The sequence below is a fragment of the Fringilla coelebs genome, assembly GCF_963513975.1.
Source record: "Fringilla coelebs genome assembly, chromosome: 11".
Taxonomy (NCBI): domain Eukaryota; kingdom Metazoa; phylum Chordata; class Aves; order Passeriformes; family Fringillidae; genus Fringilla; species Fringilla coelebs.
The window spans coordinates 18,296,491-18,362,716 of NC_140037.1; the positions used below are offsets into that span (position 1 = coordinate 18,296,491).

At 53.3% G+C, this 66,226-nt stretch overlaps 2 protein-coding genes across 3 annotated transcripts; one reads left to right on the plus strand and one right to left on the minus strand.

The window, feature by feature from the left end:
• Positions 1–1,994: 1,994 nt before the first annotated feature.
• On the minus strand, positions 1,995–52,157 carry OPHN1 (oligophrenin 1). 2 transcript variants are annotated; one of them, XM_084212829.1, is made up of 25 exons: positions 51,922–52,157; positions 37,450–37,545; positions 33,466–33,527; positions 31,963–32,034; positions 25,570–25,671; positions 24,546–24,656; positions 23,840–23,944; positions 22,768–22,897; positions 21,304–21,404; positions 19,675–19,766; positions 19,475–19,553; positions 18,811–18,844; positions 17,455–17,517; positions 16,483–16,557; positions 14,781–14,865; positions 14,394–14,452; positions 12,930–13,035; positions 12,035–12,194; positions 8,305–8,452; positions 7,043–7,339; positions 6,554–6,604; positions 6,205–6,370; positions 5,214–5,264; positions 4,449–4,499; positions 1,995–4,296 (listed from the first exon to the last, which is right to left on the minus strand). In XM_084212829.1, exons 1-24 carry the CDS (start codon positions 52,073–52,075, stop codon positions 4,457–4,459), a joined length of 2,442 nt encoding a protein of 813 aa, XP_084068955.1. In that variant the 5' UTR covers positions 52,076–52,157; the 3' UTR covers positions 1,995–4,296; positions 4,449–4,456. The 2 variants fall into 2 exon arrangements, with proteins under 2 accessions (XP_084068955.1, XP_084068956.1); XM_084212830.1 differs by lacking the exon at positions 6,554–6,604.
• Positions 52,158–52,553: 396 nt separating this feature from the next.
• On the plus strand, positions 52,554–58,820 carry YIPF6 (Yip1 domain family member 6). The gene is made up of 7 exons (XM_084212831.1): positions 52,554–52,616; positions 53,380–53,508; positions 54,031–54,109; positions 54,440–54,482; positions 55,173–55,298; positions 55,393–55,550; positions 56,215–58,820. The coding sequence occupies exons 1-7, from the start codon at positions 52,578–52,580 to the stop codon at positions 56,331–56,333; spliced, it is 693 nt and encodes a 230-aa protein (XP_084068957.1). The 5' UTR covers positions 52,554–52,577; the 3' UTR covers positions 56,334–58,820.
• The last annotated feature ends 7,406 nt before the right edge of the window (positions 58,821–66,226 follow it).

Consider the following 66,226-nt stretch of genomic DNA (forward strand, 5'->3'; position numbering starts at 1 on the left):
GGCACGGTGTGGTGGCCACCAGGAGAGCCTGTGGGGCCAAGGCACTGAAGGGAGCTGGGGTGCGCAGGACACAGAGTGAGGAAGATGGAGCTGTGGGAGGAGGGATCTTGTGGGGACTTGCCTCTCTGAGCCCTCATGGGCATGGCTTATTTTATACAGGATTTCAAGAATCTTCAGAAGTTCTGCCTTGTCTCTCTTAGAGACACTGGCAGAGGCTATTAAAGCACTTCTTAAACTTCTGAAAATACAGAAAATGGAAAACATTATGGCCTTTAGTGGTTCAAAGCGTCTCCTGATTGTTTAAGCCAATCATAGGATTTTTGGAGGCCTGACCTGATTTACAGCCATGTGTACAGGCCAAGAAACCTGCTAAGGGCTGCCAGGAACCCGCCCAGCGCAGGGAGCTGCTCCCAGCTCGGAGCATCCAGATGGGTAATGGTGCAGTGGGATGGGTCAGGGAGAACTACAGAGCTGAAAACTACGGCTCTGATCCTCCAAGGAATCCCACGTGGGTGGATTCCGGCGCCTTCATGGGTCTCTGTGTAGCACATAAATTTCAGATGTCAGTCCTCCACTAAGTGTATTTCAATTCTAAATTTATCACACAGATGTGTCTGCTGCAGAATCTTTGGCCTTTTCAAATCTTTCTCTGGGAAGAACTCACTGAGGCTCGGGCTCAAGGTTTGGAACTGCTTGTTTTGTTATCTTCTCTCTATAAAAACCTGAAAGGTTTTACTTGTGCTGGAAAATAATTTTCTTGCTCATATTAAATCCAAATGTTTTCTGTAAGAAAGCAAGCCAGGCACCTGTGGGTTGGCAGACAAGGATTATTGGGGCAGTGCCTCAATGCTTGCTCCAGTTCACGAACACTTTATACAAGGCCTAGTGAGGAAAGGAAACAGTTTGGTTCCCCAAACTCTGCTGCTTTGAATGCACCCAGCCCTGGAAAAGTTACAGACCCACAAGGAAACTTTTGAGAGAAACAAGAAGCCAGAAAAAACAAGCAGAAAAAACCCTCCAGCTGCTGCTTCTGGTGCATTGTGTCCATGCCAGCCCCGGGAGTGCTCTGGCTGCCTCGGCCCGGAGCCAGGGCACGGCACAGACATCTCGGGGCTGGCAAACCTGGCCTGGCAAACTTGGCCTGGCACAGACCTCTTGGGGATGGCAAACCTGGCCTGGCACAGACCTTTCAGAGCTGACAAACCTGGCCTGGCAAACCTGGCCTGGCACAGACCTCTTGGGGCTGACAAACCTGGCCTGGCAAACCTGGCCCGTGCCGCACCAAGGGCCTGCAGGAGCAGGCCAGGCCCACACAAAATAATTGCAGGAGGATCCCAAAACCACCGAGCAGCCCTGAGCAGGGTGTGGGTGGGAATGCTCTCCTTCTCCAGCTGGGGACTCTTGTGGCTGTGGAGGCAGCTTGGCTGTCCCTGGGCCCCCAGGAACACCCTCTGGAGTGGTGACCTCTGTCAGGCTTCTCCAGAAATCCGGGCTCCAAAGGCGGCTGTGAGATTGCCGTGTCAGAGAGAGGAGCTGTTCTCTCCTGGGAGAGGGCTTGCTGCTAAAGAAAAGCAAGAGGCCTGAAAAGCAAACACTGGTGTGCAATGTCAGAGTCAAAAGGAGGGGGAAAACAGATGTGAGGAGGAGAAAAGAGTGCTGGATAGATTGAAAGAAGCCGTTGGTGGTCACAGGAAAACTGCGTCTCAGTGACCCACGGCACAGGACACTGTCCAGGCACTGCGGCAGCACAGGAATATTCCACCTTGGCAGGGCAGCTTCTCCAGTCAGAAAAATGCAGAAAACCAGGTTTGGGGACTGCAAACACAGAGTGGGGCACTCCCAATCCCATGGACACAGCCCTGTGTGGCCTCCCCAGGGCACAGGGCTGGGCGCCCACAGCAGGGCCTGCCTGCAGAGGGGGCGGCAGTGGGGGCAGAGCCTGGGCCCAGGGTGAAGGGGAACAAAACACACCGACAGGGTTGGTTCACTTCATGGAAACTTTATAAACACTTGCAGTAACCTAAGCTTGTACACATCACAATGGCTCCAGGGCTGAGGCTGGGGGCTGCCATGCTGCACAGGGTGATCCCACATTCCCAGCTGTCACACCTGGGCCACTGGCAGCAGGGACTGTGCTCACAGCAGCAGGGATTGGGCCCCACAGCAGCAGGAACTGGACCCCACAGCCCCCTGCCACCACAACCAGCATCCCCACTGCTCCAACTGCTGGTCCCCAGTGTTCAGCTGCACCCACAGGTGCAGGAAAAATCAGCACAGACATACAAGTGACAAAGAACTTGAAAAGGACACCATTACATAGTCTGCAAGAAGCTGCCTCTCCCCACTGCTCACACTGTCAGACTGAAACCCAGCCACCCTTGGATTCTCCCTACCCATGGAGCCCAGCTCTGTCCTGGGGGCCTGTGCTGGGCAGTGGGCACGAGCAGGAGGAGGATGTGGCAAGCCACTGCTCCCACAGAATGTCACCTCCAGAGCCACGTGCATCGGCACAACCCAAGGAGCTTCCCAAACGGACAGGCTCAAGGCATGCCCAAACAGCAGCCCAAAGCAAGAAAGACAGCAGGGAAATGCTGGCCTTTTGTGTGGGAGCCACAGCCCAAGACCCCAACAGGGCCAGGGGGTGATGTGCTTCAGGCAGGTGGCCCCACTGCCAGGCTGGTCAGATCAGCTTGCTCCAGCTTCAGCTCCATTCCTGTTCAGAGAGCCCTGATCAGAACCACTGTGCATTGTCCTTGAGCCCCTGGTGAGGGGCTGCAGCAGGAGGGGCCCAGCACAGCCCCAGGGGCTGCCAGTGCCTGTGGCACAGCCTCAACTGCCACAGCACAGGGCTGGTTTGGTTTTAAAGCCACTTTCATGTGCCAGGCCTAAAGGAGGGAGCAGCTGGGGCACGGCTGAAGCCAGGGGAGTGAGAGCACCATGGACATGGCACACGTGAGCTGTGTGCCATTCAGCAATGAGAGACACGAGGTCACACAGAGGCAAAGTGCCAGGAGGTGGGAAGGACCTGCACCAGGCAGGACACCATGCTCGAGGGAATGGAGCACCTGGGAAGCAGCTGTGGGAGTGTTTGGCCACTGGTTTGCAAATGCTCTCAGCACCTAAAGAAAACCTTTCAAAAGAAGGGAGTGATCTTTGGGCAGATGGAAGAAGCAGGGAAGTAGCTCTCTGCCATGCACAGCCCTGGAGCTGGGCCCTGGTGGCAGCTGGAGCAACAGACAAGCCTCTAGTGCTACAGAGGTCCTGGCCAGGGACACCTCCTGGGCCAATGGGCATCATCCACAGGGCCATGGCTGAGGGACAGGCTGGGCATCTTGTACTGGAAATTAATAAACAAGCAAACAAGAAACTGGGCAGTTCTTAAAAAAAAACAAACAACGGGTTTGACCCACAAACAGTGAGTTTCAGATCCTCAACACCTCTGTGCTGGCCACCACAATCACCCAGGATGGAGACTTCGTGGTGGGCCTGTGAGAAGTGGATCTGGGGGGAGTGTGGCTCATGGAAGAGGAGGCAGTGGAGGAAGAGGAGGAGCACCTTCTGCCCCCTTCCCCCAGCTGCACCCTTGGAGGCTGCTGACCCGAGGGTGCTGCCTGAGAGCTGATCCCAAGGCAAGGCTGTGGCCATGGCTCAGGCCCCTGGCCAAGCCTCTCTGTCAGTGTAGTGTCCCAGGCCAGGGATGTCCAGGAGGAGATGAGGAGACATCCCACAGAGCTGAGCACAGTGATTCCTCCATCCCTGCCCAGCTTTTGTCACCATGGGCAGCGTTAGCAGGGACAGCTGTCCCACACACTGACACTCACCAAGTGAGGGGCACAAGCACAAAGGAAGGGGCTTCTCAGGGCAAGCAGGGACTGCAGCTGTTTTGCCCTTGTATCCAAACAGAGGGACTCAGCCCTTGTGCTGTCCAAACACTCTTTTCAAGGTGTGTTTCCTGAAAGTGAGCAGGTGAACAGGGGCTCCACTGTCCCTTCCACAGGTGGTCCATGTCCCCCAGCTCTGCCCATGCTGCCATCACCTGCATGGCACACATGGGAGAGGAGAGGGAGGAGAGGTGGGAGGGCAGGGAACAGCTCAACACAGATGTGTGGGCAGGATGTGCTCTCCGTCGTGGTCTCCCTCTCCTAATTTCTTGAGCCACTTGTGGCTTGGAAATCATCGTCCAGTAAGATAGCTGCTCTCCAGGGCACTGGGGCTGGGAAAGCTCAGCTCTGACTCCTGGGTCACAAGCACAGAAAGTCTCCTGGGTCCAGCTGGGCTGAGGTGTGCTTACAAAGCCTGGAAGAAGAAAACAAGCTTGATGTTCTGTGCAGCAGTGCAAACCCACCAGTAATGGCAGAACCACTGGAATCCCACAACCCCTTAAGTGCCGATTTGTCTTTCATGTCTGCTTTCAGTTTATTATTCGATTTGTTGTCATAAACACGTACCTTTAGCCTCAGCTCTCATCACTTGGGATCCTGCCTTGTGGTGATGAAGAACTGGATAAAAGGAAGTAGAAGAATAGAGAAAAAATGAATGCAAGAAGCCAGCACCAACTAAGCTCCACAAGCTCCTCGAGGCTGGGTAATGGGCAGGGAGGGTCTGTTTTGCAATAGCACAAATGTTTTCTCTCAGTACCAGCAGCAGCAGCAGTTCTCAGACTTACACACAAACCTGCTCTCTCTTGGGCAGAGATTGGCAGCTTTTCAAAGCAGGAAGCTGAGGCTTATTTGAACAAATATTATCACAAATGGCATCTGCTGCCACTCAGAGCTGAGGGCTTTGCCCACACTGTCCCCATAGCCCCCCAGCTCCCTGTCTGCACACCCCCTGGGCTGGACCAGCCATACTCTCTCGGCAGCTGCTGGGACCTAAGCAGCCCTCATCACCTCACCCATGACCTGATCTTCCCACAAAGCCTGAGTACAATGGGCACTACACCACACAGATCCACACACGTGGTAACAGGGATCCACAGGGATGATTCTCACTTGGTGGATTTAATTTATCAAGTCTGTATCTAGACTCACATTTTATGCTTTGTGCTCTTTATTTAGTTTCAGCATTTTAGCTGAGCCCCATCTGCTGTTTGTGAGTACAAGACAAGGCAGGCCTGGGGCTGGGGCTGTCTGTGCTGGCTCTGCCTCAGAGGGAGCACCCTGTGCTGCAGGGCTGCTCCTCTGCACATGCAACCTTCCCCGTGCCAGCCTTACCTGCCTGTTCTTCGGGACGCCGTCTCAAAGAACTTGGTCCTAGAAGCCACCCTGCAAAGAAAACAGGGTGAAGTCTCTCCTGATTCGACCTGGCAATTTGCTAAGGAGATCTGCTCTGTGCCAGGGGAATGAGCTGCAGCATTGGCAGAACTGCAGAGATCACCTTCAATTCACAGTTCTTGTGCCAAGGCATAGCCAGGCTCCTTCTGTGCTCGCTCCACCTGCACACCACCTGCCAGTGCTTTGGCTGGGCTGCTTTTGGAACCATGGAATCATGGAAACATTTTGGCTGGGAAACATCTCCAAGATCATGGAGACTAACCTTTGACCAAACACCATCACACCAACTAGAACACAGCACCGTGTGCCACATCCAGTCATTATTTCTGTGGTCTTGCTATAATCCTATGTGCATCCATGCCTTTATGGTCTTTCCTTCAGTGTTTATGTGCTCCCACCCATGCTCAAGAAAGAAAAGTTAAATTATCCCAGAGAAGGAATTAAGGCAGTTCTGGCACAGAGCGGACCCTCATGGCACCTTTTGTTTTCTTTAGGTTAATTCCCACTAAAGCCAGCAGGGTTTCTGACTCTCTTAAAATCTGAAAGAAATCTGAGGATGAGATGAAGCTGAACTCCATACAGTTTTCTTAAGAAGATCCAAGCTGGATCTTCTCCTGCCCCAGAAAGTGTCTCGTTTGAGAGGTTTGCTGGGGTCAGGCAGGGAGAGGCTCAGCTCCACCGACCCAGGAACTGCAGGGAAGGGGATGGAGCGAGGCTCAGCCCTGGGGCTGTGCTTGAGCAGCTCCAGAGCTTCATGTATGCCTTCGCTGTGGCCCCACTCCCCTCCCTGGCTGTGCCCTCTGCTCAGCTTTCCAAGTGACATTCAAACCTGCGCTTGCACCAGTGCCAAGGGGACATCCACAGGCTCCAGCCACTGAGACCCCAAGTGTCCCCACCAGCACCAAGCACCCTCCACGGGCTGCTGGCTTACACAGATGAGGGCATCTCCTCTGCTGTCCCTGCTATCAGATCTGGCCTCTGCTCCAGCTTTGGAGGGATGGGAGTCCGGCACGGTGGATCCGGAGGTCTCACAGGGGGACGCGTTATCACAGGCTTATCACCATGGGAACGTGGCTTAGGGACACTGTCACAGTCACCTGCAGGGATGGAGATAACAAACACTGAGCAGGAAGCTCTGGCAGAGCCCAGATATTTATGAAGGGGCACTGAACAGGTCCATGGGTTTAGTTCTGTCCCTCTGCCTCAACACTCTCCCATTGACAGTGGCCAACAGCCAGAATAGAGGGACAGAGTCCAGGGAAAGAAAGTTCCCACACTACCTGTCTCAGAAAAATCTTTCCAGGCACTGGGAACAGGGGCTGGAGCTGGACCTGCAAGGACAAACTCAATTCAGTGCTGACTGTGAAGCTGATACTTCCTGAGAATGAAAAGTGTTCTTAACTAAACCCTGAGCTGTGCTGCTCTGTGAACGGGAGAGGAACAGCACAAACTGGTGATTCCTGCAGCTGAGCTTTCATCCTGGACAGAGACACTACCTGTCCTCTCCTTGGCTTTTTTTCTTCCCCAAGATCCAGCCAACCTTACTATTCACTTAACCCTTCAAAGTCTTTAAGCATCAAGTCAAGAAGGAATGAGTGTCAGACTTTACTCCTGCCCACACCTTAGGCTGTTCTGGATTCCCAGCCATTCCTGCTGAACTACATTGAGAGGACTCAGGGTGAGAGGCCACCACATGGCCCGGGGAGGGCTGGCTCGGCCACCTCGGGCTTGCCCTGCCCGGCTCTGGCCAGACCCCAGCGCACACTCACCCTCTCTGCCACAGATGCCTGGCCGGGGTGCCGGTCTCCTGGCCTGCAGTGTGGCGGTCCTCAGGGTAGGGCTGGTCACCACCCCGTTGGCTGCCCTGCCAGCTGGCTTGGCCCCTCCATCCTGCAGCCCCTTCCCCAGCTTGCCCAGCTCAGGCTCAGCGCGCGGCTGGGGCCGGCTGTCGGCGGGGGCACGCCCCGGCTCGTCCCCCCCTGGCCGGGGCGTGGGCAGGCGGCTGCGGTGCAGGGGCTTGGGGGCCTCCACGCCGCTGCCGTTGGGGGTCTGGCTGAGCCTCTCTGCTGTGGAGACAAGAGGGCAGAGAGCCGTGGGGTTAGGTGTGCACTGTACTTGATGTGCCTCCAAAAGCCATTCATCCCACCCCTGCTGCTGTGCTGCAGACCCAGGAGCAGGCAGGAGCTCTGCTATGGACCTACTGCTCCCTGCAGCCTCAGGGCAGTCCAAGGTGAACAAATGCTTCTGCTCCCAGGTCAAGGAAGCATTAAAATGCAAGGCCAGCCCTAACTCCATTAGCAGTCTGGGAGTTTTAAAGAGCAATGTGAATCAATCATGTTCTGCCAGTGTCACAAAGTGCACTTTATACCTAAACATCATCAGAGCTCTGAAAACTAATGGAGAAAGAGACTTTCCATCTCTTTGGTGACCGTGGAATCAGGGCACAGCCGGCAGTGACAGCTAGGTGCAGAAACATGATTTTAAGGTGATGTGCCCTTTGCTGTTAATCCAGCCGACTGTAAGGAAATGCTGAAGCTGTTATGATAATGCTAGAGTAGAACTTGGTCTAGAAAATACCTTCACTGCATCCTGAAAAAGTTCTTTGGAGTTCTTGCTCTGGATGTGGAACTGCCAGCAGCTGAGCCAGCTTGAGACCTCTTTGGGCCTCCTGCAGCACAACCCTCCCTGGCTACCATCCACCAACACTCCATGCAGTTTTTTTGCCTCTGATGCCACAAAACCTCTCCTGTGGGCCTCTCCTGTGCTAAGAACCAGCCTTAGTTTAGCTAATGGAGCATGCAGCAGGTAGCAGAAAACCCCAAATCTCACAAAGTCTGACTTGTGACATGATGCAACCAATATATGATTGTTTTTGACTTTCCTTTCTTTTTGAGCAGCCCTCATTGCGTGCCATGTCCACGACCTGGAAAGTGCAGTCCTGCTGCTGTTACCTCCATTGCTCCCGGAAAGGTGTTACAGGAAGCAGGAGGGGTGAGAAGCAGGTAAGGCATCAGGGAACAGCCAGACTGACCTCCACTCTCCTCCACAGAGGCATTGAAGAAGACAGGTCTTTCCCTCAGGGGACGCTTGGAGATGGTGATGGGCTTGTGCCGCCGGGCAGCCACCCTGGGTGGGGGCACCGGGGGGGCTGTGGTGTCTTCTGGGGGGCCAGAGTAGATCTGGAAAGGGAAACACATTCAGGTGACCTGACACAAAGGGGCTGCTGCCTCACCTCCCCTGCATGTGTCCCAGCCCAGCACAGAGGGTGATGGTGGCCACCAATGACACTGTCCCCTCCACTGACACCATTCCCACCACTGACACTGTCCCTGCAGCTCAGCAGGAAGATCACAAACACAGACAATTTGTAGAAGCAAATTCCCCTGGAGCAGGTGAGGGAGGCTTTGGAGCTGACAGCTCCTGACCAACAGCAAGATTCCCATCGTCACAGAGATACAATCCCCAAATCACCCAAACCAACCCTGCATTGTTCCAGATCTAACACTAAAACCCTTCAGCTCTTGGTTTACAATGACACATTTGGCACCAGGAAATTACCTGGGATGAAATACTGGCATAAAAGCAATGCTACTGAGAAGTTTTATCTCCTTTTCTCACTGGTCACGTGGCACCTATTTAGTTGGGATTAATTGAGAGGTTCTCATTTATGTCAGGGCTTTTTTTAAGAGCTGAAAAAGAAATACATCTGAAGAGTTGAAACACCCCATCAAGGCCCAAAGCTGCCCCTGTGTTCTTCCCAGGGATGTTAATTGAAGCTTTATCAGGCTTTTAAGCCTGAGTTACTATGGAGAGGTGGCCTGAGCTGCTGAACCCAGAGGCTGCACTGTCTCTGGGAGATGTGGAGCTGGACCATTCCTGGCTCCAGCCTAGAGGAGGAGAGCTGTGCCAACCCCACTGGCATGCTGGGTCACCACACCCTTGGGCCACACTTCGATATGGAAAAACAGCCTAATTGCATCACCCAGAAAAATCTTACCATGAAGAAGTGTAACATTCTGCTTTGATTAAGTGCCTCATTTTGGTAATTCAAACCAAAAATATATTCTTTCTTCTCTGGGCCAAAGAGCAGGGCTAGGAGACTGAGATGGGGGATGGGAGAGGAAAACATGTCCCTGGTTTAAATTGCTTGGTCCCAAGGGTGTGCCTGGGGAGGGCAGGCAGTGGCAGACAGCTCCCCACACCCCACGGTCAGGCTGCTCTGGCCCAGCCTGGCTGGCTTTGGATAAATCCATGTGCCAGAGCCAGGCTTTGCTCCCAACAGTCTGGCCCAATCTGCATGAGGAGAGGAGAAACAACACAGAATCACAGAATAATTCAGGCTGGAAGGGCCCACAGTGGGTCATCTGGTCCATCCTCCTCGCTCAAGCAGGGCTTCCCTAAGGAGCAAATGGCACAGGATTGTGTCCAGACAGTTCTGGAATATCTCCAGTGAGGGAAGATTACACACCCACTCTGGGAAAAAACCCACACTCAGGGTTTGGTGACACAGGGCAGGTGCTGGCTGACTGCCTGCTGGGCTCTGCCCTGGGCAGGGGCAAGACACGTTCCCTGGTCTAAAAAAGGTCTGGATTAGTGAGGTACTTTCTTGCTGTGGCATTGCAGCACATGAATTAAAAGCAGTTTGTGTATTATTAAATCAGCAAAGGATTGCCTGTGGGAAGGAAATTTTTTGGAAATATCAACCTTATTCTTCTATCCTGAGCAGAATCCAATCCTGCTTTTAAAAGAAACATTAAGCTCCCCATGGACACTTATACAGGTACCAAAGAATACTGCTTTCAACACCTGAAACCCAAGCTAAACCAACCACAAATGACTGTGTTTAAGAGGTGGGTGCAGGCTCTGATTTACTTCTAATTGAAAATCAAGTTAAATAACATAAATGTACAAAGATATTGACAGACCCTCACCTTAAGGAGGTTTGTACAGGGAAGAAGGTGTTTCCAGAACAATCAACCTATTTAATTTAACCACAGCATTGAAACATGAGCTGTGGAAACAGCAATTATCCACAAACACTTCATGAATAGTTACTCTGTCCTCAGAGTCTTCAGATTGCACCATATAACCCACATCCCCTCTTCCTCCAAGTCTCATCTGAGCTGTTTGCTCATGTGTGAGCTGAAGACTCTGTCAGCTCCAACACTGAACTTATAAACTCAATCCAATAACTGTGACTAACTTAACCTTATTGCTGGAGAAATTAAAAGCAAGCAAAAGGACATCTAGTTTAATTAAAGCTGTCATGCCAGCTCTCAGAGGTGGCAGGGTGTGTTGATTCAGACTGTGCTGCAGGCTGTAAGGAGGGGAGCACAGAGCCTCATCTGGAGCGAGCATGGGAGATCCCAGACACAAACCAGTCCCTATTTTTCTGTGGGAACTTATTACAAGCATTCATAGAAGCCTACAAAGGAATTGGCTGGTGTTTCCAGGAGCTTCTGCTCTGGGTACTCAGAAGCCTGTCGGAGCTCTTCCATCCCATTTCAATCCTTGGCATCACAGCCAACTCCCACCCCCTCATCTGGTCCCACACCCCAATGCGGTCCCCACCTGGTTGCTGTGGCTCCACATCCCTGTTGCAAGAACCTTGCTGTTCCAGTTTTGGCTGCCTCTTCCCTTTCCAAAGGGAGCTTTGCCCCTGCCCACGTGCTGCCCTGCATGCTGGGAGCTACCCCAGCCCCTCACAGCAAACAGCATCCCTGAATGAATGGCTCCACGGGAGAGGTTTGGACCCTGCTGCGAGAAGCTGGAGGACCCAACTCACTCCTTGGAACCCAGGGCTGTTACCAGGGCAGTAATCTGCTCCCTGTTCAGGACCTGCTGCTCTGGATGCAAAGGCTGCTCCAGCTTTCAATATTAACACCCAGGTCTTGTCATCCCCCAGCCACCCGACACTCCTGAGCCGGTGTCGGGTATCTGAGAGCAAGTGTGAGCACAGACACAGTGGAACATTCTGCTCTCCTAAGGCAGAACTCCACATGACAAAGCTGCTGTCTGCACGTGCATCTTCAGCACCACCCCAGCAACCAGACCCTGGCTGGGCACAAGGGCGATGCTCAGGCTGAAATATGAATACCCAGCGCAGATCCATGGAGGGCAGATGAGACTGGAAGCTCCCCAGGGCTCTTGGTCCTGTGAGAGCACGGCCCAGGGACATGGGCAGCAGCCTCAGCTCCTCTGAAGGCTCCACCCCAGGCAGCAGCTCCCTCAGACTCCCCCTCAGTCCAGGGAGCACCTCCCTCAGACTCCCCATTCCATCTCCACACCATCCCTGTGTCTGTATCTGAACGCAACCACAGCTGAATTACTTTCATCAACCATTCAACACTTGTCTGCTCTAGGCGTTTTCCACTGATTTAACAGTTGTGCAGTGTCTCATCTTGGACTATGCCCATTAAAACCAAGTCTCCTCTGGCCTAGCTCCTGTCTAGCAAAGAAAAGAGTGAAGCCCTGTAATGTGCAGTCATACAATAGGGTTTTTTTTTCAATAAAGCTTCCCCTTGTTTAAAAAGAAAAGGCAAAAATGCCCAGACTCGCTCCTTCCTCTGGGACCAGATAACAACAACATTGAGGAACACACACCTGCTACTCTTTGCTTCCTCCTGAAGCCTTTCAGAGCAGAGTGTTACATAAAGCCAGCCCAAGGAGACTCCAGAAGGAGCCGGAGCTGCCGTGTTGCCACAGCAACAGTCTGCAGGAGCAGGCTGGATCAGCCAAGCTGCTCCGGGGCTGCCCCGTACCTTCCCAAAGTGCTCTATCAGGATCTCGACCACGATGTTTTGGAACTTGATGTTCATCATGGCTGCCACGGTGTCCTCCTGTGCTCGCATCAGGGTGGGCCCGAAGATCACCCCCATGTTGGATGGTGACATCAGATTCTCCCGGCTGTGCTCACACACGCTGCAGAGGGCAGGGGAAGGAGGAACAGAGTTTGGTTGGCTTTGTTTTTTTTCCAAACAGATCTTATTCTAAGGAGAAAAAAACCCAAAGCAACAAAAAAAACCAAAACCCAGGATACACTAAGAATCAGTAATTCAATTTTCTTCATTGTCTTTCAGAATTTGTTTCTCAGCAGTGACAAACATGGCTCTAGGTCTGACACACACATTTGGCTTGGACAGATGCTGGAGAGAGCAACGTGCTGACAGCATCTTTATTTGATTTCTTCCCACTCCCAGCTCCTCTTTAACTCTGCAATCAAAAGTTATCTGCACAACATATGCACAAAAGGAATCATTTAAATCCTATATCCTTTTTATCCAGAACTGACTTCTGGCTTTAATTTTCCCTCCCTCTGAAGGAAGAGAACTGAATTTAGGGAGCACATTATGGTGGTTACCAATAAATTTCTGAGGGGTCACGATTTACAGCCCCTGCTCTCAGAGAGTATTTTCATTTTTAAATCATTTCCTTCTCTGTGCTTATCTGAAAGGGGATGGCAGGAACCACCAGAAAGAGAAGCATCACTCCATGCAGAGGGCAGCAAGGATAGTCACCCCCTTTGTGCAATCCACATGGAAATTCTCAAGGGGACTACGGCGGGAAAAATTTTGCAAACCCAACCTCCCAAAAAGGCTCGTTCTGCTGATTCCATTATTCCCCTTTCTTGGGTTTTAGAGGAAAACATCTGCTTACTTGACAAGGTGCTGGATGAGGAGTTCTAACATCTCCCTGTTCTTGTCAGGCAGTTTATAGACCAGTGCATGAATGGCTCCCAGCCTGTAATCCAGGTTCTCGGACTCTGGAAAGCAGCAACACAAAGAAGAATTTGTACCCAACACTTTCATACACCAGAGAAATATAAAGCCAAAGGAAACCTGTGGATGCTATTCCTTGTGCAGCATGGGAGCAAAACGGAGCAGAGGGAAGTGAGATTTCAAAGAAACAGGATGAATACTGTGAGAAACAATATGAAGTGGAAAGAGGAAGAAATGAAGCTTGAAAAGGAGCCCAAGGACACACTCCAAAGAGGCTGGGCATGGGCAAGTCCTCCCCTTCACACCCTTGTTCCACACACCTGGCAGCACACAGCTTCCCTCTGGGAGTCTATGAGCCCAGAGATCTTTGACACTGAACAGCACCTCAAAATATCCTACAGGGAATAAACCTGAGTCCCTGACCCAAATAGGTCACCCTCAGAAGAATAAATAATCAGGAAACAATAAAATACTCTGTGTGAAAAGAATAGTGTCTGGGTGGCTAGGAAGCTCAATGGTGCGAGTTTCTGAGGGAGGGCAGGGAAAGGATAAATATCCTGCCCACACCCAGCCATCATGGGCTTAACCAGATCTGAAACTAATAAATCCTGGGCTTGACCACCTTCAGCAAGAGGTGGAACATTTCCTTTTCCAAGAAAAATGGGTGTTATTCATTCTCCAGAGGGACACATGAAGAAGAAGTGGGCATCCCTCCCAGTCTCCCTGTGACTTCTGGAGGCACAGTGGGATGAAGGATGCTCTAATCCCACACATTTCCAAATGCCAGCACTCCCATGCTGAGGGTGATGACCCTCATCATGCTCTCTGCATCCCTGTCTCCCTCACAGGGCACTGGCTCACAGCTGCCACAGCTTATCTGCAGTGGTGACAATGAGGTGACAGCCACAGAGCAGCTTCTTGGCTGACCTCTGTTAGTCCCAACTGTGACACAATCCCAGCAACTACAGCAGAGAAATGCCTTCTGGGCTGTTTTCAACATCCCAGGACAAATTTCATAACCTAAAGGGAATACCTACTTATCTGGAGGGCAACAGCACACCCCATTCCCTCACAGGTTTTAAAATGAATATATCAATGCTAGAGGGAAATGATTCTTGTGGCAGACTTGTGCTGCTTTCAAGTGAGTGACATCCTCTGGCTCTCCAGACCCCCTGAGACCACAGACCCTGTCTGAGGGAAGGAGCAAAGGAGGGAAGGGAACAACCAGCACCACATCCCCTGCACAGAAAAGCACTTGGAGAAGAGAGCACTGCTCTCTCTACAGCTGAAGCAGTGGGGCACCACAGAGCTGGGCTGGCAGAACTCTGCCAAGTGATTTTGATGGACCCTGGCTGAGGAAAGCAGGACCAGGGACCATCAGGGGGGAAGCTGTGGGACTTACTGGCAGCCAGGACCAGCTCTTTGTGGAGCTTGTATGTCATGACGGGTTCAGACAGGTTCCTGCAACAATCAGAAAGAAAACTCAGCTCTGCAGGGCATTGTGACCCACTTGTGACCCATCCTGGACCAAGGGGCAAATTGGCTCATCCCTCAGTGCCACCAAGTCCCAGTGGCATTTCCCTCTGCAGTCAATATCAGTGAAAGAGCCCTTCCCATAGGACTGAGGGATTCTGCAACATCCATATTTATCATCCTTCTTCCCAAAGCCTTTGTCACTTTGCCCTTTGCAACAGCCAGATGTGAATATCTGGCAGCTCATTTCAGCTTTCATCTGGGTCAGCCCCAGTCCCCTTTGCCTCCTTGGGGCAGGTGTGATCTGCAGTGTTACCTGAGATAGAACTTCAGTGAGCTGGTAATGGTCTTGATGTCCCAGTCCCCACTCTGGAGATCCACATCCCCAGGGCATTTTGGATCTGGAAGGAGAATGAAAAGGTTTTAGAATAAAGTTCATTTAGAGGTTGCTAACAAACATTCTGCTTGGGGTGGAGGATTCCCCTTGAGACACATGAAGCCACAGCAGCACACAAAGAGACTTCCTAATTCCCATGGCTGGGAAAAGCAGAAAAACAGCACCAGTGTCAGGGTTTTGGAGAGGCTGGGGAGTGATGCTAATGAGGACAAAGAGGGAAGCACGAGATAAAATTTAGGCAGTGCTGAGAAGCCACTGAGAGCATATTCTCTATAGTTTATTTTTTTCCCAAGGTTGGCAAAAACAACAGATTCCAACAGGTCCAAGACAAGCTTCCTGACATCCAAAGTAATCTGAATGCCAACTCAAATCTCTCATTTGCAGCTACTCCCCTGAAGGCTGTTCTGGAAGCATTCCCTCTTGCTGCACAGAGAGGAGGGAGCTCAGGGGAGGCCCAGCAGCATGGCAATACAATTTGCTCCTGCCTCCCCCCAACAAACCACATCACGTCTGTGGCGCCACAAAGTGAAGGATGAAGTTGTAGGATGGGGGGAAGCTGGACTACAGAAATAAACAGCAGGATTTATTTTTTAAAATAAATAGGATTAGAGAGTAAAAAAAAAAAATTATCCCCTTTGAGTGGTTAAAGATGAAATCCTGCTGCAGCAATTACGTCTGTGGTGTTGGACTTTCCATTATGCTTTCATATGCAGTGGGGTGCAAGTGGTTACCCAGACCCATGCAGATAAACAAAACAAAAATCCACTCACTGTTGAGATTCAGAGGAGAAAACCACAGAGCTGCTCACAGGGAGGGTGAGAATCAAGCAGCAATAGAACCTGAGGCTTAGCAATGAGTCATGGGCCAGCAGAGCTGGGCAGATACCCGAAGTCATGGCTCTGTGAGAACTGGGCATAGCCAGACACCAGTACAAACCAAGGTTTTAATAAACAACATCCAGAGTAGAAGCAATAGGAAACAGCCAAAGCCTTGAATGCTGCATTAATATCAGATGTCTGAGCTGGCATGAGCCCGAGGCACGCAGGCAGAGAGGTGAACTCAATCCCTGCCCTGTGCTCCAGCCCCAGGCAGGGCTGGGTAGAAAGGTCTGGCCTTGGTAGGTGGGGATCAACCCCAGAGGTTCCCCGAGAGGCTCGCAGGTGAGGGTATGATGGCCTCAGCCAGGGCCCAGCCCAGAAGGGCCTGTCCTGGCACAAAGCAGTGCTGCTGAGCCCCACAACCTGCCAAGACTGTAAACACTTCCCCAGTTGCCAAGTTTATAGGACAGACAGATCCAGCCACAGGAAGGCTCACAGCAGGAATGCATCCATTGACTTCTTACCATACATTGGCTCCTTATGGGACACACTGCACACAGCAAGGCATCCCCATCCTTCCAGAGAAAAACCTTACACCAGGCTGGAGGGCTCCCTGCAAAGGCCACCTTCCCAGTCCAGCTCATCGTGTTATCCCAGGAAAGAAGGGGAAGATGAGCCTCAGAGGGGTCACAGGGACCAAAACCCATGCTGGACATTTCTCACTGTGGAACCCGATCCACTCTGTCTCTCACAAACAATTCAAGAACAGGACAGTGTAATTGCACAGAGTGATCAATTCTTACCAAAAAAGGCATTCAGTAACTTCTGCACCTGGATATTGCTGCCAACAGTCCGGTACACGCCCTCCGTAGTGATTCCTAAGAGGACAAAGCCAAGAGCGTTAGCTGAGGTTTGCTGCTGGTGATCCACAAGCCCCATCTAGTGGAAATGTTCTCCTGCTGCTGGGCTCTGTCCCACACCCCGGGTTCTGTCCCATATCCCAAACCCTGTCCCACTCCCTGGGCTCTGCAGGCAGGTGCTCTGCTCACCCCAGCAGCCAAGGCCACCAGCACCACCATGGTCACCATGTCACGGCCAGGTGAGCACAGCCAGGGTGTGGGACACAACAGCCCACACACCCCATTTCTCTGGGGTGCTGCTTTATCACGGATTTGCTCAAAGCCCCAAAGAAGACAAAAGCATTGAAGTAGAATCTGAAAACACTGGCCAGAGCAGGGACAGGCAGAATCACTCTCTCTCCTAGCTCTGCCAGCAGGGTCTTTGTGCCCCTGCTGCTCCCCACTCTAGTGGGCCTTGCTGCCACAGCCCCAGCAGCCCCAACCCCACATATGGAGATGAATCCAGGTCCCCATCCCACTCTGGTGCTGTTCACTGGCACAGGCAGGATGATATGTGACAGCCCAGAGGATGAGCTGCCACCCTTCCACCTGTTTCTGCTGCTTCACAGACTGGGGCTGAAGCAGCCTGTAGCCACCCCTGCTGCCAGAGCTGCTCTCCTGCCCAACACTGGGTGTGCTCAGGGCCAAAACTGAGAAAACCACGAGTGAAAACAGCATAAAGGTGGAAGTTCAACCCCAACTGACTTGGTTCAACACTCTGGGATTTCTGCTCCCAAAGAACATGCATTTAACTGAAGAACACACATTCCTCAGCTGAAAGCTGCAGTCCTGTGCCAGTGGCTAACCCTGTACTGCAGGAACCACAGTGTTACCCGAGGCCATGGGAAGCACGGCCAGGCTGGGTGAGCTCCTCACCTTTGGTCTCCACTGCATTGATGCACTTCCGAACAAACTTGAAGCCCACCTCGTTCAGCTCCACTGTTTTGGACAAGGAAGCTCTGTTAGCTGCCTGAGCACTCCTGGAGACCCCTGGGACCCCCCAGCCCCACCCCCAGCCTTTCCTGGCACCCAGAGCTGCATGCCCCAGCACTGAGTGCTCACACCTGCACCCACACCCCCTCAGGAAACACCAGAGTTCTGGACACCCTGACCAGGAGTTATTAGTTATTAGTTCCACATGTTCTCCCATTTTTCCTCAAATTTATTTTGAGTTGCAGCACTGGTCCCTACCCCCTCTCTGTCTTTAATAATAAGGTATTTAATAATAATAATAATAGTGTAAATTATTTGGATTGTGTCTGATAAAGACTTAAATAATACTCTCCAGAGAAAAATCTGTAGTTAAAGTTATTCCTCATCATGGGACCATGTAATTTCTGCTTATCTATTAAAAAGCAAAACCAATCCAGCTTGATGTGCTGAGGAAAGCTGAGCACAGGGCTTCCTCCACTGAGCTGGGCAATTCTATGGGATCCCTGCATTTTCAGCAGGTTGTTTATACTGAATCTGTTGGCTCTGAGCAACAGCAACATCAAACTCAGACATCTCTTAGCCCTGCCCCAGGAATAAGCACAGACCCACCTGGTGCTTAATACTGAGGGCTATGATACCACTGGAATTCTTACCAGCTTTAATCTATGACAAATAGAGAATGCTTGTTCAGTGGAACCCTAATTCACATTCCTCCCAGCGTGTGATGTGAACATGGCCACACAGCAGGTTTGTGCTCATGCTTCTTGGAATGCTCCCCCTGTGCTCATTAGAGCCAGCTAGTTACAGTGCTGATGAAGTGAGCTCTGAGCCAGAATGCAGGGTTCAGACAGCTAACAGAGCCCTAGAGGGGTTCCAGGGCTCTGCAGGGTGTCTCAGTACTCCAGGGCTCTGCAGGGTACACCTCACTGCTGAGAGGGGGGACACAGGACATGGTGGTGAGTGGGAGATCCAGGGAACTCAATGCCACCTCTATTGCCCCATTACAACCTTTGTTAAGGGACACATCCTCAGAATCTCTCACTGGGGTTTGGAGGTGCAAACTGAACCTCACATCCCATTACTCCTGGCTAAATAAAAACTGCTCACTGCAGTTCTGTGCAACTCATTCTCATCTGGGCTCAGTGCCAGGCACTGTGGTGGAAGAACAGAAGTGACACTGCTGTCACGGAGCGGGGACAGTGCTACTCAGCAGGATTTGAGGATGATGTATCTGCAAGGCAAATTCTGCCTGGCCTCGAGGCTGTGAGAGCCCAAAGAACAGCAACAGAAGTGACTCACTTTCTTCCTGCTTCGTGATGGGACTGTGATAAATCTGAAAAAAGGGTGGGAATGGGGGAGGGAGAAGCAAAAACATGATCAGCATGATTTGACATTTATTTCTAAAAGAAAATGAAGCATCCCATAAATCACCCCCAGATGACCCAGAGACAATCACGGCCAAAAAGACAACGTCCCATAGAAATCTTATTTTATAATTAGGCAAGAACCCATTATCTCCACAATCAAGGAGTTTCCGCTGCCTCCCTGCATTTCAGTGGGGCACCTATTGCTAGGGAAATTCTCTGTTCTGTAGGCAAGCCACAAGGCCCTGAGCTCTGCTCAGAGTGAAGGAAGGGGACACCAGTAGGCACAGAAAGGTGGGAGAACACAGGTGCAGGGTGGGCAGTGACACCTTTGAAGGTGGCTAAGAGCAGAGGCAGACAAAACATCATCTCCAGCAGGTAGTGAGGAGCAGGAGTGAACCAGCTCCGGAAAGGCTGGGGTCTGGAACAGCAGGGAGCACCCCGAGATTTCGGGGGGAAACCCAAAATCCCCAGTGGGAGCAGAGGGAACGGCAGGGAGCCCGTGGTGATGGTGCAGCAGTGAGCCCGAGCAGCAGCCGCCGGCAGAGGACACTGCTGGGCAGCGCATTCCAGCTGGGACCGGCTCCAGGAACACTCACCGGCTCCTTCCCGTCCATGGCCTCCATCCACAGCCTGCGGTTGGCTTCTGACAGCGCCTGCAGCGTGATGGTCCCGGACCTGTGCGGAATTCCCCCAGGGGCAGGCAGGGAAAGGAAGAAAAGTTGGTTTGAATAGACAACAAAGAGGGATTTAGTGCAGGCCCGTGGGGTTTGGGGCTACCAGACACGAAGCTTCTCACCTTTCATTAGTTTCAATGTCAAAACAAAACCTTTTGTCTATGGAGTCAGTCTTTCTCCTTACGCAGGATTTCAGGGTCAGGTCCAAGGTGCCCTAGGAGAGAACATGAAAGCCAAGATGAGAGGACAGAAACATGGGAGAGTTTGGGCTCCTCAGGCCCCTCAGCTGCAGCCCAGCACAGCACAGCTCCTGTCCTGACATTCCAATGGCATCGGTACCAGGGCACAGCTGGTCCTCCCACCATCAGCACAGGCAGATGAGGCTCTGAGTTCCATGCTTGCTCTCAGCCAGAGAATGTTCTGGACTCAACAGCACTACCCCACACAGCAGCACTCTGCCCCTGCAGTGCTGGAGCACTGCTCCAACCAACCCAGCGAGGCACTCCCTGGCTCTGAGGCCAGGACCACGCTCACCCAGGCTCTGACACAGCTGGGTTCTAATTTTTACCAGGGCTGGTGATCAGTACCAGTTACACACACCACCAATGAACCAAATGGCTTTACACAAACTGTGGGGCAAAAGGAGGTACATTTCCTCACCCCAGACAAAGCAGACATACACTGGAAAGGCTCAACTCTGGCCCTGGGTGTTTGGGTCCCTGCATTCCACAGCAGAGTTAATTCATAATTTGATTGTGGGGTTGTGGCCAGCTGTGACCTGATGGTGCAGGTTACCAGCATTTGGGAAAGCAATAAGTTTTCCCAGCCCCTACCTGCATTAATGGGCCTTACTAGACCCGCTTAAGGCATAAATGAGAACAAATCTCTCTATACAATAGTTTGGATATTTCCTTGCCCAGCTCTCTGCCAAGGGGTTGCAAAACATCTATTTTATTTTCCTGCTGCAGCGTGCAGAGCCCTGCCAAAAGCAGAGCATGAGCTCACACACTGGAGCACACACGCCTGGCTGGGAAGGCCCCGGGGACCACTCCATGGCAGAGGAGGGCGGGGGACTCAGCTGGAGGCACTGGCTGAGCTCCATCCTCCCACCCCTCCCCTGTCACGAGGAGGGACTGAGGGAACTCCCAGACTTTGGTAAGCCAAAGCACTTTGTGAAAGAAGTAGTTACCCAAATTGCTGCCTCAGTGCAGTTTGGAGCTGCACTGTTGCCCTCTCCTCTCCCCACACTGTCCCAGTCCCACAGAACCAGTGCTGAGAGCAGAAATCAAACCACAAACCAGTGCTGTGAGCACACGGTGCTGTGAGGAAATGCTGCATTTGGAAGCAGGAACTCCTGTAGTAACGTGAGTCATTCAGGCCCTTCAGTGGCTGCCACAGTTCTTGTGGCTTCCAGCCTCTGTGCACGGGAAAGGATCAACATCAGCTGTCCACAGAAACACAAGTTTCACCCCAGACTGAACTCATGGGCCAGCACTGTCTGGTATCTCTCATGTCACACGACCCACGGCTGCTGCCAAACCCTGCAGGGCCTGGGCTCCCAGGGACACAGTGGAGTGAGACCTCTCCTCACAGGGGTGCCTCTTTCAGGGGACACCAAACTGCCCTGTGTGGGCAGGGAGGGGACAGAGCCCACTCCACTGCTCTGTGGCACCTGCAGGGTTGGCTGTCACAGGAAGGGAGGCCATACATGGGTGGAAGGTGGGCCCAGTGTTTGCAGACATCCAACTCACCTGCTTAGCTCCAGGCTTCTGGTCTATGGGTGTCATCCGTAAGGTTTTGGCCTCTTTTTCATACTGGCAGTAATACTTCACCCAGGAGATGCCCAGAGCCCCTGCAGAACACAGGAGAGGCTGGAATCAGGCACAGGGCTGTAGCTGGGTGCAGCCAGCAAGGCATGGTCAGTGCTGCCCACACATCCTCCCTTCTCTGGGGATGGACACTGACAGCCCCTGGGGACATCAAGCTTGCAGGTGTCTCCATGGGCAAGAGTCAGGAGGAGAAGAGGAGGAGGAGAAAAAGGGGAGGAGATGAAGAGAGAAGCAGGAGGAGAGGAGAAACAGGAGGAGAGGAGCACAGGACAGCAGCTGCCTCCAGCACCCTCCCAACTCCCAGCTGGTGCAAGGGCGTTTGTGGGACTCTGACCACAAGCCAGGCTGGTTTGGCCAAGCCCAGCCAAGACCTACACTGGCAGGATTCTACATGCCCTGAATGTCTGTTCCACAAACCCCACTACTTTTTCCTGTGGGTGAAAACTCAATAATGAAGACAACAGCAGCTTTGAAATACTCTGAAGTTCCTATTTCCAGATTCATAGTCACTTTCCTCTGTTCTGTTTTCTTACCTGAACCCTTTTATAGTAAATAATTCAACTGGTGTTTTTTCCATAATTTGTTTTTAAGTTGCAGTTGTCAGGAAGAACAACTTTTCATACTTGATTTACAGGGAAGCATAAATAGAGGCAGAAAATAGCCACTGGCCTGCAGGAACATGCTACATTTAGGATCTAAAATTACTGAGTATGCTTTCTTTTAAAAGCAAGATAAACAGACATAAAAATATATGTATAAATAGATTTCTACGTAGGATTAAGAATGAATGCTTACAAAGTTGTCTGTAGCCCCAGAGGTCACAGTTTTGCAGAGTCTTATGCCCTCTGAGCATTCCTGCTGCATGGCCATGGAGAGCTGCAGCCAGGTTTTGGAAAAGGCTGTATTTGGTCTGATTTTATTCTGCACAGAATTACAAGTTTTGCTCTCAGCAGCTTAACTCAGCACTGGTTCCACCTTGGCTGTGCTCAGCTGCTCACAGAGGCTGCCAGAGGGAGGCTGGGCAGGACACCAGATTCATCCTGGTAAAACACAGCCAAGGCAGAGCCTGCCAGAGCTCCAGGCTCTGGAGTCATAAATCCCATCTCATCAGAGTGCAGGGCAATTAGCTGGTGCTGTCACAGATATGTCACTTGGACAGAGCTCTGTGCCACTGCTGACAAGGCTGCCAGCTGAGGCTGCCAGTGCTTCCCCAGGCACTGCAGGCAGTGACACTCTAGGCACCTCAGGCAGTGGCAGAAGGTGACACCCTGGGCATGCTGTGCCTGGCAGTGGTGACAGGGCTGCAGGGATGAATGCAGCCCACAGCTGGGTTATGTCAGGGCAGCCCCATTCCCCCTGCACCCAGCTGCATCCCAGAGCCATTACATTTCTCCTGAGTGTACAGGTAGCCCTCGATGGTTGGCTGCCCAGGCAGCTTGCAGGTTAGGGGTGCTTCCTTCATCCTCTTCTTCAGATCTTCCAGCTCCTCCCGTGTGCTGGAAAAGTGATTCCTTGTCTGGGAACAGAAAACAAACAGAAGCATATCTGAATATGAGTAAAAAGTGAGCTGCAGGTTATTTATTCCTAGATAAATCTGAGATGCTGTAGCAGAAATGAATCTGTTCCCAAGGTACAAAACATGGAAACCTCTCCACAAATCCATATGGAAAGTGGCTATAAGAACCACTGAGCTCTAAGGGATGATTGAAGAGACACATCATGTGCAGAGATGGTGCTGAGTGCCACAGCTGGGAGGCCACTTGTTCCCCTAATTAGGGAACTTCAGCACATTTCAAGGCTGGCTGGAGCAGAGGAGCTCCCATTCACACCATTGCTCAGGTAACAGGTGCATTCTCCTCCCAAAGGTGTTGATCATGCTACAGTGCTTAGCATGAATGAGTCACATCAACAGGGGGTACAAAATCCAGGCATTATGATGGAATACTACTTGGACCAATTAACGAGCCAGCAGCAAAACCATCCTGTCTCAGATTTATGGCTGTTGTTCCACAGAAATGAAGGCCAGTTGGGAAAGACTGAAGATAAAGGAAACAGGAGTAAGATATTCTACCCCATGAGTACACTTGGCCAGCAGAGGAGCTTACCAAAGCATGTAGCAAGCCTGCAAGAAGCCAGTACCATTAACACCAAGGTTAGAGGCCTTCCTAGAGTACAATTTCAATCTCTTGATTGAAAGAAAATCTCAGGCTTCTTTATGCACCAGGTTAAATGATGCAACTGCAGTAGCCCCTTCCAGAGAAAACAATTTCATAGACCTGTGAACTGTCCCATGAAGAGAGGGGAAAACCCACATGAACTGAGAAGGAAATAACTGTATCTGCAACAATGCAAACATGGCCAGACTGCTTGGGTGGAAAGACCTTGCCATCAGAGGTGTGTAAATACAAATGAGAACAGAAGTCACACAGAAAAGTCCTTCAGCTGGGCAGGGACTCACGTTCTGCAGGCTGAGCTGGAGCTGCTGCTTGTATGGGAGGAAGTCCTGTGTCAGCTCCACTGTCAGGTTGTTGTAAGTGAAGAGGCTGTGGAGAAATGCCAGCACCTGCAATGGAGGGAAAGGACACACTGAACTTCTGTGTTTATAATGGAAGGAAAGATGGACAGAGTGTGGGGTTTCAGAAATTACATACGCCATTACTTTTTCTTCACAACTTTGAAATGCCAGCCTTGGTATGGCTTATCCACCACAGTGTCCCTAAAGCCCAAGCTACCACCCACACATCTGTCTGAATAAAACACCCAGAATGAAAGACACTGCAGGGAGACCCAGAGCAGATCTGCAGAGTTCATCCACAAGATCCCACACCCCACTGCAGCTGGCACTGGGGCAGAGCCACCATCCAGGGCAGGGTCCCTGCACTCAGCCAGGCTGGGACAGGTGAGCAGGGCAGGTAACACCTCTGTCCCTCTGCAGACAGACAGACAGCACTCACCAAACCCAGGGGGGCCAAGATAAGTCACAACAAGACCTGTAGCTCTGTACAGTGTCCAACCTGTTCCTCAGGATCCACAGACAGCCAGAAGAAACAGGACTGGGACTTCACAGTGCTCCTGCCCCACAGAACCTAATGCAACCTGGCAACTCTTCCCCTGCCAGCACATCTGAGCATCAACCAGTGAGACTGTGAAAAGGAAGCTCCTACCGGCTCCACAATGCTGAATTTCTTGCTTTCTTGTACTTCCTGGATCTGGTACACATACTCAAGGGAGGACTCAAAGAAATTGTGTCTCTCTTTGTCCACCTGAAGGTCGGCCTAGAAGAAAGAGGGAAAAGTGGAAAAAGAAAATACATCACATGTACTTTGAAAATATTTGACTCACTTTTGTCTGTCAGCCCACACATAGTTCTGTCCTCACTAAAAGCCTGCCTGGTGTCCAGCCCAGCTGTGAGCTGGAACATTGGATATTCTTTTAAGTCTGCCCATTTCTGGCTCCCTTTCATTCAAGGATTCAAAACCTCTTCTCACTCTGCAAGGAAAAGGCTTTCCCAAAGCTCTTTTATTACTTTAGCACACCTCTTCTCCTGACAAGGCCACCATCACCACCCTCTTGCCTGACTCCATCAGTGTCCCAGAACCAGCAGTTCTGGAGCTGCAGCAGTGGCAGGAGCACAGGATGAGCTCACACACAGTCTGTCTTGCAGAGATGCTCGTAGGTTGATGTGACAACTGGTCTGACAGATCTGACCAGATCCACCTGCTCTGGTGTGGGCTGGAACAGCTGGCTTTCCTTTCTTGCTGCCACATGCCTGCAGCAGCACCAGCTGGAAGGAACCCCCTCCTCTGCCTGCCCCCACAGCCACCCAAAAGCACCAGCAGCAAGGCAGGACACCAGGCCAGCAAAAGGAATAATAACTGGTTACTTTTCAGCCAGAGCACTTCCCCAGGTGAAAGGGTGGCCAGTCCCCAGCTGTGCCAGTGCCACTGGTCACTGCCCTTCACCATCAAGGTGACAACAAGCAATGACAATGTCTGAAGCCAACAGACACAGGAGAACTACGAGCTTGATTTCCCCGGTCCCACAGAGATCCCAGGCTTTGGGTAGATTTAATTGATTATCAATTTCAACTGGTTACTTTAAGGGATGATTCATCTCCCTTTTTTTAAGACCTAGAGCAGTTGGTGCTGTCACTTCTGGACCTAAGTCTGAGAAAAATTCCATACACACCTCCTGTAACTGAGATTCCTTCTTTTTGGAAGACAAATGCAAGTGGCGATCCAGCATAGAGTAAAACTTCTCTCCATCCTTCTCAAACTTCTTCTTTCTTTCCTGTAGATGCAAAGAGGTTGCAGCAGAACCAGTTATTGGCATTTTCCAGATAAGAACATGCATCAATGCCAAGATTCTTTGTGCAATTCTGTATTCCCATGGACAAATTTTGGTCAACCCAGCCATAGAACAGAAGGTCACTTCTCATTTGCTCTGATTTCACAGCCCTTGCCTACCTTGGATGCAATTACACCTCAAGACCCAGTCCAGCAATACTCTGTGGCACAAGAAGCATTTTTTCATGCCAACATCATGGCAAAAGCCCCACTCTCAATCTCTTCAATATCCAGTAAACTGAAGACGTGCTCATACATCAAAAACCTCTTCACCATCTCCTGACATGCTGTTCACACAGCCACAGCAAGGTCAAGAAAAGGTTCATTAGATTGTGGCCCCTTTCTGTTCTAAAGAGTTTATCATTTGTTTCTGAGAGTACCAGAAGGAAAGCAGAAGCCTGGCAGGGCATCAGGCAGGCAGGAAATCCTCATCTGCCCTCAGCAGTGCTGCAAAGAGAGCGCAAATGAACAAGAGCAGCAAACAGAGACACTCAAGAAGGAACCCCTGAGAGCAGGCAGGGAGCAGCAGGACTGAGCACCAGGCTCTTGGCTCCTGCCTGCACTGACTGTGACATTGGCAATCACAAAACAACCAGAGTAGGGGCCAGGTTGACAAATACCCACTTCAGATGATATCTGACATATCAGGGATTCCTGGGAGGCAACTAAATTACTGAAATCAGGAAATTCCAGCCTGGCAGCAGCCTCAGTGCCAGGTCCAAGCAGTTGAGAGCTGGTGTACACACAGTGCAGGTATGTATGGGATGCCCAGATCTTCTGTCTGGCTTTTGAAAACTCAAGGAAGTGGAAAGCAGTTCCAGCTTCCTGGGGAATTACTGGCATTTTTCAACATCTATCTCCTGAAAGCCCTGAAATCCTGTTCTCTTGCCCCCACTCAGAAATGCATGGATAAGCAAGAATACACCAGTACCACCACAAGCCAGAGCAGATGGGCTCTGCCAGACTGTGGGTATTAGGAACTTTCCTCATGAATTCAGTAGTGACCACAGCTTCCCCTGCCTGAAGTTTTGCTTCCCTGTTCCATTTGCACAGGCTATTCCATCTGTCTGTCAGGATGCCCTGCAGCAGGATGCCTGGGGGCTCACAAAACCCCTGGGCTCAGCACAGGTGGCTCCCAGTAATAGCAACAACCCTTCTGACCAGCTGCCTTCCAGGGAAGAGGATTCTCTCCCCACAAGAGTCCTGCCGTGGCTGTAGTGAAAGCACAATTACCATGAGGAAGTGGCACCAACCCCTGCTTATGTGTAAGTGTCTGGAGCAGGGCAGGCTTAGCCCAGCAAACCTTTTCACCTCAGCAATTCCCTATCCTGCTATGTAGACCCTGGAATCACAGGACACCTGAAGGGAAGTGCATCCTCTGGAATCACCCCCTGCAATATCAGGTACTGTGACTGTGTGTTAGCAGCCTCACACATCAGAACAGAGAGATCTACACCAAATCCAGAGCAAGAGAGAATCCTCCAAGGGTGAATCCTAATTTAAGCAGTGCAGCAACTGCGGGGCTGAGGCCAGGAAGGATGATAAAAACAAACCACCACCCTCGTGACTAAGGCCCTGATCAGCAACCCCAAACACAGAGCAGCAAAAGCGTTTGTGGAGCAGCAGTTCCTGCGTCTGTAAGGTCAAACTCCTGGGCTGTCTGTGCCATTGATGCCCTGTCTAATACAGCCTTGTTTCCATTTCCTCAATGACAGCCTCCAAGCCCCAAGGCCACAGAAGTGCAGGGAAGCAGAGCTGTGGGGCTGCAGGCACAGTGCTCCTGTGGCCACCTCGTCACACCTCAGAGGAGATGGCTGTGCCAGCAGCAGGTCCTGAGATAGAAAAGTAGGTGCTGCCATGGAAAGGCAGCTGCAAACCCAGCCAAGAGCTCCACTGTCTCCAGCAAGGTGCCGTGCAGAGGTGGTGGTGGCAGCACCGGGACGGTGCCATCCCTGGTCCCCAGCAGGGCTGTGGGTGAGCAGCAGCAATGGGGCTGGAGCCCACTCCAGGAGTTCTCTCCTACCTCTCACCACCAGCAAGCAGCACACATAGGGTGACTCAGCTGTCCCCACCCTGTGGAGAGGCCACCAGGGAAGACAGCCACACTGCAGGCCAGAGCTGGGACCAACCTCTCCTGCTCTCCATCTGGGAGGCTGCTCACCTGTGCCAGGAGCTGTGGGAAGCACAAGGCAAGGGAACCACCAGAGCCTGGTGCTACCATGGCTGGGCATGGCAGAGCCCATGGGCAGGGGGATGTGACTCTGGATGCAGCAGCCTGGGAGCACGGGGCCCCTGGCTTGTCCCCAGGGGAGGTGGCATTGCTGTGGGAGGCTGTGGTGCCTGTGCCTGTGGCCACAAGAAGCCGTGGAGGAGGCTCTGAGCTGTGGTGCCCACAGAGATGGCCACAGGAGGGCACAGCCTGCAGCCACAGGGAGACCACAAACCACCAGGCAGCAGCTTTGTCCCCAGCTTGTGGGCAGCTCCCCGTGGGAAGACATGGTGGGCTCTGAGGAAGAGGGGTCACCTCTGCTCAAGGAAAGACTGGGGAAGAGAAAGGAAGGCCTGGGAGAGCAGTGGAGCTCCTTCTGCAGCAGGAGCAGGGAAGCCAGACAGGAGTTCCTCTGGGGAGTGCCTCCTCCTCTGCCAGGCAGGCAGGGGGACACTGGGGACATGGAGCACTGAAGGGACTGGGAATGATGTCCAGGATGGACCCATGTGTGACAGGACCACAGTGCAGTGTGGCATTTTGGGCCACGAAGAGGGAGCTTGCCAATCATTCCCACTCTGGCTTATTAGCATATAACTGAACAGCAGAAGGATGACCTACAAATCCTTCTGAGTTGGCTGCTGACCAGAGCAAGCCAAGACAAAAAAAACAACACAAAAAAATCACCCAGACTGAAGCACAATCTGGAAACACGAGCACAAATTAGTTCCTCATGAATATTCAGCAAAGGGCAGCACCACGTTTCCATTAAGGTTTGCCAAGTCCAAGAGGCACCACCCACCTGCCGTTTATTGCTCACTGGGAGTCACAGAGCAGATCCCACCGAGGGCAGGCAGGAGGGGGCTCTGAACCACCAGTGCTGGGAGCTCTGACAGGCATTGCTGTGCCCAGGAATGGCAGCAGCCCGTGGGACAGCACTGGCTGCCTGCTGAGGCAGGTGATGCAGCAGCAGCTCTGGCTGCTCTGTGCGTGCCAGGTCCTGCCCACACCCCGACTGCCACCAGCACTGGGGTGACACTGGAGCCACTCAGCAGCTTCAGGAGGAAAAGGGCAAACAGACTTGCCAAAACTCCCCCTTAACCATTAGTTGCTAAGTAGGATCCTCTGAAATTCCCATTTTTGGGAAGGTGGAGTGAGTGGGAGGTGAGAAACCCAGCTCACGGGCCACTCCTCTCCATAAGGCATCAAACACACTTTTCCTGCTGGGAGCCCCCACCTCCATGCACACCTGAGGGGTCTGGGTGCAAGAGCAGTGGATGCAGGATCATCACAGTTCATTTTTATAAGGCATCTGCAGTTAATTCAAAAACAGATTTCTAAAATGTCAAGGGGTGTAGAAGGAGCAGTTCTATCAAAGCAGACTCAGTTCATCCTGGCATTTTCCCTCACCCACTGCTTCCTCTCAAATGCTCCTTAGGCCCTGCTCCCCCAGAGATAAAAGCAAGTAGAAGTTATTACCCTCCCTTTCTTTTAAAATTATAATTAATGAAATTAATAACAAAATTAACTAAGACCTTTTAGGAATACATTATCTCCTATGGAAAAAATTTTGACAAACACTGCAGCTATTCAGCATTCCTCTTGCCCTTACACTACATCCCAACAAGCTTCTCCCTCTGATTTTTTTGGTTGGCTTTGTGTTTTTTAAAAAAAGCTGTCTCCTTCCAAGTGAAACTGGAATTGAACTTTTCTATTCAAATCCTCCTTGGCTCAGTAAGTGGGGCCAGGTTCTTCCCCAAGGGTCCCAGCCCCACAGTGTGGAGCTGAGCCCCACGGCTATGGAGAGGGAGGGATGGGACCTCCATATGCACCAGCTCCTTCCCAAACTCACCCCCTGCCATGAGTGCCAGAGCTGGGAAATGGCTCAGCTCAGGGGGTCCCAGATCCTCCCTTTTATCTGTGCTGGGGCAAGTCACTCACAGCGACAGCAGTCACAGGAGAGCCAGTGACCCCACGGGCTGCGGCGGGAGGGAGCGGCTGGAGGGGTCCCGGTGACAGCCGGGGCTGCCCCGTGTGCGAGCACAGCCTCCCGAGGAGACTGCACTGCTCCCGGCAGAAGGGCTGAATGCAGACTCAGATGTGTTGGTCAGACTGGCTGTGCTCCAGCCAGAGGCATCACAAAGCCCCGATTCAAGGGCTCTTCCTATTTGGCTCCAGCAGCTCGCAAAGGGAACAGAAAACATCTCACAGAAGGCGACGCTGCCAAAATACGGAAACTAAGCAGAGGGCACAAATTCCCTGTGTCATGTCTCCAGGCTGTTCCACAGCCTGGCCTGGGCTCCTGCCCCTGGTGCAGATCGGAAAGGGTCCATGGGGTGATGCCAGACCCAGCAGCGATGGGAGGAACCCACACTGAGAGAGCACCGCTGTGAGGAGCCTCACTTGTACTTCCCCCCTCCTGCTGCCATGCAGGGATGACCCAGAGATGCTCTGCAGGCTGGCAGGTGAAGGAAGGCAGGCTCTGTGCCCGAGGTGACACCTGAGGGTGCAGCCCACCAGCAGCGTGGCACAGGCTGCTCTCAGGGAAGCATCAGAGCTGAGGACACGGGGCTGGAGTGGCTGGGGCTCGCTCCTAAACTCACACCCTCTCAAGGCTTTGGGGTGGCACTGGGGACAGGGGCACCTCCCAGGGTGGGCACAGCTGGATCCTGGCACGGTGCAAGGTGCTGTCCTGTGAACTCCTGCATGGAGCACTTGTGCTGAGCCACTGCACAGCCCTCTTCCCACCACAGCGCCCTGGCACCTCTGCAGCTCATGCTCCTCACAAGAAACAAAACCCCAAACCAAACTACCATGGCTGAGCCACCTGCAACAACCCCCTGCCCTCTGCCACCTTTCCAGCTGCTCTGAGCAGTGTCCTGCCACTGCCACCATCCTGTGCTTCCACCTGGAGCACTCTGCCCATGCACAGGGACTGAGGAAGGGCTGCAGGCTGCCAGGTGAATCCCTGTCAGTGCTGGGGCTGTGGCACCAGCCCTGCTGAGAGCCGTGCCTGCCATCAGGGAAGGGAGCAGGAATGGGCACGGGCCTGTGGGTGCGGCCAGCTCGGCTCTTGGGGCACACCATGCTCTGGGCTGGGGGCAGAGTGGCCCTTACACACCTTAAGGGCTTTCTGGGACAAAAACAGCCTGAAGGACACGAGAGCAGGGGCTGTGGGCAGCACCTGTGCCATGCTCGTGGCTGCAGCTCTTCAGAGGGCTCCACACACCAGCCCTCAGGGCATGGCAGAGGGCAGGAGGGCCATCAAGTATCTCTTCTGAAACACTGTATTTATTAAAAGTCAAAGCCTCCAGATGGGCTGGGCTGAATCCAAGCCTCAAGTGTTCTCCAAAACATCTCCATTTCAGAGCTGGGTCAGAGCCAGCCCCATTTTAAGCTGCCGCTGAGTAACATGGAACCTGGATTTCTTGATAGCAGACAAGGGAAAAATGATCTTTTGTGCTCCACATGTGCAGAATTTGCTTTTTATAGCTTGTTTCTTTAAAAGTTTGGTCCATCTGAAAGACTCATTAGATGCTTTATGTAAATATTTCATAACAAAAGCCCTATGACTATTATCAGGTTCTGCCTGCTGGCCTCTCCTGCTTTCCCTCCTTCCCTTCCTCCCTCCCACTCCACCACACACTTCTCTGCAGAAAGTATTTTCTTCTCAATAGCACTGACTGAACAAAGGACAGAGAGGGTAAAGCAGCAAGGAGAATCTCCTGGCTGAAACAAGCACCCCTTGCTCAGGACAGAGGCAGTGCTGGAATCAGGCCAGGAGAGAACCCAAAGAATTCAGGAAAAGATTTTGGAGACTCTTAAGATTGAAAAATCAGACTAAAAGTCACAGCACGAACCCTCATGCCAGCAGCTGAAAGCCAGCATTGAACAGGGAGTTTCTGAGTGCCTGAAGTCAGAATGCAGTAGAGCAACTGCTTGTTAACAACAACAGGAGAAAAATCTGAATTCAAAGACAGTAGCAGAAAACAAATCTGTTTACACTGAAAACAAACAAACAAGCCTTACCTTGGTGAACCCGATCTGCTCCTTACGGAAGTTTTCCAAAGGTTTGATCAGCAAATCACTCGCATTCTGCACCTACAGTGCAAAGAAAAAGCATTTGAATTGCAGGATGCCGATCAATTTTCCCCTAAACAGCGGCTGAACAGGGCTAGAAGCCAAGAACTCTGAGATTTTAATGTTTTTGACTGGAAACTTCTTCTCTGTCTGGAGGTGAATTCACTTAAACCATCTGTACCTGCTCTTCCCCATGGGTGACACACAGCAAACCCCAGCCACATCCCAGGAGGCTTTGGGGACATCCTGTGGGTGACAGGAGTGTCCCCAAACTAACAAGGCTGCTCTCAAATGAAGGATGGAGTTCCCTTGTCTCAAGATTCAGCCAGCAGGTTATCTGTCACAGAACAGCTAGGGAAAAGGGAAAGCCTGCCCGTGTCTCTTCCACTCCTGTCTCATGTCTGAGAGATCTTTCCTGGATGGTGCTCTGCACACCTTCACCAGGAATCCACATGAAAGTGAGCTCATCCCAGTTTGTATCACTGGCTCCAGCTCCAGCCTGGCACTGGGACCAGCCTACTGCCTCCTCCCATCCCCACTGACAGGCTCTGTCCCACACTCCAGAGAAGGGAGAGGGGAAGAGAAGGAGACAGGGCACCACACAGCACAGCCCCTCAGGGAATTTAAGGCTGATGAACACAGTGAGTGTGAAACCTCCTGAGGGAGCTGCTGTAAAACAGAACTGATCCTACAAGTAGAGGGAAAAAAAACCCCAACTTTGAAAATTGGACAGTGCCCATAACCTCTGAAACAGCACCTTCCACTGCTCCCCCCACTGCCAAAGGAGCTACTATACCTGGGATGTAATTCATAATAAAGAAGTATCTCTGTGCTTTCCTGGTTTCCTGCTGTTCCTTGCCTGCCCATGGACCCTCTGGCCCAGCCTGGCAGGAGCTCCTGCTGCTGCACGAGGCAGGGGAAGGCAGAGCCAAGCAGCACATTCCTGGCATGCTGCAAGCTCTCCACCGAGCCTAACCTTCATGTTTTTCCTGGAATTAGGAGTGAAATGGGAAGCCAGCACTGGCTCTGGAGGAGTCCTGGAGAGGCTGAGGGCACATGGCAGCAGGAAACTGATGGCAGTGTATTGTACTGCAGGAGCTGGACCAGCACAGATGGGCTCAGGGACACCTGCCTTCTTGCACCCAGCAAAAACTGAGCAAAACCACTTCTTATTCTTTAACCCTTGGCTTCCCCATGGAAGCAGCTGGTGAGCAGCCCCTCCAGCTGCAGGGCCTGGGGCTCTGTGCCTGCCTGTGCTGCCTGAGAGAGCCACAGCCCCTCACACCTATTGCTGTGCCTGCCCATGCTCAGGGCCCACGGACCAGATGAGTACAGAGCACATTCCCAGTGCTCCCAGCTTCCCTCTGATGAGAAGCCTGACACAGAGGCACATGGTGCTGTGGCTGTGATTTGGCATTCAGGAATGACAGCGCCCAGCTCCCATCTCCTTACCATCATGGACCTCTCCAGCTCCACTTCATGCAGCAGCTCTGCAAACTCCTTAAAGGACTCGGCTGTAAGAAAAGAAGAGGCTGGTCAGTGGAGCTGGGATGTGGCACTGGATGTGGCATTGTCACACCCTGTGTGACACATGTCAGGACACCCCAATGTGGCTGTACCCCCCAGCATGGCCATCTAAAGGCTGGCAAAAAACCCAGGAAGAGGTGGCTCCTTTTGGCAGAAACTGTGTGAGGCAATAATGCCAGGTGCAGGCTGGCCTTGAGGGGATTTATCTATGCAAGGGACAGGAGGGTCTCCTACCCAGGCAATGAAGGAGTGAGGGTCCTGGGAAGGTGAGAGGATGTTAATTAACTTTTATCAGGAATTGTGTTATAGAGATGGCAATACAGGTGGCAGAGAAGGGGCAAATGCAGGGAAAGGCCAGAGAAGGGCAAGGGGAGCTGCCATCCCCTGCAGCAGGACAGGCCCTGCCACTGTGGGCAGGACAGGGGTGCCTGGACAGCTGCCAGCAGCACCAGGATGGCGCTGGCACCTCTGTCCCAGGAAGAGCTGCAGGTGCTTGCCAGGACCAGGACAAGTGTGTCAAATGAAAATGGCCTGGAATGACAAAGATCACATGCTGCATCAGGAGGCACAAAGTCCATGACAGGAGGAAAGGCAGCAGGTGTAGACATGGTCACAGACACTGACACCACTCCCCAAAATGCTAGCAGTGAAACAAAAAGATCTCATTGATAAGCAGTTGGAGTCCAACTACAATAAAAATAGCACAAAACCTTTCCTTTAACAAACTGAAATAAGAATAATTTAGCCTGGGGAAATAAAGGACTAGGTGGGAGCAGGTCCCCCCACACCAAAGGGGAACATGCAGCCCCTATCCCTGCCCATCAAAGTAGAACTTGGGAAGGGGCTGAATTTGTCCAAGGGAAGGAAACCTCTCAGCAGCAGAGCATTGACAGTGCCAAGCCAAACTCCCCTCTCTCTGGGCTGCAAGGCAAGGCTGGGCAAACTCCTGCCCATGCAGGTACTGCGGCTGTGTGCTGGCTGCCTGGGGGAACAACCTGATCACCCCAGTTACCTGGGAACTACCTGGGAGTTAGCTGGGAAAGTTTCCCACAGTTCCAGCCTGCTCAGCACAGTGTGGGACAGGTCTGGTGGGTCCCAGACTCCCTCTTGCCCTGGTGGGAACATCCCAGAGTGGCTCTGTGAGACCCCAGAGCTCTGCAGTTCAGACCCTCCCTCCCTGCTGGGCTGGGCTGGGCAGCACACAACGGGGCACAGCAGGTGTACAGCAGTGCAGGCACAGGATCAGCTTGTCCCACAGGTCAGGGAGAGGGTGCTCCTGTGCTCCCTGTGCAATCTGAGGGCCCTCTCCCCTCATCCACAGCAGCACCTTGGGAGAGGTACCTGTCCTGCTGAAGTCCAGTGTGAGGGTTCATTCTTTAGCTGCTGAGACACACAGAAGGGAACACCTGCAGCCTCATGACATTGGCCCTCAGCTGGCAGTGGCCCAACACACCTTCCTGATGAGTCAGGAGCTTCTGAGCTCTCCTCCAGTGAGGGCTCCAGCACCCAGCAATGCAATGGCCCTACAGCTCACACCCAGGGGCCTAAGCCAGGAAAAGAATTATCACAGGGAGAGAGAGTCCAGCCCCAAACTTACAGGGAATATGTCAGTGCCTAAAATGTTCCCTAGCTGTTTTTTCCCTTTGCTCTACAGGAAAAGCCCAGGAAGATGTTTCCTGGCTCCAGTCACAGAACAGCCCACTGAGTTTGACCCTGCACCACACACAAGGCTCAGATCCTGCTGCCAGCCCAGCAGTGCCTGGGGTGGATCTGCTACTGGCCTGGGTCAGAGTTTGCCAGCCCGTGCAGGGCAGTGTGGAGCAGGGGGGCCACCAGCAGCCACAGCCTGCCCAGCCACACCTGGGAACTGACACCTGGAAACACCAGGGCTACTCTGCTGGGCAGCCAGAAGCATTCCAGGAAGGTCCTTAGAGCCATATTCCAGGTTCCTGTGTCTGGGAGGGAAGAACATGCCACCCCATTTCACTGCCCCCTCCATCTCTGCAGGAGCTGCTGATTTGGGTCCCGTGAGGTGACAGTGGGGAGCTGCAGGAGGGAGCACATGGGGGGCTGCAGCTGTGGGGTAACACGGGTGCATCCATGACCTTTCACATCCCCAGGGGAAAGTGCTGCTCGTGACAGACAACATCAGCCCAGTGTCCCGACTGCCACCTGCAGTGTCCCCACTGCCACCTGCTCGGGTGCCAGCCTGCTCTGTGCCCACACAAGGAGAGAGCAGTGTGACTTAAGCTCCATTTACAACCCAAACACGTTCTCTTGCAGCGCATAAGAAGTGCCTGTAAGTGCTCTGCTTCACTCCCATACCCTGCACATGAAATGAGCTCTGCCTCCCACGCAGACCCCTGGCACCCTGGCAGATGGAAGCTGCTACAGAGATGTCAACGCCCCACTGCTGTGTCAGGAATAAGGAAGCCTCAAACCCTGCAGGCACACCAGGACCTGGGTGGGAGGAGAAACACAGCCCAGGCTTCTTCACAGGGAAGCTGGGGACCTCTTCTTGAAAAAGCAAAACAAATCCTCCCCAGCAAAACTGAAGGGAAACATACTCCTTTCACTACAGAGAGTTTTACATTTGCTCTCTTGCTCTCCCACATCCCACACTCCCTTTATTCAACCTCTGTCATTCCCAGCAGCCTTGCTTGGTTGTTGGAGCTTTGTTCCTTCCAGCCAAGAGGAGGGACACTCCTTTCCTTGCATGGCTGTTTGCCTCAGACCCCTCAGCTCCCAGGAGGGGCATTTACCTGGCAGAGTTCCCCCCTCCCTGACCCGTGTGTGTTTGGAAGCTCAGCACCTCGGCTGCCATTACATTTGGAGGCTGACTCATTTCCAGCGGGTTTCACCCAGAGACTTTCCATAAAGGAAACAAGCCTTGGAGGGGCAGGCTGCAGTCTGCTTCACGTGGCTTTAAATACAACAGCCCAAGGAACAGGCTCTACTTCCTTCCCTTTCTGACAGCAGCTGAGAGACCTGACACCAGCAATGTCACACTGTGGCCACTCTGCAACCACTGCCTGACAAAAGCTGGTTTTCTTTTTTCACCCTATGTGCAGCCCTTGGGGGCAGCCTGGAAAAGACCCTGTGCCTTGTGCCCCACACCATGAATGCCCTGTGCTCCTGCCTGGAGAATGCCCTTTGAGCCTCAGCCCCAGCTCCTCAGCCCAGGCAGGCGGCCCAAGTGCTTTGTCTGATGGGGCAGGGTGAGGACCTTGGGGGCTGAGGACGCTCTGCTGTCCCTCCTGCAGACCCCTGTCACCCCCACAGAGTCCACTCACCTCGCTAAACCAAGAGCAAATTCATGTGAAACGTGCAGAGTTTGGGGCATTAAGGCCCCCCGGGTGTGGATGCTGAGTGACTCCCAGAGCTGAGCTGGGGGAGGGCAGGGATGTAACACAGCTCCAGGATCACTAATCCCCAAGCAGATGTGCAGGGAGCAGCCCTGCAAGGCTGCCCAGGGCACAGATGGCCATTGTTTTCCATTTGAGACACATCCAGCAACCCTTTTCCCCAGCAGTTTGCAGCCTGGTGCCTTTGCAGGGCAGCGCGGGGCAGTTCCAGCGCAGCGAAGGCAGCTCTGGGAGCAGCATCCAGAGCTGGGCTCCATTGCAGCTCTGGGAAGAGGGGCTGGCTGGGAGGTCAGCACCACGCTGTCCTCCCCAGCACCTGGCAGCATGGAGCAAGCCTGGAGCCATGGAAAACCTCTGCAAATTATCCGCTGAATTGGGAATGTGAAACTCGACCCGTGACTGTTCAACTTCATAAAATAAGCTGTGGAAGAGTTGCCTGGAACCTGGCTCCTGAGGCTGCTTAAAAACCATCAGGCAGGCTAATTCCTAGAGAGGGAGACTGTTCCAATTACAGGAAGTCAGCTTCAAAAAGCAGAGAACTCACCAATATTGATCTCATCATCTGTTAGTGTGTCACCGATGAAGTCGAACTGGAAGGACTGCAGAGTCTGGGAGAACTTCTGCACTGCTGAGGAGTATCCTGGAAAAGGACAGAGCAATCAGCTGTGGGTTTCTGCAATTGTTCTACAGAGGCTGCATGTCCTCAGAATTTATCCTGAATGGAACAAGACCAGAGGAGGGTGGTTATGAAAATCCACAGGCTTTGGGAATTTCAGTGCTGCAGAAAATGCTGCAGCATTAATAACCCTCAGAGGCTGCAGAGAGAATTGGATTTGGGTTTTTTCTCTCTCTGAAAAAGCTTCTGCAGCACTAATGGATGCACCACACGGTACAACAGCTGATCAATGGCCTTGTGTCCAGCCACAGACAGGAAGGGACACTGACACACTTCCCTTTAGGAAAACATTCAGGAGATACTCCAGGGCTCTGTGTGCACCAGCACAGCTCCTTGGAGCTCAGGGGCTGTTGGACAGGCTGGCCACTGTTCATAGAAATTGTTTCATAATAGGAGAGAAAAATCTGTAGAGTCAGAAAATAAATGTGAGGAAAAAGGCAGGACTAAAAATAAGTGTTCCTCTGTGGGGTCATGGACACAGACAGGCCCTGAGGGAAGGACAGTGCCACAGAGCACACAGCTGAGCCAGGGGCCTCAGCTGGGCTTGCCTGGGCACCCACAGATGGCCCTGGGACCTGCTGCTCCTGCTGGTGAGGAACAGTCTGGGCTGGAAGCAAAGAAATTGCCTGATGTTTCCTGTGGCTCAGTCCAAATTATTTTTGGACCTTCCAGAGGAGTTTCTGGCCCAAAGGATGCTTTGTGTCTTTGCGCCCTGTGTGGCTGCAGGACGTGTCTGGATGGCGTCTGCTGGCATTGGCAGAGGGGCCCTGGGACGTGACAGTGACACCAGTACAGAGCCTGACCCAGGGCCAGCAGGGACAGCACACTCACTGGATTGACCACATCATCCTGCACAAAGCTACAATTCCTGAGATACAAACAGAAAGAGGCTGCACTTGCCTGACCTCAGAGAGTAGCATGTAGGCAACAAAAAGAAAAGCAAAGGAATAACATTAGCCTCTGATTCACATTGCTACTGCCCCTAATTTGGGATTGCAGCTATGGGCACAGTCCCAGGCTGGACTCCTTTGTGGCAGTGCACAGAGATGGCACTTCCAGAAATTCATGAAATTATAAGTGGGGAAGATGTGATAGCACAGACCTTATGGGCAACCAGCTCCCACCACTGCTTTGCCAAGCCAGCACCACGATTGCTGTACGTAGGAACTTGGTGTACATGGATGGGTTTTTTTGATTTGAAAATAAAACTTACTACTGGGGTGGCAATCGTGGGATGCTCTGAGAGAAAAACTGGACAACACTGAAATGAATGCTGGGGAAAAGAAATCAAATGGCCTGTGTGGGATGCTGGCAGGTCCCCAAACTGTCCTGCTTTTCCTGTCCCCAGGTCAGGAGCTCCTGACCCTCCCCAAGGTCCCTGGGCAGGCAGGGGTGGGGGGACTGCTGGGTCCTCAGTGCAGGCTCAGAGTGCAGTCCCTGCTTCTCCCTCAAAAGCCTCGTTCAGCAGCTCCCTCGATGGGTCAAACCTTGGCTCCTGAATGGGCAGATTCAGGCCTGAATGTCGCTATTTAGCCCCAGCTGCCAGGGGCTGGAGCACGTAAAAGGGTGAACTCTCGCACAGAACGATGTCATTGACTTGATGGAAAACCTCAGCAAATAATTCCCCCTCAGTACCCCAGTGCTCGCTCAGGCCAGGCAGGAGGCTCATTCAGCCCTTGCTCAGGGGAATCTTTGTTCATCCCCTGCAGATCCCCGTCACCATCACCGTCCTGGACGCTGCTGTGGCCCCATCCAGCCCCTCCCCTGCTGCTGGTCACAGGTGATTTTCAATCCCTCCCTCCAAACACCCCTCCCAGTCCAGTGTGTGTCCTTGAGCCCCTCTGAAAGCAGCAGCACCCCCAGCCAGCATCCACCTCCCTGTCTGTCCGTCTGTCCCCTCCATGGGTGCTGGCTGGGGGCAGGTGACAAGGCACCATGACTCCAGCGTACCCTTGAGCATGGCAGCACACACAGGTCCCATGGGTGGGCAGGAACAGAGGGTCTCCATGTGCTGTGTGTCCCTGTCAGCCCAGGAGAGAAGGAGGGAGAGAGGGAGGGGGGTGTGAGCCCATACCCTGCGTGCTTGGCAGGCTCTGGAGGAGCTCTTAATGGAAACCAGGCTTCTCCAGACCAACACAGCTCGACTCCCACACGTAGTGAGCCTTGGCTGAACACTGGCTCCTGACAGAGCTCCTGTGTGCATGCACAGGACAGCATCACTGCTGTTGCAGCACTGTCACAGCCCTGGGGCGTGAGTGGGACACAGCACGGGGCTCACTGACTGCTGGCACTGCCACAGCCCTGGGGTATGAGTGGGACACAGCACAGGGCTCACTGAGTGTTGGCACTGCCACAGCCCTGGGGTGTGAGTGGGACACAGCACGGGGCTCACTGACTGCTGGCACCATGGGAACAGAGGATGTCCCCCCTCGGGGGCTGTGTCCCTGCAGGGCCAGCACCAGGCCCTGAGGCAGAGAATTGGTGTCAGTGCTCAGAGACACTCGGTGGGACATTGCTCCTTCCCTCGGTGGCACCCGAATGGCAGTGGTGACAGTGGTGACACCCCTTCAGGCAGGGCAGGGGGGCTGGGGAGAAAGGGATAAGCCGTGGCCACAGGAAAGAGGCCTGACCACAGGAAGGAGCCAGCAGGAAAAGATTTGCTGTGGAAAAACGGGGCTCCATCCCACGCTGCGAGAGATAAGTCCGTATTCTCCTTGTTCCAACTGCCGGAAATGTTTCCCCCCCAATACAAACACTCGGTTGCCAAAGGCTGCTGCTCTGCACCCCCAGAGCCTGGCAGGAGGGACAGGCAGTGCAGGGCCTGTCCTGCTCCCCCAGCACCAGGACCCAAGGATCAAGGAATAGTGCCATGCTCCAAGCTGGAATAACCCTGCGAACAGCAAGCCAAGGCTCAGCACTACCCCACGGACCCTGCTCAGCCTGTTTCCATGGAAACACACCAAAATGAATTTGATCAGGAGTCCTCAAGGACTCCTCTCCCTTCCAGCATCAGGAAGCAATGCCAAATATCACCATTTGTAGTTACAATAATTTACTCTCCTAGTCAAAATGAAGTTCCATCCCTGCACAGAGTGGCCCCAGCCAGGCTGCAGGGCACCAGTGCCAGCCATGCCAGCCTCAGGAGACACACAGAGAGCTTGAGACTGCATTTATGTGTGGATAAACACACCTTCAGAGCCAGCAGCTCTGGAAGGATGTGCCTCACAGTTTGCTCAGTAAGGACCTATGATTCTCACTTCAACCTTTGACAGCAACCACAGGTAACCAGAAACCACAAACAAAAAAGTGCTGCTACCGCTGCAAAAGCCACAGGTCTCTGACAAAACACAAACACAAGCAGAGCCCTAGACCAGGCTGTGCTGCTGCTTTTTCCTCCAATGCTTAGAATTTAAACCAGAAGGAAACCATCACCACAGAAAAGAACCATGGAGGAACAGCAGACACAGCCAGAGAACGGGGCACAGAGGTGCTGCTCGAGGGTCTGCAATGCTTGAGGTGTCACAGATGCACATCCTTAATTAGCTTTACTAATTGCAACCCAGGTCACATCTGTGTGACTGCAGTGGTCCTCTGTTCCCAAGAGAGGAAACCATGCCCCTGAGCACACAGAAATAGAAGTGGCTGTGACAACCAAGCAGTGACAGCTATGGAGACCAGCAGGATTCTGAGCCAGGACAGGAGGGCCCTGCCTGGACTGCCTCATTTAACACCACAGGGCCACAATGGGACATTGGGTGTGACACAGGCACAAAAACCAGCCTGATTTTTAGCAAGAAACACTTGGAAAACCAACAGAACATCTCCAACTGTGCAGGAGAGTGGGTGTGGAGGGTACACATCATACTGATCAGGGCCAGACTGCCAGCACCCTCACCCCTGTTATCCACACCCCAATAGCCCTTGTTTATATGACTGTTGGCTGTGCAGCAGCTGGTATACAGCCCCACTCTGCTTCTTCCTAGGAAACAGCCAGGTGGGAATTGCTGCTCCTCCAGAAGCTCAGCGGCAGTGGGCTCCCAAGCAGTGGGTTCAGCAGCCCTTTGGCTAATCCCCATCACACGCTGCTCCCTGGGAGCAAATTAAGGAGGAAAAAACAAAATAAAAATACTGCCCCTCAAGTTCCTCACCTTTGCAATCATTGGCCAGTGACACTTTCAGTGCAAAGGCAGTCCTGAGTTTAATCTGATCCAGCTGAAGGCATGAAGAGCTGCAGCAGTGATGGGGCTGCAGCATCCCTGCTCTGTTCCTAGGAAGGGACAGGATGTCCCAGCCCACACTGGAAGGTGGGAAGTGATTTTTACTGGTCTCCTGCCTGCACCTACACATGGACAGCTCAGGGAAGAGCAGCCAGCAGAGATTTCCATGGGGGAAAAGGCAGTTCCTGAGGTTCTGCATGTGCCCAACGTACAGATTGCAGTGCCAGAGCAACTCAGTCACAGCTTCAGCAAGCAATGAATAAAACCCATAAGGAATCAACAGGGAAAACACAGCCTGGGTTTGATCGTGGCAGTGCAAATATCCAAAGCAAAGCTAAGCAGGAGCTCCATCTTTGCATTTTGCTTTCTTCTTCTCCAGCTTGAAAACAGAACTATCAAAGCTGGCCACACACTTCCCCTTCAAATAAGCAAACAAAAGACAATATAAGTTCACTCTGCCCTTAAACAAGAGCATTTTAAGACATGGAAATTTTCAGGCTGGGATCTCAACCCTGGACATCCATTTTTGTCAGGGAAACGTTGCAAGACCCTGACACACAGCAGCTGAGGACACACCTACATCTCCTACCAATGGTCCCTATGGGTGATTTTCTCCTCCCTGGTGGAGAGCTGTGCACGGCAGACATACAGCATGAGAAATTCCACTTCTCCCAGCATGCAGAGTGATGGTTGTGATTCCTAAGGGAAAATAATGTGCCCATTGTTACCAACCCCCGCCAAAGAATTCCCCAGGGGAGTTGCATCACTAAGGAGAGGGAGCTGATCACCATCAGCACCCTGAGGAGGAGGGTCTGGACACAGAACCTGACCCACTGCTTCCCAGGAATTCTCTGTTCTTGCAGTAGAGTTTTAGGAGCCAGTACACAAAGTAAGTGGCCAAGGCACCAGACTCTGCTCCAAGGTGTCGGACTTACACTGTAGGTACCACCTGCATGAAGCCCCCAGTCAATGTCCCACAAAAACGCCTCAATCTGGAAAGCCATGAGCTCCCCCTGATGAGCCCAGATGTGCCATCAGGATCAGGAGCAAGGAGCCCTGACACATGGAACACTCCCAAATACCCCACAGCTGCTCAAACACAGCAAGATGTTAATTTTCTCAGATGAGGATATGAACATAACCTTCCAGTTAGGCTTCTAGGTAGTACCAAATCCACAGAGGATCCTGCAAGGAATGCAGCCCCCTTGGTGCTGCACAGAGGACAGATGCTCACCACTAGGGAATCACAGAGTGGCCCAGGACAGGCAGTGCCTGGCAGCGAGCCAGGGCGAGCTGTCCGCAAGTGCCCCTGAAGGCTCTGTGGGGACTCAGAAATCCTGACACATTGGACAAAGGCCATTTTTCCCACACTGACACGGGTTTTCCACTTGCCAGGAGTAAGTGGCTAGCATGAAGTGCTAAAAATAACTTGCTATATTTAGCTGTGCTTTACAAATCTCTTGTGAAGGAATTGACTGGATGCCTCACACTCTGTCACACATTTACCTCTCCTAATCAGCCCTTCATTGACTGAGTTGTTCATAAGCTGCTGCTTCCCTTACACAGCCCGTCCAGCCCAGGCTCTAGGCAGTAAGAGCAGGGCTGTGCTCCCAGTATCTCTCCCTAACCAGTGACCTTTTGCTCTGCAAGTTGGTTACCTGCCCTCTGGACCATCACCTCCACTCACATATCCCCCTCCCACTCTCCCCCAACCCTCCACACTTTCTATTTCCTGTCCTTAACTTCAATCTTTTATTCTCATGAATTCTTCTCCTTGCCCTGCCAGCCTTAAGAGAGGTGCCCAAACGAGCTTGACAGGTTTATTTTCTTATTCACTGTTAAATTAAATACCCAAGGACCCAGACAGCAAGGGTTCACACTCATCACATAATTCTCACGCCTGCTTTATCTCCCTCACTGCCTGAAGGAAACCGGCTCTGCTGAACCTGCCATGCTCCAGATGAGCTGGCAAAGGTTATGAGGCTGCACCTCAAAGCTCAAGGCAGTTAAACACACAGAGGGACTCTTTCCTGGATTCCTGGAGCACAAGGAGATCATGGGTCTTCTCACCAATACTTGGAAGTTTGGCAACATATCAGCCCAAAACCCCAACCAAAACACAAAGCAACCAAGCAAGACTGGAAGGACAACAAAATTTTGGGGTATATTGGTCCATTTTGGAGAAAACTGGGAGGGAGTGATGTGGGATACAGCTTCTGGGAGAAGGATACACTCTCACCCTCCCTTGTATTAAGTTATCCAGCATCTTCTTCTTAAGACCTCCACAGTGACAGATCCATTGATCAGGAAGAGAATCATGCAGCAGATGATGCCTTCAAAATTTCAAAGAAAGACATGGAGCACACCATTCTCCCAGTGACACTCACTGGCTTGTACTGGTTTCCTAGAGAGCAGAACTTCAGGCTGTATGTTTAATATTTTTATAAGGGACAGTGTGTTGGATGAATTATTTTTAATTATTTTTGCTTCTGCAACACAAGGGCAGCAGAGCCTGCTGCCTGGCCCAGCTCAGCCAGAGCATCCCCTCTCTCCCCACAGTAGCAAATATCCTGCTGGCATCAGCACTTCCCTTAGTGCTCCTCAGGATGAGCCACGGGTAAAACTGCACTTTAGAAGCCTGAACTTCTCAGAGATTAGTTTTTTTTCCCCTTTGCCATTTTGCTGTCCTTTCAAATCAACCTTGAAGCCCTACAAAGCTGCAGAGTTACTTCAACAAAACTGGGAAGAGACACAGGGCAGCCAGCCCAGAACACGTGGCCAACTGAAATGGAAGTTAAGAAAAGAGGAGCTGCCTTAGAAATCAGCAAAAGTGGTGAAATGCACAGTAAGAAATAATGCAACTGTTTTTTAAACAAACACTCCTGGGGTTGCAGAGGCAGAGAAGAGTCACAAAGGACAAAATGCTGTCACGGTTCTTTGGTTCACCACCGACCAAGCCCAACCACGGGGCTGGTGCTGCCACACCGGCAGGAATTTCAGACCAGCTGGTGTCCCAATCCGACTGTCAGCACACCAGGGAATTGCTCAGCACTGTCCTGGGGCACAATGAACCCGGGTGTAGGAGGGACAGCCACAGCTGGGGGACAGTGCCTGGCTCCATGGGCACTGGTGTGGCTGCTGGAAGTGGTGGCAGCTCCATCAGCAGCTCCCAAACCCCGCATGGGAGGCTCCAAGGGTGGCAGCGCTCTCAGCTTTCCTGAGAGCTCCCAACACAGAGGCTGCTGGGGCAGCAGGGATGGCCAGGTGAGCCCTGGGGATGGCAGTGCCGGGTGAGCTGTGGCTGTGGGTGACACTTTGGGGCTGGAAGCCAAGCAGGCAGCCAGCTGGAAGCACGGTGAGGCTGGCAGGTGGCTCTGGCTGCTGAACCTATTTATACACCTGATGTGGGACATCATTGTCCCACAGAAAGCAAGCCCCCGCATTCAGAACACCAGCCTGGGCACAGTCCTCGGGCTGGGGAACAAAGGACAGACTCTTTTGAAAAATAAAAATACACGAAGCTGAGCCATGAAAAACAAATGGATTCTGCCCTTCCTTGGGAGGAGTGAGACGTCAGGGAGGGGCAGCAGCCGCTTTCCCCGGGGCAGCAGAGGAGCAGCAGGGATCCCTGCGGTGCTGCGGGCCGCCCGGAGCCCCCGGCTCCCAGAGCAGCCGAGCAGGCTCCTGGCACGGAGCGCTGGCGGGAGCGGCAGAGGGTGTGCTCCAAACCCGCGGCTCCCCGCCGCACAGGCAGGACGGACACGGGGAAAACAAACATGAAAACAACGGACTCTTATCCGGGGCAGAGCACGAGCAATCCCCACGGAGACGTCTCATGATCTGCAGAGCCCTCACACGCATCTCCCTGCAGCCCCCCTTCCCGGGCAGGGCAGGCTCCGACGGGCGCTCGCTCCAAGCCCCGATGATTTCAGAGTTTCCCTCGATAAGGGCGCAGCGGGGCTGGGCAGGGGCCAGCTGAGTCACACAGCACGCCAGGGAGGGACCGCCACCAGGGCGGCTCAGCAGCGATCCGCAGCGCTTCGGTGCGGGGAGGAAAGCGCATCCCTGCGGATCCAGCCTGGGGGATGATGCCAGCGTGGACACGGCCTGTCCTGCACCAGCTGGCATCTCCCGGGAAGCTCCTCGGCACCATCAACCTGACCGACACTGGGGCAGCCTGACCAGCACACTTAGGGGGGCTTTGCCAAGAGTTGCCCTCACTCTGGGCACTTTTGCAAGGAATTGGGGGTCTGGCTTTGTGCTTCCACACCAAAGGGTCCCCCGATGCTCTGCAAGTCTCCAGTTCATCCTGTGATGGTACAGGAACAGATTGTGTCCTTTGTTCTGCATTCTCACAGCTACAAGGTTTAGTAACATTAATAAATCTATTCTTGTTTTAAACATTGCCAGGCTCTTCAAAATCAGGCTTGGCTCGGGGAACAGGCTAAAAAGGAGCGAGATCAGACTGAGAGAACAACTGACTTCTGGGCTGTACTTATATTTATAGACTTTATCTCAGGCTATTCTGCTGCTCTTATCATCACTTGAACAACTCATGACCGCATGTTCACCTGCACGGAGAATTCGGTGACAGGAAAGGACATGGGACAGAGAGACCATGTTTGAATGTGCCCCAGGAGAAAACAGCCAGCACGGCCCAGGATCACTGCTCCCAGTGCAGCAGCTGTGAGACACAACACAGGCCAGTGTGGACAATGCACCAACCATCCCCAGAGCAGAAACAACAGGGTTCCAGAAGCTTTCTCATTCACACGTGTCAGATCCTCAGACAGAAGCTTTATGTGTTTGGAAGACTCATTTAATGCTGAGTAAGGAAAAATAACTGCTGCCTCCTGAAGTTCTCCAGCAGTTCCAAAGCTGCTGCATTTTGGTGCTCAGTACCTGTAAATAGTGCTGACTGCTCACCAGAGTTCTTTTCTATGAACCCACGGTTCTGCAAACCTCTGTGTTCCTGCCAGGCAGTGCCTCACAGCCCCCACAGCAGCACCTGCCCCTCTGTCCCTGGAGAATGGTCCAAGCTGGCACTGCAGGCTCTCACTGCAGCCCAGATCCATGGCTGGGCAGCCAGGGATCAGTGCCAGAGCCACGTTGTGTGGGCAGGAGGATGCAGCGTGGCCAGGATGTGCCACAGGTGTCTGGCTGCCTGCTGCAGCAGAACAGAGCAGGCACAGCACTGTCACTCCACAGAGCCAGGCTGACACCCAGGAGAGAAAAGCCTGGGGGCAAGCATGGGATGCCACATCTGTAGTTATCAGCGTGCCACCAACAGCATTAGGAATAAAATATTCCAACAATACCTCAAGGAAAAAGCCAGAAAAGCTGAGTCCTCATACAGTGACTAAAGAGGAAACTCTTAGGTCAGCAGCAGGGCTGCTGTGAGCCGTGGGCTGTGAGACACACAGAACATGGATAACACCCACATCCTCCCGGGAAGGAGCCAGAAAAGGCAGTAGAAGATGGATGAAAAGCTCCCTGCACGCCTCATGTGCAGCACAAGAAAAAATATCCTTAAACACATGAAAACAATTTTGCCTCTTGTCCTGGCCCCTGTGCTGCTGTAGGCAGGCGAGTCCTTGGGAAGCATATCTGGGCTGGAAAAAGCCATCACAAAATATTGCACTTTGGTTTGTTTAAGCTGGACCAAGGCTGGTCCAGAGCCCTCCCACCAGCCCCTGAGCTGGCAGGGACAGGGCTGCATTGCTGCTGTTGCCAGCCACCCCTGCCCTGGGCTTCCTAAAACAAGCCCAGGCCTGGGCACACCTGGGCATGGATGGAGCAGCTGGAACCAGCAGGAGCCGGGGGGAGGCTGGGGAGCTCAGGACTGCAGCAGGGAGGGAGCGAGGGACAAGGAGCCAGGCCTGGGGACATCTTGGCACAGCCGAACCATCCTCAGCCACCGGCAAAGCAAACCCAACAGGGACAACCTGCCCTGCCAGAGAGCTGCTCCAGGAGGAGCAAAACCCAGCAAACACATCCCTGAGCCCCAGAACATGGGGTGGGATCTGCCTCACAGCTGGATCTGGTAGATCTGTGCTGGCCCCTCATCTCTCCTGCCTGCGCTGAGGATGCAGCTCTGGCGCCGGGGGTGAGTTGGCTTTTGGGAGGGTTTTTGTTCTTTTTTCTGCTATTGTGTTTTAGTGTCTGGTTAAAGCCTGTCTGGTTTAGATTTGCACCAAGTGGGGCCCTAGCCCTGTGCTCAGAGCTCAGAGCCCAGGAGCAGGAGCTGCTCCATCAGCAGCTGCTGGCTGCAGAGATCCCCGTGCCCAGCTGAGCTGAGGATGCCTGCAGGGCGCAGAGGCTCCCAGGGAGAGCTGGGCTCTGGCTATGGGTGTGATTTAAGACAGAGCTGGGAAGTTAGAACACAATTTTGCAAGTTACCAGCTGTAACTGGTGCCCTTACTGGCTGAAATCCCCAGTGAGGATGGGGAAGACCAGCAAGGAGCCAAGAAGAGATCACATTATTGCTGGAGGAGAGTGATGTGTTTTCCAGCAGGTCATTTCCCCCCTGCTCCTCACTGTCTCATGGCTAAGATGTCTTTGTGGGACAGGACATTGTCACTGCAGCTTGCCTGGAGAGCTGCAGCCTCTCCTGGTGTGGGATAGGCTCCTTCCTCTTCCCCATTTTCTAGAGGAGCTTTAGGGTTGTTTGGACACAGTCACAGTGTCCAAACCGCAGGAACAGATTCCATTGTCCCCACAGCCTTCCCACGAACCAGGACATGGGGCTCTGGGGAACTGAGCAGACAGACCACCCTGGGTGGCTTCAATCCCATTAAAATAACCTGTTCCAATGCTTCAGTCCCATTAAAATAACCTGTTCCAATGCCACGCTGCTTCCCACACACCACATCATTAAACCCCCAGGTACCACATCCAACAACAGCACAGAAACCTGTCCAGAACAGGTCTGCCATGCTGGGGGACACAAGAGTTCCCTGAGGGGACACACCAGTTCCCACACACAGCGCTGCAGGACCTGTAGGGCTGCTGCTGATGATGATGATGGTGGTGGGACCTTTCCTGGGTATCCAAGGACCCCCATTCATGGGGAAAAGCTCACACAGTCCCTACACCTTCCTTTGTCACTTTATCCTTCAGGCTGAAGTGCTCACAGTACCTGGGGAGGTACTGTGTCCCAGGCACTCTGCAGAGCTCCACGCTGGACAGAAATCAAGTGCAAAACCACATGCACAACATTTGCATGAGAACTCACAGCTCTTCAAGCTTCAAAGGATGATTTTCACCATCACAGCACTCACAGGTACTAATGAGAAAAGCCTTCATCTGACATTTCTCCAACTCCATTTGATATTTAATTGGGAGAGAAGATCAAAGACCAGGGGAAATAGGTGGTTTTGCATTATCATACACACAGCTGAGCACAGTGAGCAGGAGAGATTAAAGAAACCCACACTGAAGCACAGAAAGCAACTGCAGTAAAGCAGCCATTGTTACAGCCACAGTGATGCCATGGAGTCACAACTTCTGACACCCCAGTGGCCTAGAGCATGTGCCCTGAGCGAGGCTCTTCTGTCCCACCAGTGCTGGCCATGGGGAGCTCTGGGCATGGACAAGCTGCTGTTGGAGCTGAATCCCCAGTGCCCACATCAGGTCCTGATCCTGGCCAGCCCACGAGGATGGGCATGAAGGGACAGACACCTCCCAGTCCTTCTCCCTGCCTGAGCAGGGACAGGCCACGGTGGTCTCAGCAGCGTGTGCGGGACCAGCATTGTCACTCGGCACTGCCAGTGACCCTCCATACTGCTGGCACAAAAAACAAGGGATGCAGCCAACTTTACAGCAAAAATAATTTCCATTTCTGACTGAAAGCATTATTTTCTATTACTGGCTTTCACACCCAAGACTGTTACAAATGAACAATATTATTCTCTGCTTTAGTCAGTTTAATTCCCCACGTGCCAATACCGAATTCTTTGTCCCCTTGTGCTGTCCCACGTATCTGGGACTATTCAGCTGTTGGGTGTCAGGTACAAGAGAAAGTACCACACTCAAAGGCAGCACTGGAGGGGCTGTGGCTGCAGGATGACACTCCCCAAGACATGGTGGGCTGCAGGCCCCTGGAAGAGCTTCATCCCTGGAATTTTATTTGTTCCAGCTGGTGACACATCAGCTGGGGGCAGGGAATGGAACCAGTTTCCCTTAATCCATGAAAGGCCAAAGGAGTTTAAAGCCCCCTAAAGAGCTCCCCTCATTCAGGTAACCTGGCCTTGGACACTTCCAGGGATGGGGCAGCTTCTGTAGGTAAGCTCTGCCAGGGCTCTCAGGGAAGAATTTCTCCCCATTATCCCATCTAACTCTGCTCTCTTTCAGTGTGAAGCCATTCCCCGTTGTCCTGTCACTCCATCCCTTGTCCAAAGTCCCTCTCCACCTTTCTTGTAGGCCCCTTCAGGTACTTCACCCTCTCTCCTCACTGGATCTCACTCTCCTGATGGGACCATCACCACTTTTGCATCCCAGCAGCTGAGGGCACCTCACCCCACGCTGTGAGGGGGCACAGAGGGACTGTCAGCCCTGGCTGTCCCAGTGGTATTGGGGTCTGCCAGCTGGCCCTGGTGAGGCCATGGCCAGTGAGCACCCCAGATCCCCACCCACAGCTCCACGTGGGTAGGATTCAGAGATATATCTATTTTTTTAAGTTATCTGTTAACTAAACACAGGGTGCTGATGGAAGCCCAGGCAGAACTGGCCCCAGCACTTCCCTGGCAGCCTGCTGGATCAGCTACAAAAACACCCCACAGCACTTCAGGCAAGAAATCCTCATCCCTGGGGGTTCTCAGTGCTGTCTGGGTGTGCTCTGCTTTCTTCTGCTTCTGCCCTTCCTCCCTGGCCAGTCTCCCTGGGCTGGGTCTGCTGACCCAGCGAAATCCCTCACATCCCTGTGCACTACAAACACTGAAAAGGGAAATGGTTTTGGACAAAGTGATGAAGAAAAGCTTTTCCATTAGCAAGCGGGTTTGCTTTAATCCCTCTGATTTCCACTTTGTTGGGGTTTTTCTCTGCCCTGGACTGTGCAGAGATCTGAGTTTTTGGACCCACGTTAGGTCTCACAGCCCTGTGACGTCGGCAGTTTCAGTCACACCAGCTTTTGTCTCTGCTGCTTCCAGATGGGCAAACACGGGCTATTCCAGCCACAGCCTCGATAACAAGGAAGCTCTGAATTATTCTGAACAAAAGGGCAGCAGCTAAACCTATTAACACCAACTGAAACCAACCAGCTGGCAGGAAAATCGTGTGTGACCAGCGTGGATTGTCTGTGTCCCTCCACTGCCCCCATGGATGCTCTGCTGGCCTGGATTCTACTGCACGGATAACAACAGAGAATCATGGAATCATCTGGATTGTGAAAAACCTACAAGATCATGGAGTCCAGGAAGGCATGGGAGACGACACAGGGAAGGTGTGTATGAAGGTGGATCCACAGCTGTGGGGAGGGAAAACAAATCTAAGCAGTCAGAAGGACAGTGTCAAACACGTGGGACTCGGTGGTTTCAGGTGACACAACCTGGCCCAGGTGCTCTGGTGATCTGTCAGCACTTCTGAACAGGCGACTCCCGCAAAGTCAACATTGAAATCGACATTTCATTGGGAAAAACGCTCACCGCGATTTCAAGGATGACAGAACGCCGACAACAATGGGAGCGCTGCCGGCAGGGCCCCTCTCCCGCTGACGGGGGTCCGCAGGGTGACGGGCTGGCCGAGGATGGACCCGCCCCGCTCCCCCCGCGCCCGGGAGATGCAGAATAACGGAGCACCTTCCCGAGCGGGGCTCGCCGTCCCCAGACGAGCACATCGATGCTGGCAAGGCTCGGCCGGTGTCAGCCCAACCGGACGGGGGAACCGGCCCGGCCCTGCCTGGGGACAGCTGCGGGTGGCCCGGGGGTGGCAGCGCGGGGACAGGGACACGCCGGGGGTGGCGGCCCGGGGAAGCGCAGCCCTGCCCGGGGAAGGGCAGCCCTGCCCGGAGCGATGCAGGGCACGGACCCAGAGCGGCTCCAGCCGGGGCTGCGGGCGATGCCCAGGAAACGGGACACAGCGCGGTGACCGGCCGAGCCCTGCCCGGACCCCCGCCCCTCCCGCTCACCGCGGATGGCGGCGATGAGCGCGTTGCCGTCCTTGATCACCTCCTTGATGAACTTGTTGGTCCGCTCCAGCTCCTGCTCGTAGCACTTGAGGCGCTCTCGGAAGTCGGGGCTGTCCAGGTAGCAGTCGCTGAACTCCAGCGGCGGGTGCCCCATGGCCGCGGCTCGGCCCGGCTCCGCCGCGCTGCGCCTACGGAGCGCTGCCGCCGCCGCCCCGGGCGCCCCGCGCCGCCGGCATCCCGCGGGCCCGCCCCGCCCGCCCGGCCCCGCCCGCCGCTCCCCGCCCGCTCCCGCTGCCGCGCCTCGGCCGAGCGACCCTCGCCCGCCCGCCCGCCGAGCTTCCGGCCGCGCCGCTGCCGCCGGGAGGTGTAGTCCGGGATGAGCCGCCCGGGGCCGCCGCCCGCCGGCCCGGCCCGGCCCGGTTCGGTTCGGTTCGGTTCGGCCGCGCCGCTCCGCGCGCCGCGCGCCCCGCTCCGCTCGGGCCGATCCGGGCCGGGCGCTGCCGCCGCCCCCCGGCCGCTCCCAGCGCGCCCCCTGCCGGCGGGGCGGGGGCGGTGCCGCCCGCACGCGTTGCCATGGACGCCCCGGCGGCGGCGCGTGACGCGGCGGCGCGCGGTGATGACGTAAAAGTGGCCTCCACGTCGCCTGGGCGGCCAAGATGGCGGCGGCGGAGGGGAGCGGGGCCGGGGGGACCCTGGTGAGTGCTGCCGGCGGGGCCCGCGGGGAACCGGGGAGGCCGGGCTGCGGGCGGACCGGGAGCGTTCGGGCCTCCCTCTGTCCCTGAGCACGGCCGGGCAGCCGGTCAGGTGCCGGGCAAAGGCGCAGCGGGGTCTGCAGGCCTGGGCGGGCGGTGGCTCGTCCGAAAGGCGGGGACGGGGAAGGGGCCGAGGACAGGGACGAGGAAGGCGACAGGGAAAGAAGACAGGAAGGGGACAGGGTCGGGCGCATGGCCGGGGGCTGCCGGCCTCCGCCGCGCCCCGCCTGCCGCAGAACCGGTCGGGCCGTGCCCTGTTTGCCTTCGCCTCCGGGCACCCCAGAGCTTTGGTCGCCCGCAGGCAGGGAGGGCTTCAGCCCGGTCAGACCTGGTCCCTGAGCAGCCTCGGTGTGTGCCCGGGCTGGGAGTGTCCGTGCAGCTCCCCAGGACTGTTAATGTTAAATGTTAATGTTAATTTTAAATACGGGTACTCGGGAATGGTGTGGCTGTGCTTTTTACTTCATTCAGTTACTGCCGGAGCAGAGCACAGAGGGTGGGTTCTGGGGGTGGCAGGGGACAGGCTCACACACACCTGCTCAGCTCTTCAGGCCACCGCTGCTCACACTGGGCAGGGACAGCCTGGCCCTGCTGCAGAGCCTTTTCTTCGTCGTATCCCTGAATTCTGAGCAGCTCTGTCCATCCCCAACCCATCCAAAGTGCATATGAGCCTGTTTGTGTTTGTTCCTAAAGGTTTGTGCCCATTCAGTTCCCAGGTCTGGCAGATGTGTCCATATCCCAGGACATTCCAGTGGAAGGGGAGATCACTGTCCCTGTGGGATCTCACTCTCCTGATGAGGATTACTCCACGCTGGATGAGCCAGTCAAGGACACAATTGTGAGTCTGAACCTGTGATTGGGGTAAAACTCAGGTTTTCTGGTGTTTTTGGCAGCTGTTGTGCAAAACTTGTGTTTTTGCACAGCTCTGTACTTCAGCAGGAATTGTTTTAGAACTCATCACGTAAAAAAAATTCCTGTGGGTGTCTGAATTGTGGCCAAAGTTTGTGATCCTGAAATCAGTGGGAGGGCAAAGGTCTCAGTGGGAGCTTGTGAGAAACTCTACTGACTGAAGGTGTTTTTCACTTATTCTCTTTTCCTAGAGGAGCCAACAAATTGTTGATTATATTCCAGTGTTATTAAAATATACAGTATTGTGGTTGTTAAGGAAAAGGATGTGATGCTGTTGTTAAGGAGTGCAGGAAAAGCAGTCATTGTTTGTTGCAGAGGATGCTACAGAACTTGTTGGGTTGGATCCTTTCCTGATTTGCCATTCATGTTCCTTTACTTCTGCCTCTTTGCTTTAGCTGGGAGCTGTAATTTTTGTGAGGGGATAAATGAAAGTGTTTTGTGTTTGTTTCAGATGAGGGACCTGAAGGCCGTTGGGAAGAAGTTTGTCCACGTCATGTATCCCAGGAAGAGCAGTGCCCTCCTCAGGGACTGTACGTGCTGGGGGCCCCTGACCTGCAGGGGATGGGGGTTCAGGAGGGCTGGACAGCCTGAGCAGCAGAGCTGGCAGCTGGGGTGTCACCAGGGCTCTGTGGCAGGGTGGCCTGGGCCAGGATGGGTGGCACTGGGAGCTGTAGCAGCTGCTGGGTCTTGAGTGAATTTTATTATAGATCAGGGAGTAAGATGCTGAATAAGAAAACTGTAAAGCAATGAGATGTGGCAAATGGTACCTTGGGAGTTGGGCAAGGGGCTCTGTCACTCCCAGGAGAGTGTAACTAAGATGGTTCTGTGACTTTTGTGATGTGTTTTCCCTCTCCCTGCAGGGGATCTATGGGGCCCATTGGTGCTGTGTGTCTCCCTGGCTCTGTGAGTATTCTGGGGGAATTTGGGGTTTTGTAGCCCAGTGCATGAGGGAAATGAGATGTTAAAAATTACTAATTAATGTGTTTAGATCAGTTTGATCTGATCCCTCTCTGTTTTGTGCAAACACTGCTTGGTTGGGTTCTCTGATGAAATATGTTTGTGACACTTCAAGCCCATTAGCACCTCCTGTCCCTAAATTTAGGATTTAAGGATGAACTCTTCCTGGTCCCCTGGCCTAGGAATGGTTTTACTGAAGGTGTCTCAAGTTGTCCTGATTCAGCTCTGGTGCCTGCATTCCGTATTTATTCCAGGGTTTCTCTAAGGCTGGTTTGTTCAATCACACATTACTCTGCTGCCTTGAGAGGTACCAAAACTTTGGTACTTTAATTTCCATCTCAGCTTGTTGTCCATGGCTTGATTCCCTTCTGAGTGCTTTCCCTGCCCTCAAAACAGGGAAACAAATGGACTGCAATCACCTCAGTTGAGCCACAGCCATTTTCCTTTCCTGTGCAAAACTGATGATATAATGAAAATAAAAAATGGATGACAAACTATGGGCCTGCAGCATAACTGGGGATCGGTGTTGGGGCTCCTGCTCTGACACCTACTCCAGTCTGGGAAAACTCCCTCAGTGCTGATGCCTCCATCTGTCTGTTCCCCAGTGCAGCTGTTTCTCCCTGTTCCCCACTCCAGGATGCTGCAGGGTGGCTCTGCAGACAGCAAGGATGACGGGGGCCCCCAGTTTGCCGAGGTCTTTGTCATCATCTGGTTCGGAGCCGTTGTCATCACGCTCAACTCAAAGCTCCTGGGAGGCACCATGTGAGTGCGGGTCTGTTCCTTGGAGGTTGCTGTGCACGGAGCTCTGCCCTGCCTGGCCTCACTGCTCTTTCCCTGGTGCTGTCTCCCTGTGCAGCTCCTTCTTCCAGAGCCTGTGTGTGCTGGGCTACTGCGTGATGCCGCTGACCGTGGCCATGCTGGTGTGCAGGCTGGTGCTGCTGGCGGGCTCAGGCACCGTCAGCTTCATCATCCGCCTCATCGTGGTGGGGGCCATGTTCGGCTGGTCCACCTTGGGTGAGTCCTCCCTGTGCCTGGGGAGCTCGATCCGTGTGCATTCCCTCAGGCAGAACCAAGGGCTGCTCCAGTCTAAGGTGGCCTTGGGCTGCTGAAGGGCTGTAGAAATAGTTCTTCCAATCTGAAGCTGAAAGGCTGTGGAAATAGTTCTTCCAGTCCTTGAGCTGGCAGAGGTTCAGCCTCTGCTTCTGCTCCTGTTGATTTCCATGGTCATATTCAAATTGCCTGGGGCAGCAGGATGATGATTTAGTATTGAACTCTGTGAGGTTACTTGGTGGTTTATTTTATGATTAAGTCATAAATACTGTTAGATTTTATAGATTTTATAGAGACGCATTTGCACGATTTCTCCTGTAAGTCTGGCTCTCATTTTACAGTGTTAATCAGCATCTATGGACAGGCTAGTTGGGGCTTGGAGCAACCTGGGATAGTGGAAGGTGTCCCTGCACGTGGAACTGGATATCCCTTCCAAGCCAAACCATGCTGTGATTCTGTGATTCTATGACTTGTCATTCTGTACGATAAAGGAAGTTGCACTGGGTGATTACAGCCCGTTGGTTTGAGCAGTGGTTATATTTTCAACACAACTGCAGCTCAGATCCTTGCTGTGAGGGGGCTGTGAGGGTTGTGCTGCTCCTGCTTCACAGGTTTTGTGTCTCTGCAGCATCCACGGCGTTCCTGGCAGACAGCCAGCCCCCCAACCGCAAGGCCCTGGTCGTGTACCCCATCTTCCTCTTCTACTTCGTCATCAGCTGGATGATCCTGACCTTCACCCCGCAGTGAGCACCTTCCCAAGGAACTGCTACACTGGCTGGACTTTGTCATGGACGCTGCAGTGAATCCTTGGCTTTATCTCTTTCTAATTTATATATAGGGTTACTGTAAAAAGGCAGGTTGTGGGATAAAGCCAGAGGGCTGCAAAAAGTGCTCATTTGTGTGTCCCTCTTTGTGAAAGATACTGAGGTCCAGCTGCTGAGGGGTTTATTTAACCCTGTTCTGTACTGGTGTTAAATAAACAATGCCCACTGGGACAGGGATTATTCCATCTGAGGAGAGAGTGGGAAATCCTGGATTTTCAAGCTGCTGGGAGATGAAGATTTTGCACGACTTGGCAGATTTCCTGCCCGTGCTTGGATTCTCACTGAAGATAAAAATGCCTTATCAAACCATAGAACTTCACTGCAATGATGTGTGGAGAGGAAAGAGACGTGTCTGACTCCTTTTCGTTCCCTTCTAGAGTGGTGGGATGTGCACCCAGGCATTGTGGGACTGGGGCTTTCCCAGGAAAGGAGGGTTCAGTCAAAACTCAGCTGGATCCCTTTGCAGGGAATTGGAGCTGGTGGCAGGGAGTTGCTTTTGCCCATATCTGTGTGTTGTGTGTGCCCATCCCTTCGTGTGGCAGGAAAGAAGGTTCCAGATTGGTGCCTTCAGCACTGCTTCTGTGAGGGGACTGTGAGCTCACTGCAAGTTGCAGACCTGTGACCAGAAGGAGCAAAGCTCAGAGTCCTGCAGAAATGCTGAGACTGCTTTGTAGCAAAGACTGGGCTCTTACTCTGCATTTGGGAAGTGAAAATTCCTTGGGAAGTACCATGAATATGTATGTATGATAAAAACAAGGGGTTCTGTGCAGAAAGTTGAGGTTCTGCTGCACAGGCTGTTTGGGTCTGAAAAACCAAACCAGGGCTTGGGCCCCGGAGTGTTAAAACAGCTTGAAGGAAGGGAAGTAAATGGTACTAGAGGTTTTGGTTGCTCTGAAGCAGGATGTGAATTCTCTCACCTGCCTCTGTGTGACTGTTCCTTTGGTTGTTCATGGGGACAGCAAAGAAACGTGTGCAAATGTGCATTTTGTTCCCTTGTACTTCCCAGGAGATGTCAGACACTGTTCTGTGGGTTGTTTTGTGGGGTTTTAATTTTGCTTAATACTTTAATAAAAGGGAGGGGGCTCCACCAGTCACTGCAGGTTCATTGTGTACCTCTCTTGGGTACAGGTGTGCAAGAGTCAGGTGCATTTTGGCACAGACATTGGGAGCTGGGAGTTGCTATTGGAAACTACAGAAATGATTCCTGTTGTCTGTTGTGCTCAGTCAGCAATCCATGAAATATCTGGGGTGAAAAAGCTGCTGTAAAATGTCATTTTTCCTACATTTGTGCAGACAGACTGAAACTGAGGTCTGTGGGTTCTGCTGAGGTGTGAATGTGCCTAATTTCTACTTCTATGTGCAAAAGCAGTCTATGCTGTAAACACTGGCAGTGGGTGGGAGTTGGGATGGAAATTGCTGAATTTCAGATTAAAAGTGCATTTTTGCATTAGTGGATAATGAGCTGCTGTGTGTGGCAGGGCCTGGCTGTGGCACCAAAGGGCTGGAGGGGAGCTGTGGTGGTTTGTAGACATGGGAACCATGGAAAGGGGAATTTTTAAGCTTCCATTAAATTATTGCTGATATGGAATGTGGTTTTTCTTTTAAGTGTGCAGTTTTTCATTCAATTAAATGTTAGTTCAGCTTTTTGAAGCTGAAAAGAAATATTCAAGGGAAGTGGATGTTAATGCTGTTGATGGCTATGGTGGGATTCCTTGAGCCAAATCTTTCGGTCCTACAAGAATTTAATCACACTTTCAAAGAAATCCTTGGATTCTCTCTGGCTCTTGTGACTTGAGCTGCTGTTCTATCTCGAAGATAATTGGAGTAGCATTTAATTGACCCAGTAATACTTTGAAATTTTTTACATGACTTCAGAAAGTCAAAAAGCCCAAACTGGGGCTTGTTCCTCAGCCACCCCGGAAGTCCTGCAGAGCCCCTGCTGTGACAGAACCACATGGGCACATTAAACACAACCAAACCATTTTGGTTCAGGGAAACAAAATGCCTCGAGCTTGTTTGATATTTGCAGATGCTGGAATTAATGCAGCTGATTGATTAATGCAGCACTTTAAAGTGCTGAGTGCTCCCTGGGTGTCCCTCAAGCTGTGCAGCCAGGTGGTCAGCACACCCCTCCCAAGGGCCCTGCAGGGGAGAGTCCCTGTCACCACAAGAGAGGTTTAATTTGTGCTGGAAATGTCTGTGGTAAGAACTGTTGTGCTTTCCAAGGAGAAAGGCTTTTCCTTCTTGTTTAAAGCTGCTGGGGATGGGTGACAAGGAGAAGCAGCTGTGTTGCCTATAATGGAGTGTTTGAACTGCTCTGCAGAGAAATGGCTGATTTCCAATGCACAAACCAGGCTTTCTTTCCTATTAGGATTTTTTTAATATTGTTTATCAGCAGAAGTTGTTATATATGTTTAATTTTGATCTATTTAATACCAATAAAAAGGGCAATAATTTTTTTGTTTTAACTTGAAAAATTCAAACAGGCTGAAAGTCACGTGGGCAATGTGAGGTGTGGATGGATGGAAGCTGTGTGCTCTCTGTACCTGTGGCACCTGCAGTACCAGGAGCTCCCCTGGCCTGGCTGGGACAGGAGGGGGCAGCTCCCCTGTCCCTACCCTAATGTCCCCTGGCCCCACACGGAGAGCAGGACACGTGTGCCACACGTGCCAGAGCCCCTGAGGCTGAGCCAGGACATGGCCCTGGCCAGGCTGGGATCCTGCTGGTGCTCACACCCTGCTCAGGGAAGGAGCAGTGATGCTGCTGTACCCCAAAATCGGGGTTCCAGTGGCTTCAGGGCCGGGAGGTCTCAGGAGCCACCCAGGGGAGCTGTGTGTGCCTCAGCAGGGCTGGCCAGGGACCAGCGGGGGCTGAAAGAGTGGGGGCAGTGGGGCAGCGGAAACCTGGTGGGAGGGGGCCTGATGGGTCAGGGGATGTTAAGGCCCATCCCTGACTGGATAATGAACCAATGGCAATTAAACCCATCCCTGAGCCCCAGCAGGATGTGAGGCAGTGGCCGGGGGTTTGTCCATGCTCTTGCTGACGATGAGAGCATCCATGACACGACCCTGGCCAGGGAGCCTTGGCCCGGAGCTGGTGGCAGCAGGGACACCCTGCCCCTGTGCAGAGCATGGGCTGCGGGGTTGGGGACGGCCACCGTGGGCCAGTGGTCACCAGAGGGCGGCAGGACCGCGCTGTCCCCGGCAGCCTTCTGCAGCCTGCTTGTCACCTCCGCGTGGTTCCCGTCGCCCCCGGGAGCTCCGGGGAGCACAGCCCGGTGCTCGGTGCCGCAGCTGCTCGCAGGCAGTCCCGGGAGGTGAGCTGTGAGCTGCCAGCCTCAGTTGCCACCACCAGCCACCATGGTGGTGCCTCACCTGGCCCTGCTTGGGGGGTTTCTGCCTGCTCAGTGATGGACAAGAAGACACCTTCATTCAACAAGCAGTGGTTTTTGGTGGTTTTTTTTAAAGACAATTTACCAGTCCTGGAAATGTACCTGTTCCGTTCAAAAGAGGTGTTCCCAAGTGCAGCTCTGGACTTTGTAGTTACACTTTGTTTGGATAAAGCTTGAATTTAGCATCTTTCTCCCCTAAGTGAATCTTTTAAGGCAAATATTCTGCATGCTGAATTGTACCCTAGGGCAAACAAATGGGGCAGGTGACAGTGGAAGGGTGGGCTTTTTCAGTAAAGTCATAAAATCAGGAAGTATTACCCACAGAGTGCTGCTGTTGACAGCTGGGACTGTGAACCTGACCTTTGGCTTTCTTGGCAGGGTTAGCAGGTGACATGGCTGCAGGAGCTGGAAGGCAGGCTGGAGGCTGCTGAATCGCCACACTGCAGGTACTGAATGCAAGGGCCGTGGCAGGTGGGCTGGGACAGGCTGTGTGCAGCACGGAGGGCTCCTCAGTGGAGATGTCAGGGCAGCGTCACTGAGGGCAGGTGTGACAGCCCAGCACGGGGGCAGCTGCTGGGACAGACACAAGGGGCACTGCATTGCTCTGCTGTCACCTTGTCATGGGGCAATGCCTCTGCTGGGGGGCTCAGGGTCTCCGGGAAACAAGAATGAAGGTTTGCTCTTATTTAATCTGAGTCCTAGTTGGAATAAAAACCAACAATAAGTGCACTTCCTGATGCGGGAAGGACAGGTTTGGTGTTTCTGCACCAGTTACTGTCTCTGAACCTTGTCCCCTCTGCCCACGTTTCAGGGAAGGGAACAGGGCAAGTTTTCTGGAGTGCCACAGCTTGCCCATGCCTGGTGCCTTGTCATATCTGTGCTCTGAGCCCTCTGTGTGTGAGCAGCTGCTGCTGAGGGAAGCAAGGGAGCATCATCAGAGCCTTGGGGACAGTGGGCACGTGAGCAGGCAGGGTCCTCCCACCTGGGAACTCTGTTCTTCCCGGCTGTGCCCAGGTGGGAGGAGATGGAGTGATTCTCTGCCTCAGCCAAACTTCCCCTGCCTGTGCAGAAGTCTTGGCCCAGCTCCTCCCAGGGGCCTGAAACACACCTCAGACAGCCTGAAATCATGGCAATGAGCCCCCTCCAAACCCCTGCTCTTCCCCCAGTGCTGCATTGCCAGCAGCAGTGAAAAGGACACAATGGGAAGCACACCCTCCTCTGAATGTATAGGGGGAATTTGGTATTTTAAGAGAGAAATGAAGAGTACAAACCCAGCTGGCTGAATTATAACTGTGGGTCTGCATGTTCTGTGAGGAGAGCATGGAGGTTCCCGGAGTGAGGGCCATAACACCTCATTCTAATCAAATGGAATGGAAAGGAAAATGAGGAAAAGCAAAATAAATGTAGTCTCCTGTGTGGTTCTTGCTAATGAGTTTTGGTTTTGTATTGCCAGCTCTGCCAGTGGTGGTGAGGGTTCCATCCACGGACGATGGAGCCAAGGAGTGCTGGGCACCAAGCAAAGCCACCAGTGTCCCCAGGCCAGCAGGATGAGATCCCAGCCCCATGCTCTCCCTTATCAGCTGAAGATGAGGAAAGTGTCTATGGCTTCCTCTGTCCAAGGAGCAGCCAGTGCAGTGCTGAGGATGAGCCTGGTTATGAGCTGATCCGTGACACGTCCTTGCTGTTCCTCTGTGGATCTTTTCCCAGGAGAAGCAGGAGGCAGCGATCAAGATTTATCAGCCTCCCACAGGGCCCTGCAGGGCACAGCAGGGATGCTGCAGGCCACAATAAATTTTTCAGCAGCAGTGAAGTGTTGGCCTTTGGTGAACATTCCCAGACAATGCCTGGGCACATGATCAGGCACAATGAAACTGAGCAGGTGGGGCTGCTCAGGGCAGACCTGGGGAGAGCCCACAACTCCCTGGACTGCAAGGAAGATGAGGTTAATGCCTTCCCTGTGTCTCCTGGGGAAGTGAAGACATGTCCTGGACATCTGGTAGGTGTTCCACATGGTGGCTGTGGGTGCCTGTTCCCTGTCCCCCAGTCCCTGCTCCCTAGAGGTGCCCAGCTGGTCCTGAGGTTGGGATGCTCTGGCAGACATGGATGCTTTGTCTTCTCTTTTCCTCTTAACTCCTGTTTTAGACTGGTGATGTGCAGTTCAAATCCAGTGTGTTAAGTTGCCTTTGTATCCTTTAACAGTTGGTCTTACTACCCTGAGGGGTTTCTGCCCAAATAGGAACTGGATTTCTGTTCATCCTGGGGTGGTGGCCAAGCAGAGCAGGGAGTGTGCCAGGGGTTCAGGGCAGAATGTGCTCCCCCAAGGCCCTGCAGGGAGGAGAAGCCCCCCTGGCCAGGGGAACTGGCGCTGGCAGTTTTCCTCTGTGTTTGGTCTGGTCACTGTGGGCTTTTCTCTCGGCTCCTCCTCTGCCCGTGGGCCCAGAGGCTCCTGGCTGGGCTCCCCCACTGCAGTGTCTGTGCTCCCTGGGCAGTCTGTCTGTCTGTCAGGTCCCAGTGACTCCTCTGCACCCCTTTGAGTCCCTGTGCTTACAAGGAACTCATGCGAGCATAGCGGCCCTCAAGACATCTGGTTCTGGTTATTTGGGCTGCAGAGAGCTCCAGGCTCCAGAGCCCTGGGGCAGAGCAGCTGTGGGGGCCAGTGGAGCCATTGGAGCAGCCATGTCCCCATGGCTGTTCTCCTTCCCCATCCCTATCTCTGTTCTCTTGCTTTCCACAGCTGCTGCTGCTGCAAGGCAGGAGCCTGATAAGCTCATTGATAATCTACAGGAGAAAGGCAAAGGGTGAATTTCAGAGCTCAGCAAGAACTGCTGGAATTCACCAGGATTGTTTTCTGGTTCTTTTCAAGTCTTTTTCTGGTGTTTTGTGTCACTGTCTCAGGATCATAAACAGAACATGCAATTATTTATCCTGGGCACTGATTTAAATCCTTCCTCTCCCCATAACTCAGCCCTCCCTTAGTGAAACCCACCGGGCTGAGGTCTGGGCTGGGGCTGCTGCCTCTTCTTTCCCAGGGCTTTGGAATTCTTTCCAGCAGCAGGAACAGAAGCCCGAGACAGCCCAGCACAGGGTGTGGGGACAGCCTGCTCTGCACCCTGCCTGCAGCCAGGATCTGTCCCCAAAAACCTCTTCTACCTCTTGGCTGCCTTTGGGGTGGCTGCAGCTCAGCCCTGTGGCACAGGGCTGGGGCAGGATCCCTCTCCAGGACCAGCCTGGCAGCCCCACGGGGGCGAAAGGAATTCGCTGTCGCATAATGAGGCTTTGTGTGTGTGAGGGTTGGCATAAAGGGTTTTCTGAAGCTGCCTCAGAGCCTTTCCTGGCGTCCCCACAGAAGGTTGGCAGTGGCACGTGGCTCCTGTCCAGCCTGGAAATATCCTGGGGTGTGGTGCCCGGGAGCACGGGATGGGCACTTGGTGCCCCTGAGCATGGAATGTCTCTCCTTGTCCATGCCTAAGGAAAGTTCATCTCTGGGCAGTGGTTTGGACTGGACAGATGTCATGGGAAGATGTGCCCCATGCTGCTTGCTGTAAATGTGCTCTGGTGCCCCTGACAGGGAGGAGCACTGTGTCCCTGCCAGCCCCTGTCCACTGCTGCTGCCTGCCCGTGCCCTGAGCCCCCTCAGCTTTGCTCTCGGGGTGCCCACAAGACCAGCCTGGCTCTGGTGGGGTTTGACAGCACCCCCAGGCTCTGAGGGCACCTGGGGAGGGTCTCCTACCACTGCTCTCTGCACTGTGGTGGAGCCAGGCAGTGGGTCATGGTGGCAATCCTCTGGACCCCCAGAGTGCTGCAGTGTGACAAACTGGGCACTGGTGGGCTGCAAAAACCCCTGGGTCCTGTCACCTCCCTGCTCCCACCTGCTCTGGGGCTGCATGCTTGGAGCTATCAGGGGATTTGATTTTGATTGTTGGCACCCAGGAGCTGTCGAGTCCCCCATCCTGTGTCCCAGTCCTGATGCCATGTCCCCAGCTCTGCCCAAGAAGCTGCACTGGACAGGGTTTACCTCTGGATTTGGGTGAGGGAAAGTTGGCACACGAATGGCCCAACCCTCCACGAGTGAGGGGAGATGTGAATTCATGCTGGGATTCAGCTTGCAGACACCTGCCCTTGAGGGAGCCAGCACTGCACCTGACAAGATTCCTCTGTCCTGGGAGTTAATCCCAACCCTTGGCCAGAATTAGGGCTGGGATCCTCCCCAGACAGCAGCTGTCACCAGAATTATGTGCAAAAATACCCAAGGAGCTCAGATGCAGTTTATTAAATGGCATTTGATGGTGCCAGCCAGAGGAGGAGGTGTCCCTGTCAGCTGTGGTTGTTTTTTAGCTGCTGAGTGTGCTGTCAGTGGCAGGTACCAGGGGTGAGTGGGAGTGTGAGTATGAGTGTGAGTGCACACATGTGCTGCCAGCCCTCCCCACCCCATGCCACGGGAACCTCCCTGCTCCAGCTAATAATAAAAGAAAAAACAAGAGCTGCTGCAATTCCTGGGGCTGCTCTGGTGCCTGCCTTGGGGCAGGGGATTAATGTCCCAGGATTAATGTCCCAGCCAGGCTCCAGCAGCTCAGTGCTATTCCCAGGGGTAGGAAAAACTGCCTGGTGAGCATTCTGCTTACGTCCCCTTTTGTACTTAAAAATGCAGCCTGATTTATATTTCTTGCTTTCACAAAGGCATCTTGAAGGGAACTAGAGAGCAGCAGCAGTTTTTTTCTGTCCTGCATGGGAGTCTCTGTAAACACCCCCAGACAGTAACTCTTGGGTGCTTGAATACAAGTGGAGGTAAAATTGAATGGGAATATGGCTCTCAAAAAATCTGTTTCCATCTGTATCACTTGTGTTTATTAGCAATTTGTGTATCTGGTCTACAGAATCTCAAAAATGTCACCATTTCAGTTATGCTCTTTTAAGTGCATTTAAATAGCCCCGTGCTGAGCGCAGCCCCAGGCCCCTGTTGAGCTCCCCAGTCTTTCTGGCTCTGGGAATCGGGGCAGGAGCACTCCCCAGCTGGTGCAGCAGAAATTCCCCAGAACTACCATGGACTGTTTTTTTTTTTCAGTGAAACTGGGAGGTTTTACCAGTCTGTGAGGATTAGTCAGCTGCAGCGTTTGTTTGGTTTTGTGTGTGTGCTAAATCAGTCAGTGTTTGTGAATTTTCTCACTGGTGTTTGCAAACTGGAGCATCCTGTGTGGGGAAATGCACAGAGCCGTCTGTGCCAGGACCCCTCTGGGGACAGGGAGTGCAGGAGGCTTCCTGCAGCCCTTGGCTTGTCTCTGGGAGACCAGCACACATCTGGGCCAAGCAAAAATGTCGCTGGCTTCGGAGGGCGACACTTCAGCAGGACACAAGGGCCACCAGTGCTGGGAGAGGGGACATCCCGGTGTGCTGCCCCAGCCCTCGGGAAGGGGCATTCTGAGGGGATGCCGTGGGCCTGGATGGCTGCTCCATCCCTGTGGGATGCAGGGATCGATGCCTTTGGCCCCGGGAGGCTGTCCGGGGTACTGCCCTGCTCACTCCAGCGCTTCCTTCTGCCACAGGAGCTGCACGTGGGGATTAAGTAATTGCCTAATTGCCCATCCCAGAGAGCAGCTTTCCCTCAGGGCTGGAGCTCCGGTGCAGCCTGTGGTTTGTGTGGCAATCCTCATGTGTCCTGAACCCTCCCAGTGTGTCCATGCCCAGCACATCCCACCCGGGAGCACATCGGGATTATTTTAAATGAGGAGCTTTTTAATGGGGAAGCAGTGGTGGCAAGTGGGCATGGGGCAGCTGCGGGATTGCAGGGAGCTGGGCAGTGTCTTCTGCTGCCCCTGGGCATCTCTCAGCTGCCTTCTTGTGCTCTGCTCGTGGTGCTGCCTCTTTGGTGGCATCAGAGACATTTGATCTCCTGGGCTGGAGCTGGGCACCGAGCTCTGAGCAGGGCTGGCCCCACAGTGCAGCCCCAGCCCTGGGGAGCTGTGGGGTGCCATGGGGCTCTGTGTGCTGGCCCTTGCTGGGCACAGCCCTCACTCCGGGGTACACAGAGGGGCTCAGCCCTGTCCTTGCCCTCTCTGCCTCCCCACTGCTGCTCCCGGGGGCTGCAGTCTCCTCGTGTTCTCCCTCCCCCGTCCCTGTCTCACCGCCCTCGTGGTGTCACAGCCCCAGCACCGCCAGCACCCGCCCCGTGTGCGGCGTCGGGAGAAGAAAAGGGTCCCTGTTCCCGCTGTGCTAATGGGGAAACGCCAGCTCGGCGGGAGCTGCGCCCTTCCCAGCCTCGGGAAATGCCTGTGCCCGGCGGAAAGTGGAAAATCCCCGTGTGCCTCCGGCTCGGGGCTCGGCTGGCCCGGCGGAGCCCCCGCTCTCAGCCCGCGGTGCCAGCGCGGCTTCTGTGGCTGCGGGGACCCGGCCCGGGCTGGCTCTGATCCTGGGCGACAGCCGCCGCAGCA

Excerpts from the sequence above, each read along its gene's own strand:
- OPHN1 (XM_084212829.1), bottom strand. The coding sequence starts at position 52,075 with ATGGGGCACCCGCCGCTGGAGTTCAGCGACTGCTACCTGGACAGCCCC. Across the intron at positions 18,845-19,474 it reads CCATGGACGGGAAGGAGCCG|ATTTATCACAGTCCCATCAC; the intron begins GTGAGTGTTCCT and ends CCCTTTTTTCAG. Across the intron at positions 8,453-12,034 it reads TGATAGAGCACTTTGGGAAG|ATCTACTCTGGCCCCCCAGA; the intron begins GTACGGGGCAGC and ends TTCCCTTTCCAG.
- YIPF6 (XM_084212831.1), top strand. The coding sequence starts at position 52,578 with ATGGCGGCGGCGGAGGGGAGCGGGGCCGGGGGGACCCTG. Across the intron at positions 52,617-53,379 it reads GCGGGGCCGGGGGGACCCTG|TTCCCAGGTCTGGCAGATGT; the intron begins GTGAGTGCTGCC and ends GTGCCCATTCAG. Across the intron at positions 54,110-54,439 it reads CAGTGCCCTCCTCAGGGACT|GGGATCTATGGGGCCCATTG; the intron begins GTACGTGCTGGG and ends CTCTCCCTGCAG.